The following is a 71523-nucleotide window of genomic DNA, read 5'->3' on the forward strand; positions in this document are numbered from 1 at the left end:
CCCCCCAGAAGCAGCGGGGCCCTGGGCCACACCCCCTCCAGCAGCAGCAAGGGGGCCTGGGCTGATCCCTCCCCCCAGCAGCAGGGGGCCCTGGGCCGCTCCCAGTGCAGTGGGGCCCCGTGCTCCCCACCAACCCCTCAGCAGGTAAGATTTAGTCATAGATATTTTTTGTAAAAGTCATGGACAGGTCATGAGGCCGTGACTTTTTGTTTATTGCTCATCACCAGTCCATGACTTTCACTAAAAATACCCATGACTAAAACATAGCCTTACAAATTATACACCACAGCCCTTTCTGCACAGATGTGGCACTTGGAGATTAATCTCTAGATTAAGGTTTTACTTCATTCTGAAATGAGAACAAATTCCAGGTCACAGCAGCCCACAACCCAGCTAAATCTCTGCATTAAGCCTCTTGGGCTGGAAAGGGACAGAGACATATCCAGCCCCTTCCTCTCCATACATATGAAGTCCCTAGTCGATGTTTGCCTGAGCTCACTCCTTTGAAAGCCACCCTCAAGGTAAGAGCAGTTGGACTCTGATCATTTCTGTAAAAGTGGGGAGTGGACGATTCGCAGACTAGTTAGCAGATTGCTTTCCAGTGAAGGGGAAACGCCAGTTTTCCCATCACTCTGGGATGGGATGTCAGGATGTGAAAGGTGTATCCAGATCAGTGGAACGGGAGTCAGAGGACCTGTGTTTGAGTGGCTGTTATTGACTGGTTGTTAAGTACCAGTTGTGTGGCCCTTATGACTCCCTCTGGAAAAGGCAGGTGTCAGTGGAATCACAGTTGCTGGTTAGTGTGAAAAGAGAAGACTGAGCCAGTGGTTGGAGCACTAATATGGGACTTTGAAGACCTAGGTTCAAGTCCCTGCTCTGCCAGACTTCCTGTATGACCTTGGGCCAGTCGCGTAGCTGCTCTGTGCCTCAGTTTCCCATCTGTGATCGGTATAACAGCTCTGTCCTGCCTCACAGGGGAGTTGTAGCACTCAGATACTCCAATCGAGGGGCCAGATAAGTACCTGAAAGAGGCAGCCGTCATACTGTGTGGAATAACACAGGTGAGATATTAGTACAAACAGTTCAGAACAGGGCTGTGATATAGAGCCAGTTAGAGGACCTGCAGTGTGCTAATAAATTGTTCAGTCTGCACTGCACGATGCCTGCTGTAGTTACTTCTGCCATCATGCTGGCTGTGTCCTGCCATCCTTTCCTCGGTTTCAGTGGGAGTGAAACTGGGTCCAGTGACCATTCACCGGACCCAATGGGGATTAGATTCATGAGCACATGCAGAAGCATGTGATGAGAAGGGGGCGGGTGGATTGTGCAGTATGGATCACGTGCATTCTGGGTGGGTTTTACTCGACAAGACTAATTGCCTCTAGCATAAAACTATTCTGAGCTCTTTTACGAGAGGGTGGCATTTCACACAGAATATCAAGGCTGCTGTTGCTCTCTTTACATACAGACAGGTGTTTTTCATTGATAAAACTGCAAGGGAATTCAGTAGCCTGCATCTGGAGCATAACCGCTGCATGGCAGGGGTTGAGCCTCCTTTTGTGTTTGTCTGGAGCCAGGTGCCTTGTGGGAACTGCTGGAAACAGGCAGTGACACTTCGCTGTCCCCTAATGGCTTCCCACAGCAAGGTACTGAGAAATTGACCAAAGGGTACACACAAGGAAACTGACCAGGGGAACACCCATCCAAGAAAACTGACCCAATCAGGGCTGAGATCAGCAATACACCCCTGGTGCTCACCAAAAGCTCACCTTTTTACATTGTCTCAGGTGACTCAGATGAGTTTGCTTGGACAGACTGGCCAGGATCATGGTGCACAGAGAGAGAGAGACTGCGTTTGTTTTGTACTTTGTTTCTTTAAAAACCCAATAACGTTTAAGGAAAAGTATCCAAATGGGGAGGGGGGAGGATTTTTTTTTCAGGGAAGAGTGGGGATTGGGTGCAGGAGACAAACTTTTGGGTCTGTGTATGTGCACACGTAGCTGTAGTGAGGGACTACTTTCCTGGGCAAAGGGATATAACTCTGGCACATGAGTGAGAGTAGCTTGGTGAGAGGAATGCTTTGTGGGGGGTGGGGGTGTATGTGACAGAGTAATACTGTGGCATTTCCCTGTGTGATGCAGTGCCTCTCTCTACCTCATGTGTGTACATAAGTGTGATGTGGCATGGCACGAGTCCAGCATTAGCGCATGTGAAGAGACATTTCCTCTTTCCCCGGTGAGTGGGTGTGTGTGTGTGTAATGATGTGGCAGTTTCTTGGGTGAGTCCAGTTCCAATAAAGCACTTTCAGTCCCCATTTGACCTGCCGGGACACATTTCTACCAAGTTCTACCCTGAGGCTCAGAGCTCCTCCCCAGAATTGGACTCCCACGGGGACTGGGAAGCTAAGGTATTACCTGAGCTGCAGGGTACTCTTTAATTTTGCTTCCTTTTCTCTTCAAACCCCCTCCCCTTCCCTGTCACTGAGTCACTTCCTCCCGCCTCAGCTCACAACCTCCCTCATTGATACTCTGTGTCCTGGGCACAAACTGCATACAAATCCTGGTGCATTGTGAAGAGACTGGGCTGCTCAAGAGCTGCCCTGACTGGGGAATTCGACAGAGCAGGGGCAGGGTCTAGAGCAGTGGTTCTCAACCAGAGGTACGTGCACCCCTGGGGGTACGCAGAGGGCTTCCAGGGGGTACATGAACTCATCTAAATATTTGCCTATTTTTACAACAGGCTACATAAAAAATACAAGTGAAGTTAGTACAAACTAAAATTTCATACAATGACTTGTTTATACTGCTGCATATACCATACATTGAAATGTGAGCGCAATATTTATATTCCAGTTGATTTATTTCATAATGATATGGAAGAATGAGAAAGTCAGTAATGTTTCTGTAATAGTGAGCTGTGACATTTTTGTATTTTTATGTCTGATTTTGTAAGCAAGTAGTTTTTCAGTGTGGTGAAACTTGGGGTATGCAAGACACATCAGACTCCTGAAAGTGGTACAATAGTTTGGAAAGGTTGAGAGCCACTGGTTTAGAGGAAGGGAGCTGAGAATTTTGCAGTTTCTACTCTGGTTACAGAGTAAGTTATTTGCGCAAATGTAATTTACACCACCTGAAATTAACGCAGAGTGCCCTGGCCGGGGCAGCTCTATGTTTTTTGACGCCCCAAGCACGGCAGTCAGGTGGCTTTCAGCGGTTCGCCTGTGGACGGTCTGCTGGTCACGTGAATTCGGCGGCGTTTCTGCGGGTGGTCTGCCGGTCCCGCGTCTTTGGCACCTGCCACCAAATTGGTGCCAAAGCCGTGGGACCAGCAGACCTCCTGCAGGCATGCCGCCGAAGGCTGCCTGACTGCCGCCCTCAAAGTGACCGGCACTCCGCCCCTCATGGCTTGCCGCCCCAGGAATGTGCTTGCTGCGCTGATGCCTGGAGCCACCCCTAGCCCTGGCAGGAGATGGGATATGGTAGCATTGAGAGACAGACCCAGGCAGCTCAGAAGAGCTATAGCCCTCATTCCCTACTTGATAAAGACAGGCCGGCCGCCTAGTTCAGGCTGACTTTGCTGTGAAGCATTTGATTCCCTAACAGTGCTTCAGTGATTTGCACTTTGAGTGAGATGCACAAGTGGCAGGAGGACTGCGGGGGGAGGGGCCCCTCGAGTGGATTCTTTAGAGCGACTCACACAAGCTCCGCACGGTCTTGGTTCAGTAACACACGTAAGCGCACACATAACTTTAAGCACATGAGCAGCCCCACTCACTTCACACTAACTTCAGCTGACAAGAGCAAATGGGACAAATGCCCAGTTTCACCAAAAAAGTCAGAACTGCCAGGACAGGGCCGAAAAAGGAACTGTCCCAGCCAAAATGGGATGTATGGTCACCCTACCGCTGACGAGCCACTAATCACTCGCCCCTGGGCTCTACACTCAGCACTGCTAGACTTTGAGCTGCCAGCACACTGGATGGACTGGGACCTGGCCATGGCTCCAGTCCCAGTTGTGCAAGAGGCCCTGAGGGCAGTGCTTGCTGACAATGACAGATTAGCTGCTGGGCCAACAGTGGGGAGCAAAGGAGAAAACGGGTTGCGGGGGCAGTTGGAGGGGGCAGAATGGGATGGGACCATGGGTAGACAAGGGCTGGGCTGTGGGGGAAATGGGCAAAAGGGAGTGCAGCTAGGGGCAGGGCTGCAGGGGCAGAAACACAGGCAGAAGGGGTGGAGAGGGCCCTCCACAAAACTTTAATCCGCCTCTGCATGCTGCTCCTTTATAAAGACATGGTAGGGAAAGGAGTGGCTACATTGCCTTTGTAGACCCTGAGGGAAGCTACCTGCCTGTGCCCCGTGCAGACAGAACGCTGCAGCGCACCAGTGGCAGGCACTACCCCACGGACAGAATTTGGGTAAATGGAATGAAAAAATGATCTGCTACATTGAGCGTCCTTGTATGTTTAAACACCTCACTCAACAAACAGCCGCCCCCACCCGCTCCCCCACAGAATGGCAAGCTGGCAGCCATTGTACCAGGCATTTAAATAATCCATTTCTTCAGATAATCTGCTCGAAATTGGTGCCAAGTTGCCTGTGGATAATAATCGCACATCTGCTATGCTGCTCTAGTTTTACTGTCAGTGTGATTTAGCCAAGATAGCTTCTGCAGGGTCGGAGAGAGCAAACTGCACAGGTCTTAGAGCGCCTCTGCCCTTCCCCCACAGTGAGGGCTACAGGGCTCTTCCTTCTTGATAATCCTGGATGAATCCCACCCCTATCACAGAGGATCCAGGATGCAGCATGTTTCAGAACACCATTTCGGTGTTGTCCAGGTGCTGCACAGTGCGGATAATTTGGGATTATTAGCTCAGTCAAAACATGCGTATCCTAAACTCCTTACACCAGGCCCAATCATCCCCCTTAGATCCATGTATATAGGAGACCCTCCATAACTGAATCTCCGTCCTTCTGGGCCCTCTGGCACGATCTCCCTGCTCTGGAGAGGATACCATAGAAGGGTCACTATGGGGCCAGGATCCGCAAGTGCCAGGGGAACAGGAGGGCAAGGGTTGGGTGCCACACCACAGTTCAGGATCAGAACGGAGGACCTATCACACTGAAATTGTATTGAATGACACAGTCAAGTGAAGTGAAGTGAACTCTAACCCTGACCCTCCCCTGCCTCTCCCTTGTATCCAGAGTGATCAAATTGTGATTTTAGTGGAATTTGGACTTTTCCAATGTTCACCCAAACCAATAGGGTTCTGTTTGCTGATGCCTAGAATATCTCTGAAATTTTGCAATTGATCAGCTGCAGCATTCAAAAGTTCCTGGGTTACCTCCAAACAGAGAAATGTGGGAGTTGCAGATGGGCTCTCACTTCACTTAGCCAAGTGATATCCGGGCAGTAACAGACTAGAATGGACATATGTAGCATGTCATTTGAACCGATCTGCTTTACTTCTCCACAGGTGAGGTGCCATCCTTCAGCAATGAATATCTCCACCCCAAGCAGTCAGCCAAGGCAACACGAGCCTCTGGACTTGGCTGGATTCACTACGGGCTCTGTCGTCCGGGGTGTGACTAAGAAGGCCGATGCCCTTCCCATGATCACGGTCATCGTGGTCATTTTTGTCCTCTTGGCTGTTGTCATCATTGTGCTGGTGCGCTACGGCACACAGCTGTGCACGCTGCAGATCACCTTGTACCATGAGCCCATGCCGCAGGATCTGGAGAACGGGGTGCACCTAACAGATTGGAAGAAACTGGGCTCCAAAAGGAAAAACAGCATGCAGCCTGCTCAAAACTACCAGGGAGAACCAGGCAGCAATGACACTGCTGTGCTGAGTGTCCAGTGCTCCTGCAAGCACCAACTGCCCTGCGGCAACACGGAGCCTAATGTCATAGAGATCACCTACCTGTGAATGGCTCGTAGTGGGGCCGGAGGCCAGCCCTGGTCAGACAGTCGTCAGAGGGACAATGGCGCTGTTGGAGAATAGCAATGTTTGGAGATGAGGATTTACCAAAGACTCACCAGTATTAGAACACTGGTTTTATTGCCTCATGATCCCCAGCAGATCAGACGCACCCTGTATTCAGTTGTGTGTCCTGGGCGAAAAACAGCTTCAAATAGATAGATTTGGGTGGCTATCACAATGTGCGTTTGAAACACACTTCAGTTCTTTCAGATATTTCAGAATGCCTGTGCCCAAGAGCTGATGGACACTTGAGAAGGGCAGAGCCAAGAAGGTAGCTGATCCCTGCGTCTGCCTGCATGATACACCTTAATGACGCTCATCGCTCATGAAGCACTTTACAGCAACCCTGTCGGGTAGGTAACTGCTGTCCCTTTCCTAGGCCATCAGCCGCAGTGGCAGGACTAGGACGACTCAGGAATTAATGACACAGAGTGCCCACTGGTGCTGCAGGCAGAGAAAGCCCTGCTCTCACGCCAACCCCTCACTAGGAGCTCACGGCCACATCCCTCTATCCAGAGTGAGCAAACAGGGATTTTTGTGGAAATCAAGTTTTTCTGGATTTCCGATTGCCACCCAAATCCATAGAGCTCTGCCCACTGATTCCTAGAATGGCCCCTGAAAGTCTGCAATTGATCAGCTGTGGTTTTCGGAAGCTGCCACATGACAGACGGGCAGAGAAATGCCAGCTGGGACTGAAGGGTCTGAGTGGAAAGCCTGGGAATTGCATTGGAACTGCCACCATAGGGGCATCTGCTATATGGTCAGGGCAAAACACAGCAGAAACACTAAGAGAGCTCCAAGAAAACATGTGCATGACCCTCTGCTCCTCATCGCCCAGCCCCAAGGCCATCCTTAGGATTTATTGGACCTTATGCAGTATTATTAAACTGGTGCCCCTATGCTCCACTGAAGAAGGTCCCTAGCCGGCACTGCTGACCCCAGTGTGTTGAGTGGGCACAGCTACCACCCCTGCCCACAGACCCCCAGAACTGTCCCCCATTGCTGACACACACTGAGCTTTACACAGCAGACGCTGCGGCAGTAGCTCAAGGCAGGCTTCGCGCTGCCCCATGGGGGCTGCATCTTGCCAGAGCCCTCGGCCCTCTTGCAGCCCCTAGCCACTCCTGGCTCACAATGAGCATTTTGACAGGAAGTACCAAGCAATAACAACAACAATAATGCAAGTGTGTGTGTGTGCGCACGCATGTGAGTAACAGTGTGTGTGTGTGTGTGAGAGTGTGTGAGATGGTGGGTTGGGGGACTGTGTGACAGCGTGTGCTGGGGAGTGTGAGATTGTGTGTGTGTGACAATCTGTGTTGGGGGACTGTGACTCAGGAGAGGCAGAGTATGTGGGTGTGAGAGCAACAGTGTGTGTGTGTGTGTGTGTGTGTGTGTGTGTTAGAGAACTGTGAGAGATAGTGAGTGCACTGTCACGCACTTAGCATCCAGATTCACTCTTCCTACCCCGCAACCCTGGCTCGGCTCTGGCCCCAGCACTTGCCTCGCTATGCCTGCTCACCCAGCATGCCTGCCAGGGAGGGGGGATCAAGGTGCTCGGGCTTACCCCACTCTGCCCGGTGCTCCAGCTGGGGAGTGGGGGCTTATCCTGCTCTGCCTGGAAGCCCCCCCACCCAGACCCTGCTACCTGGCTGGAGCACCAGGTGAGCAAAGTGGGACAAGCCCCCACACCCTAACCCTGCTCACCAGGTGCACAGCTGGGCTCCAGGGGGCCCCTGACCAGCATGTCCATCAACCCCCGCAAGGCCGGCTGGACAGGGTGGTGGGGAAGAGGCCCCGATTCCTCCTGCCCCCGTCCCCTGCCACCTGTCATTACTCACCCACCTGAAGTTGAGGCCCACCCAAGTGTCCTGTCCTGGCTACACCACTGGCTTCCACCACAGTGGAAATGGGAACACGGACTCCAAGATGGAAGAGCTGAAGGTTTCAAGGGCAGTAAAGAAGCACAAAAGAAGGGACTCGTGCAGGCGTGAGATGGATCGGAACCTGGTCCCCAGATTCAGCTGCCCTGCGAGTTAGGGGTGTTTTGGTCCAGAGGCTGAGGCCCATCTCTAAAGCAGAAGCACAGGGTGAGGAAGAGATGAGGGAGAGGGCCCTGGTCTTAGCTCTTCACAGGGATTAATTCTCACTGAAATCAATGGGGCCTGCTGACCCTCTGCCCCTTTGCACCAGAGGGAAAGTGGGGGACAGTGGTGCACATAAGTGTGCTCTCAGGGCACATCCTACTCTGTCACCTTGCCTCCTACTGCCCCCTTGTGGCTGGGTGCAATAATGCTGGGGTTACTGCTTCAGTTTCCCCTCTCAGGCTTCTTAAAGGCTCCACCCCCAAGTTCCCTTGGGTCTGATTTTACCCGCTCCTCGAGGCCACGCACCTAGTGCAAGGAGTCCTGGAAAGTCCGTTTATCCCCAACGCCGTGCCCTTGGACCATTCCCAGACACAGCCCAGCAACTTACCTCAGACCTCACCTCTGGCATCTTCTGCCTCACCTGGCCTGTCATCGAACAGCCAGCCCATCCCTTCCAGCTGGAGGCCTTCCAGGCACCTCAGCCTCTGCTAGGGAAGACCAGCAGGCTAGCCCCTCTGCCAGTCTCTGAGTTTGCATCATCCTCCCAGCACTGACCCCTCCAATCACAGCTGGGCACCTCTCATGCCACCCTGCCCTCTCAGTCAGATCAACCTGGGACACACCTAGGCTCGACTCAGTTCACTTACAGGGGCCAGTTGCCCTTTGACATGCCCTACTGCGCAAGGGCAGACAGCTCTGCAAGGGGGCACAGCATGGGGGGCTGGGAAGTCCACTACTGCACTCCCTTGTACTGCACAGGGCTAGTCACCTCCAAAGGGCTGCTTTGGACCCTTCGGAGTGTGTGAATTCATAGCCCTTCACTCCCCTGTGTGCACCCATCCTGGCTACTCGAGATGGGCACTGGACAGAGGATTGGAAGTAGCTCAACAAGATCTCTCTTGGCTCAAATGGTAGAGGCCTGTGCTTCTGGAGCCCAGGGCGCTAGGCCCAGTGATGGAGTAGGGGGTTGTGAGGGAGAAGTGGGTGGGAGGATGTGTATAGCAGGAAACCAAACGACTGAGAATGGTTTGAGGCAGAAACTCAGTGGTGAAGCAGGCACAGAGGGTAGCTCTATGGATAACACTGTTGGCCTTTTCCCAATAAAAGCTCCTTGGTCAATGGTAGAAAGTGACTCTCTGTATTCCTTTGCTGCAGTCACACAACATGGTGACCTCTGTGGGAGCCTCCCGAAGGCAAAGTTGGGAGTGGGGGCGCGACAAGGCAATGACCAGGCTTCTCCATCTCAGCTGGGACACTGTCATCCTGGAGGCTGAGGCTGGAGTTTTGGAGCGAGTTGGTTGCTCACAGGGGAGACAGCAGGGAACGCCATGCCAAGAGACACTGTCCTCATCCATTTCATACACGGGGGGTTGGATGGCCCCAGCCCGGCCATGGTTACACTCACCAGGTGTAGGACTCCTGCTGGAACTCACCCACCACCAGGTCAAAGGCCCAGATCCAAACTGCTTCCTCCTCTGCACCCATGACCCTGCCACCGTCCCCTCAGCACTCTGGCTCCGTGCTCCTAACCCAGCAAACACAAAAGTGCCTTTGCTGTTGGTCTCTCACGCTGAGGAGTGCACCACTGCCATGCCCAGGACAGCTGAAAAGGGCTGGATTGACATCCCGGAAAGTCCTATCCAGCTACGTAACCTGGCTAGCAGCAATGGAGGGAAGGCTCCAGGGCCTGTTTGGGCCTTGGCTGATCTCCAGGACTGGTGATGTTACGCTGTTGAGATGTGGCCACTAGAAACCAAATTGAACCACCAGGTCAGTTCACAACAGCCACTGAACAAGCATGAGGGGAGCAATTGAGTCACTGGCTGAACAATCACCTCACACAGTTGTTGGGGGAAGAGCCCTGCGTCTTCAGTAGTCTGCCTGGCTGGTTGTAGAGGATCCAGGATGCACTGGCTCCCAAGCTCTGTGGGTCCTGGCTCAGCCATGGTTCTGAGACCAGGAATCCCAGCCTCCCGCCTCCTCTTCAGCACAGTTAGGGGGGCTGCTGAGGCACTGGGACTCCCATGGTTCCTAGGCCAGGTGAGTCCCAGTCATCAGCCTGGGGAACTAGCTCGCCCAGGAGTCTGGAAGCCATGGGGTCCCCAACTCAGAAGGAATCTGCATAGCACCACAGATTTGGTAATCCTGGGGCTCCCCAACAGCACACCAGGTGAGTGCTGAGAAGTCAGGCAGTCGGCAGGAAACCTGCCCCCATTCTGTCCTAAATCCAACCATTGCCACAAACATTTTCCATTTTCACCAAACACATTCCAAAGCAAAATTGTTTGTGGGAACTTTTCCGCCCAGCTCTGCTATCGACACTTCCCAGAGCCGCCCTGTTCCCTATGGAAACTTGTCATTACCTCTGTTTTATTATTATGATGAATAAATACAGCAAAAGAGGCGATACTGACTAATGTACAATCCACTAAATCCTGCAGATCTTACTCAGGTTTTACTCTTTCCTTACTCAGACAGAACTCCCTGATGCTCAAGTGACTGGGCGAAGCCAAGAAGTGCTCATCACCTGCCCTTCTCATTGATTTCGAGGGGCTCTTTTCCTGGGTGTGGAATGAGTAAAACCTGAGTAAAGATGTCCAGAATTACCACCAGGGGACCAACACAGGAAGCATTGCAGACAGCTCTCTGACAATCGTCAGCTCTGGTGAACCCAGGTGATTGGCCCTCACTGTACATTATTCCTAAGCGCGAGTATCCTTGGAAAGCTCATAACAAGGCACAGGGAAAAGAAATGGGGGGTGAAAGGCAGAGGAGAAACATAAAAAGTCTGAATAACTGTTTGTAAGATGAGACACTGTGACATTCACAGTTCTGGGTGGCGCAGATACGAGCCAACCACACGTCTCATCCAGGCAGAGAAGGGGTGAGCCAACAGGTAACTGAGCAAACACAATAAACAAGGAGGAGAATGATCTCAGGAAGTAACCAGAAGCAATCTCTTTTCCTTCTGAAAGATAATGCCTGAGAACAGCTAGGGCTGGACACTGGTTGTGCTCTGCCATGCCTGAGTTCAGCGCTGCAGGATCCAATCAGCCAGCATTTCTCAAATCTTTTACCATCAGGCCCTGCTTCCATCAAAGCAGAGGAATGCAGCCCTCCCCTTCCCTGCACTGGAGATGTTCACAGAGATGCACTGCCAGGCTACTGACGCACATGCCGTGACAGCAGTCTTTGCTGTGACAGCAGTCTTTGCTGTGACACATGGCAGTGAGCTGGAGGCACTGATCTCTGGGTCCAGCACTTACCCCAGTGGGGAAAGATCAACCCAAACTGGAGTCAGAGGAGATCTACAAATCAAACCCAGGTAACTGGAACTCGAGGGGAGAAGAGAATGGGGGGGGGGAAGGGATTAAGGGGAGAGCCCCAGGCCTCCCTGGCCTTTTCCCCTCCTCTCACTCCTGGCAAGGCCTGGAGGCAGCTGGCTGCTTCCCCCTCCTCCTGCTTGGGGGCTCCATGCTGGCTGGGTCCCCCTCCATGGGCTCTGATGCTTCTGGGTTCTGCTCGACCTCAGTGCATGGTTGGGCGCTGCAGGACTGGCACCCCCTTGCTGGGGCTGAGGTGCCCCCTGGGTCTGAAGGGGGAAAAAAACTAAGCAGCAACATCTCCCCCATACAGCCCAGCTGTAGCACCAGAGCGAGCTGCTGCTCCCAGAAAGGGTGCCAATTTCTGGTACAGCCCCATCCCATTCTTTTCTGACACACGGGGATCGGCAGTGTAATGGTTAACGATGATGACACGGACATCGGCCTTATTAGGCTACAGAGTTGAGATGAATGTGGGGCTGTTCCCTGTCTCCGAGCCATCCTACCAGGCTGCCTTCAAACTCAGGCAGACTGCAGCAGTCCCACACTGCAGCAGTTCCACTCAGGTCCTCTTTCAGGAGTTTTCTTCTTCTCCCTGTGAAGGTCTAGAGGCCGATTTCTAATCAACTTTCCAAGTGCGAGCCAAAGCGTAGTTGAGGGTAAACAGAGTTCACTCATTTCTCCATTGGGGCCCATTAGGTTAGGTTAGCCACTTCTCTTTTACCGCTGCACCATGGAGAACTGGCTTGCTGAGCTGCTGGGAGCCAGCTCAGTGACAGCCCTGCTGCTGCCCTCTGTCTCCATGGCTGAGTCCCCCATATGCCTCCAGGAGGAGCCTTCCTGACCTACACTCAGCTTGGAGAGAGCTATCTCTGCCCACACACCCCAAGGACAGTGAGAAAAGGCAGCCAGCAATGGCAGGTATAGATATGGGGACTCATCAGCCTAGCAGGCTCTGGAATAGCCAGTGTCCAGTTTGGAGAGGGGAGCTGAGATGACCAGTTGTGAGCAGGAATGTGGAGCCACTTATGCATCTCCATGGTGCCAGGCCTGTGCCCCGGACCCATCCTTTTCTCTTTGAGCCTGCAGGGTATAGGGGTCTGTGGAGACCACATGACAGGGAGGAGGAGTGGCAGCACCCATGGATTCACTCTCCAGTTGACACCTGTCACAGTTCAGGTCGACTGCACCCATATTCCCTGTCTATGGTCCAGCAAGGGCACTCACTCTTAGCTCTCCAGCTTCCCAGCTGTCACCTCTCTTGGGCAGAGACCTCCTCACCGGGGTATTTCCAGGCTGCACAGTTCCCTGCCTACACTGTGAATCCCCCAAAAGGCAGGTGCCTCAGTAGAACTGCTTTGCTTCTCATCAGAGACTGAAAACAGTGTAATTGCTCCAGTTAAGGTACCACTCAACTCTTTCTTAGCAAGCACATTTATTCTTAATGTAAAAGCGTTACAGAGAAAACATATTAAAAACAATAAGAATGGACATGTATGCTAATAAGTTTACCAGAGATCACCCCCAACTCCAACAACGGCTCTGGCAGCAGAATGGGAGGACCCAAGTAAGATGCTGGAAGTGGTGCAAAAACATTTTCAACCCACAAAAAGTGTCAGGTACCCTTTATATCTTGTTAATAAGTGTTGTCAATAATTTGGCAAAACAATAGATCAGTATATTGCCAAACTGTGCAAAATAGCTGACTCACATAAGCGTCAAATCTTAGGAGAGTAACTAATTTGTGATAGATCAGTAATAAAGTGTGATGGTCTGTACCCTTATATTCACCCTTTTTTCAAGACTATGATACATGTTGCACGAAGTATGCCTTGTGAGTCATCATTTGAAAACCCATCATTTGCTGATCATGATTGTCCTGGTAAAATATGTGTGGCAATATTATAAGTAAAGTTGTTAAATTCTACTGTATAAGACATGTTCCAAGTCTGGGGAAACAGCTTCAAACCAGTCTGCTAGAGACAAAAGGCTAGCCAACACTTCAGCCAGTTGTCATTATAATCAAATGGTCTATCACCTGGTTAAGTGACCATTCTTTGGCAGAAAAAAGGGTGTGAGTGAGAAATTTTCATCTTAGCAGTGGCGCAGCTGGAGGTTCCCGGGCAGACCTTCTGCCTCCTGAACCTCAGCTGGAGATGATTTTCAAAGAAGAAAATAACTGTGAGAACAGAGGTGTAAATGTGCAGACTCACCCCTGCAGCGCCTCCTACTGGGTGTCCTTGGGAATTAGCTCTTTGACCCAGGAGCACCCTCTGCAGGCCAGTGATCTGCTTGCCATCGGCCCCCCATGTCTCTCCCAGGACCCTGGTGCCCTTATCCCAGGGTTCTGCCTCCTGCAGTACCCCACAGTCTTACTGGAGTTCCCCACCCCAGGGGAATCCCCACTCCCTATCCCCACATCACCTCAGTCATGGCTACCGCCAGTCTCTGTTTAGCCCCTGTGCTGACTACAGTGTATCAGCCAATCATCACAGGTAACAAGGGGTTTGGACTGGCTGCCTTTACCCACCCTCCAGCTGCCCCTCTGCAAGCTCAATACCTAGGAGGCCAAGAACTAGGCCCTGCAGCCTGGGGAATTATTAGCCTAGGGCTTCCCAGCTCCTAAAGCCTTTCCCCAGCCCTGCCTCTCTCTAGGTCCCCTGGGTGAGTTCCCCAGCCAGCCTATCAAGTCAGAGGGAGACTGCCTGGGCTCCTGGCTCACTGCCTCTTACAGGGGCCAGCTGGGCCTGATTGGGACATGGCCACGGCTGAGCCTGCTTTCTCCCAATCAGCCCAGACTTCTTGCCCAGCCAAGGGCAGGAGTGGGTAACCATCCCGCTACAAGAGGACACAAATAACCTCTCCCTTCATCTTTACTCATGGCACTGACAACACTTGAAAGACAAAGGAAGCATCATTGTACTGGGGGAGATCCTGGCTGGAAGATTCAAACAGTAAGACTGTTACAGCATGTGGTAAGAGAGACTTTTGCTTTGAATTCACTTAGCTGGTTAAGCTAGGTATTGATTACAAAGAAATAAAAAGGAAAACACAAACTAATTCTGACTTTCATGTCTCATTACTTGTCATCACTTACCATCTATCTTTCTGTAGTTAATAAACTTGTTTCATTGTTTTATCTAAAGCAGTGCGTTTGGATTGAAGTGTTTGGAAGCTTCATTTGGAATAACAAGATTTGTGCATATCATTTTCTATTAATAAAATGATGGACTTTCTCAGAGCTTGTATGGCCTGGGAGGGTGCTGGGCAGTCCAAGATGCACATTTCTGGGGACAAGTCTGGAACTGGGAATTTGCTGGTGTCTCTCTGTAATGTAATTCATAGGTGAATGGCTGTCTGGCTGGCTATAGCATTTGTACAGCATAGCTGGGGGTGATTTACATACTGGAGGCTGGGTGTGAGCAGACCAGGAGTGGTTGCTCTCACAGTGAAGCAGTGTAAAAGGCACCTCAGGCTGGAGAATTGAGGGGACACAGCTGTACAACAGTCCAGATTGTTCCTTGGGTAATGTCACATAGGGATGAAAGACACAGCACCTTGAACGAGAAGGCTCAGAGCCCCACTAACTCTATTGTGAGCTATAGATGTGCAAAGCTAGTGAATAAACTCACATCCAAATGTAGAACATAAGTGCTGCAGACTCAGAGATAATTCACAGAAAGAATCAGAGGAAATTACAGAGTTCCTGGTCCTCCACAGTTACCCAAGTGGACTAGGTTGTGTTATAGCAGGGAGCTTAATAAATACAGGAGCTTCCTGGTGAAGGAGTTCTGTAGCTGCTCAAAGCATGATTCCTTGTGTTTATGCCCTCATATGACCAAGATTTTGCCCATATGAGACATTAATGTAATACAAAACAACAACACTGAATCGTAAAGCTCAGACTAACACCAGATGCAAAGACAAGGCAGCATCACACAAACAAGCAGAAAATTAAATGCAAAGTAGAAGGCGGGGGATCAATGAATGTGCTACAAAGACTTCCTCAGCAATATGTATGACAGGAAAGCAAAATTGCAGCCAAGCAATTAATTCAAACAGAAATTATTTTGGAGAGGTTCTGTGGCCACTGACGCATTCCTAGAATACCAGACATTCTGGTACTTCTGGGAACAGCATTGGCCCACCCTTGCTGGCATGACTCTGCCTCGGTTGGCGTGACCTCACATGCATGGTGCGTGCAAGGTCATGCCGCATGGGGGATGCTGTGTTGAAGAGTGCCCCACCCTGCCCCACTGGTGTGACCTCAAATGCCATGCGTACAAGGTCACACCAGCAGGAGCAGGGTGGTGTGCTCTTCAAAATGGTGTCCGCTGACTGACACTGGACAAAAACATGTCCAGTTTCATCTTAGTGTCGGACCAGGGACAACCCTTAGAAAAGCAGGATGGTCCGGCTTAAAACCAGATGAACGTCCTGCCTAGGGTAGCAGGTCTGACTGGATGATCACAGTGGTCCTTTGAAATCTATAAAAGTCAAATTAATTATATGACGACATGATCATAATACCACTGAGACAATGTAAATTACAACCAGAGCACCAAGGTAACGTATCCAGGCTGAAATTTTAGGGAACACAGAGGTCACTGTTTGTAGTTAAAACAAGTGAATTCATTAACCTAGTGACTCTCAGCCTGGGACAAATGATTCATACAATAGATACACAAGCAAAACAAAACATACCCAGAGCAGACACGCATGGTGGCATCCCTGCAGCAAAGCTGCTGAAAGATTACCATCATGTTTTTGAAGGATGAGGATGTCTTCCAGGCAGGTTATACCTGGAAACAGATAAAACAATTCAGCCAGTACACCATCTGCCTCACCCAGGACCCTTTGTCAACAGAAAAAATAATGGGAACCATAAAGTAAATTGTAAAAGAAGGCATCATTGCTAAAGTTACAGAGGCCTGGATCCACAAAAGAATGTCAGTGCCTAAGTCCCAATTTTATGCTCCACAAAACACTTACTCAGCTGCCACCTAAACCTGCAGGCGCCTTAACTCACTTGGTAATTTAATTTCTGCTGTAAAAGTTCCCTAGAAGATTAGGTTTCTGCCTGTGGGTAGGTGCACTCCCAAGCTGACCCCTTATATGTCCCTGGACTCAGCAGGCTGGATCGAACAGCACCTCCAAGCTGTAACCCTCATATGCCCTGGGTATCACATTCGAATAGGGTATGCCTGAGCAGGCTGGATTGAGCAGCACTTTCAATCTGCCACGCTTATATATCCCAGGTTCAGCACGCCACTATCCCCACTTTCACATTACAATTGTTCTGGAAGTAACCCACTCGCTGAGCAAACCCCACAGGATTTTGGGGTGTTGCAAGGATCTTTTAGCTTAGGAACGAGGAACGTTGTTGCAGAGTGAATGAGGACACCAAAAAAACACCCATGAGTGGGAGAGAGAGAGAAGCAACCAGCTTAATCATTGTGACAGTTAGCAGCAACCCCCTAACAGCTAGTAGCCTTATAATAGCTGGCAGCCATTAGGATAAATTGGACACCTCACGGACACAGTAGTCTGAACTTTTGAACTGTCTTTCCTTATCAGTCTTGAGGCAGTTGAAGCTGGTCCTAAGCTGGTTTTTGTTGAGCAGATTGCAGAAGTGCAGGGTTTGCTAACCACCAATCAAATGCTAACACAACTGAAGCCTGTGTGTGAGTGTGTATAAAAGATTCTCGGTTTTTGTATGGAATAGAGTTTTTTGTACCAAGGTACAGAACTCTCCTTTCTTCTGCAGAATAAAGCAACCTTTCCTTATCCCTGTCTGGCTGTCATTGGCTCTCAGCTAGGCGGACCCAACATTTTGGTAACCGTTTCTGGCACCCCAGATGGGACCCTCCTAGCTCAGACATCAAACTCCGGACAGCTGCGGTGAACTAGGAGTGGCGCCACTGGGGTGTTTAGCCCCCCTTCCTCACTTCACCGCTGCCCCTGGGGTTCGTGATCCGATAAGGTGAGCCCTAACAGGATAAGGAAACACTTCCTGGGTTCTGGTTATATTCTGGTTACCTGATTACTGTATTTCTGTCTTATACCTTTGGGTGTTAGGTGTGTGGGCGGAACTGAGCTTCTTGTTCGTAATTCCTCAGGGTGGAAGCCATAGCGTGCGAGGAAGCCCTGAAATCTTATTAAGATCCTTCTGTTCCGTCCCCTGTAGCAGTCAGTGTGAGCAGAGATTGTTGGCTTGGATTTTTTGGATTAGACCATTATTCCCTCCTCCTTTCTGTTTAATTCTCTATTTGAGTGCCAGAAAAGGGGATGGGTTGGTCTCAGAGGAAACCCTCGAAGGATAGCCCTTTGAATTACATGTAAATAAATGGTCTTTACCTGGTGTTCAGAAAGGAATGTCAAAGAAGCGCTTATTGCAGCTTTGTACCCAGCACTCCCACCCACCTTCCCAAACACAAGAATCACGCGCTGCAGATGACTGTGGGGAGAACAGATGTTAATGACAGTGAGGAATGATGACGACCAGGGAGTTCTTCTGTCATCTATTCAAATGATTTTACCACTTATGTTTGTTCCTCCAAGGACCCCCAGGTCCGTCTAACTTTGGGAGGAATCATTTAATCTTGTCTTCTGGACTCTGGGGCTGCCCTCTCCACTGTTACTGTCAAGCCGAAGAAGGGAAGCCTCATGAATAAAAGTATTCCTGTAATGGGTATAGGCGGAAAGCCGTTTGACTGTTCTGTGTTGCAGAAGGCGACTGTGGAAATCTTTGGTGTCTCCACCTCCCATGCCTTTTTGCTAGCTCCGGATTCCCCAGTTAACCTCTTGGGCAAAGACCTGTTGTGTAAATTGCATGCTCAAATCTTTTTTTCAGATGACAGGATCGTCCTCCGGTTACCTCAAAACCAACTTCCCCAGCTATGTGCTGTTTTGACCCAGGCTTCAGAGGACTCGATCCTGCCTGCAGACCCAATCCTACCTGAGCGACTCAGACAGGGGGTAAAAGCCTCCCCATGGGGTACTTTAAAAACAGACTTGGGGACTCTCCGGATAGAACTAGTGCATATAACCTTGAAGCCAGGCATTGTAATTCCTCAAATTTGTCAGTATCCCATCCCCTAAGAAGCTCTGCTAGGCCTCCGGAACCTTATCACCACATTCCTGCGGTTGAGAGTGCTAGTTCGCACCAGGTCTCCTTTCAACACCCCCATTCTGCCAGTCAAAAAACCTGACATGAATCCAGAGGAAAAACCGGTATACTGATTTGTCCAGGACTTGCATGCAGTGAATAAAGTCGTTCAGGCTAGACACAACGTGGTACCTAATCCTCACACTATCCTGACTGCCATTCCAGCAGGTACTGCTTGCTATTCGGTAACAGACTTGTGTAATGCCTTTTTAAGTATTCCCCTAGATCAAGACAGCTGGGTATTCCCCTAGATCAAGACAGCTGGGATATCTTCGCATTTACATGGACGGATCCAGAGACCGGGAGGGAAAAACAGCTGACCTGGACTCGGCTACCACAAGGATATGTTGAATCACCAACCATTTTCTCCTCTATCCTGACATGTGATTTAGCTGATATTAAGCTACCTGGTGGGTCCACTTATCTCTTGTATGTGGATGACGTCCTGGTTTGTTCTCCTGATCAGGTAACATGCAAAACAGACACTATTTACTTGCTAAATTGCTTGGTAAATAAGGAACATAAAGTGTCTCCTTCTAAGCTTCAGTTTGCCAAGGACCAGGTAACCTACCTCGGTCATATACTGACCCCGGGACATCAAGCTCTATCTAGTGCCCATATCCAGTCAATCCTTAACATCCCACAGCCAAAAACTAAACGTGAAATGCAGGGATTTCTAGGCCTTGCAGGATTTTGCCGTACTTGGATTCCAGGTTTTGAAAAAATGTCAAAGCCCCTTTATGAGCAGATAACCCATGATGCCAAGGAGCCCCTGCACTGGAATTCTGGGGCTATCAAAGCCTTTCAGGAGGTTAAAACAGCCTTGGCCTCAGCCCCAGCCCTTGGACTCCCCAATTATCGGAAGCCCTTCGTTCTCTATGTGCATGAGCGACTAGGGGTGGCTTCAGGTGTCCTGACCCAGACTTTTGGTACAAGGAACGACCTGTGGCCTACTATTCCCAAAAATTGGATCCAGTGGCACAAGGCTTTCCTGGTTGCCTTCGGGTGGTGGTTGCTGTTGGCCTTCTGGTACTCCAAGCAGAAAAGTTTACTTTAGGCCATCTGATGGTCCTACAGACCCCACATGCGGTCCAACTACTGCTAGTCCAAAAGGGCACTCAGAATTTAACCTCTCAGAGACTAATCCATTTAAAAGTTTCTTTATTGTGCAGAACCAATTTGAAGATTGAGCAATGTCATACCTTGAATCCTGCAACCCTTTTACCTTTTCTGGACAACAATCATAAGCCTTCACATGATTGTCTTCAAGTAGTGCATTATCAGAAAAAACCTCGACCAGATCTTTCAGATGTGCCCATTCCAAATTCTGACCTGGAACTATATACAAATGGCTCGGCACTGGTTGTGGAGGGCCAACCAATATCTGGATTTGCAGTATCTACCCAGTTTGAGGTATTACAGTCTGCACCCCTGGAGCCCTCCACCTCAGCCCAGGCAACAGAATTGGTAGCCCTCACCCAAGCATGTGAGCTGGCAGCAGGTCAGTCTGTAAACATCTATACTGATTCCAAATACGCTTTTGGCATTTGCCATGCCACGGGCCAACTCTGGGCAGAGCGTGGTTTTATTACCTCCTGTGGCACTAAAGTAGCACATGGGCCCTTAATTCTGGAACTATTAAAGGCCATGCACCTGCCATCTGAGATTGCCATTATTCATGTTCATGCCCACCAGAAGGGAAATGATCCCACTGTCCGTGGGAACCGATTGGCTAATGCAGCATCAAAAGCGGCCTCCCTACAACCTTATATTACCAACCAAATGGTGCTCGCACCCTCTCCCCCATCAACACTGGTCCCATTTGTCCCTGAACCATCAAAGGTTAGTCGCTGGGAGGACGTAGGGGCCACTAAGACACCAAGAGGGGAGTGGCAGCTACCTGATGGGAGAAAAGCCTTGCCCCGGGCTGCTCTGCGGCCTGCCCTATTTAAGCTACACCAAGAAACACACGGCCATGGCAGCTATTGTAAACAGACTTTGGTATGCCCCTAGGGTATTCCAGGAAGCCAAAAAAGTCCTTTCCACCTGTGACATTTGTGCAAAATTCAATCCAAGGAGGGAACCAAAAGGCCCCCCTGGAGCAAGGTTATGGGCATATACGCCCTTTGAACGGCTCCAAATCGACTACTCAGAGATGCCCAAGTGCCAAGGCTACAAGTATCTTCTTGTAATTGTATGCCAACTGACTGGCTGGACCAAAGCATTCCCGACTAGACGAACAACTGCCTTGGAAGTGGGGAAAACCTTATTAAACCATGTTATTCCTAGGTTTGGTCCCCCTAGGTCTATTGACTCTAATCAAGGGACTCATTTCATTGCCTAGGTTATTCAATACATTGCAAAGGCCCTAGGTATGACCTGGCTTCTACATACTCCTTAAAGACCACCATCTTCTGGGCAAATAAAAAAAATAAACCAAACTTTAAAGCTTAAGCTCTCCAAAATATGTGCACAAACTGGTTTAAAATGGCTTCAGGCTCTGCCTTTGGCCCTCTTGGCAGTTCGAACTGCCTCTAGGGGTCGGCTTGGTCTCTCACCTTTTAAACTCTTATTCGGCAGGCCATACACCGGATTTGCTGACCCAGGACCTGTAACTAATTTAGCCACTTGGGGGGATGAGGAGTTAACCAGATAAGTTGTTTCTCTCCAAAATACTCTCATGTCTCTTCACAGGTATGCAGCCCAATTTCAGTCCTTACCCGCTAATGTACCTGCTCACTGGATCCAGCCAGGGGATTGGGTCTATGTAAAAGAGTGGAAAATCGAGCCTTTCCAACCCCAGTGGGCTGGCCCTTTTCAAGTCCTTCTTACCTCCCACACTGCAATTCGAGTAAGGGAACGGGATACCACCACACCCGAATCAAGCTAGCCCCTAGGTCGAGGCCAAAAGCAAATGACATCGGACTTCGAGGGAGCACCGTCAGCTCTTCCCACCATGACCCAGAACAGCCAGAAGCAGACGATACCTGGAAAACTGAACCTCTCGAAGGACTAAAGCTTTTGTTCCGATAAACAAAATCCTGAGACTTTGTGACTATGCGTTCTCAGATGGTGCTGCGGTGGCTATTATTTCTGAGCCTGCCCCTTGTACAAGCTAACCCGCACCCACAAGCTAAACCTCTTCAGCGACTGGCCACGTTGGGACACTTGTCTGACTGTTGGTTGTGTCATCGAACTCGTTCTGAGGAAAAAATAGGACTGTGGGCTGTACCTTTAAACCTCTCTGAAACTCTCTCCCTACAAGTGGGGCGAAAAGCTAAATGGTAGTAAAAAAAAAATACTAGTCCAATAAGTATGGAAAAACATCTGAGGTTTGGCATCATACTTGGGAGGCCCAAGGGGTCCCCCTTCTTGATATCCTTGGGTTTGAGTATAAGTTGGCACTATGTTTTAAGGCTGTTGACGGGACCAGGAAGGAACTGGGTTACATTCCCTTAGAAGCCTGCAATCAAACCCTTAAGTTTAGTGTTAAAAATGAAACCTTTTACCCCTTAAAAATTGGTGTAGACACCCAGAGACCTCCCTGCCAGTTTCAAAAGGCCTATATTGCAAAATTAACAGGCGAACGTTATCAAGGGAAGTGGTTTCCTTCATTTCTTCCCTTGGGTCCCATAAATGAGACCCATGCATATTATATGAATATCTCCTCTGGCATTTTATCACCTCACTCATCCCTTGTAAAAATCTCTGAATGCCAGGGGGCACTAGTAAGCTTTACATCACACTTGTTTGCTGTTACATACTGTGGGAGTATCTTAAACAATACCGATGCCATGGGACATTTGAATGCATCCCATTGGCGGTGCCGGGGCAGCGTATTTGGCGACTCCAAACATCGCGATGTTAGGGTAGCTTGGCGCCACCAAGTAGCAGGAAGCTCCCTCGCCCTTTATTTACAGAGCCCCGGTCTGTATTTTATTTGTGGCCATAATGCTTATAAAGCTCTCCCGCCGGGTTGGCATGGCCAGTGTGGTCAAAGTATTACCAGACGTTCAAGTAAACACCACACTGGATTCACGCCAAATCCTCAACCTGGGGACTTATTCTCACAAGCTCTTTATACCCTTGAAAGGGGATGGGTTAAACGTGCTGACAACCCCCTAGTAATCAGGCAAATGGGATTTCATTCCTTTATACGTGAACTAATTCCTGGACTGGGGGTGGCAAAGCTAAAAAGGGCAGTGATAAACATTTCTGCAGAACTTGAAAAAGCAGTTAATGCTTCCTTGGACGTGTTCCAAAAGTTACAAGAAGAAATTAATAACATAGCAAAAGTAACACTGCAAAATAGGCGTGTGCTAGATGCTATGAATGCTGAAGGTGGGGGGCTGTGCTCGCCTTAAAAAAAAATGCTGTTTTTATATTAATCGCTCTGGTTTAATTAAAAAAAATTTGCATGCCATCAAGGATGCAGTTGTTGTTTTCCACACTGTATCTCTTAATCATACCCTTAATTTTGAGGACCTCCTCCCAAACCTTGGGTCATGGTTTACTGGCCTTTTCCGTAAAATTAACAAATAAATTATTTTCTTTCTTTTCTTTCTATGCATTGTTTAGGTAATGTTGCAATGTGCAAAATGTTTATTTAGTGCTGTTACTAAGAGCTCTACTGTCCGTAAAAAAACACAATATCTCTCCCTCCAGCTTGATTGCGAATTGTGTAACGGGACTGACAATTTGGATTGTCACGCCCAAAGAGGGGACTGTGACAGTTAGCAGCGACCCCCTAATAGCTAGTAGCCTTATAATAGCTGGCAACCCTTAAAAGAAATTGGACACCTCATGGACACAGTAGTCTGAACTTTTGAACTGTCTTTCCTTATGAGTCTTAAGGCAGTTAAAGCTGGTTCTAAGCTGGTTTTTGCTAAGCAAATTGCAGAAATGCAAGGTCTGCTAACCACCAATCAAATGCTAACACAACCAAAGCCTGTGTGTGAGTGTGTATAAAAGATTCTCGGTTTTTGTATGGAGTAGAGTTTTTTGTACCAAGGTACAGAACTCTCCTTTCTTCTGCAGAATAAAGCAACCTTTTCCTTATCCCTGTCTAGCTGTCATTGGCTCTCAGTTAGGCGGACCTGACATTTCGGTAACATCATGAAAGTTACTTATTGCCAAGTAATAACCATAGGGAAGCCAAACAAACAAAACAGTTATAATATTAAATCTAAGTTAAATTTCATTATAACAGTCAGGTTTTGAAAACTACAACTGATCACACAAGTCAGGGTTTAGAAGGCTATACTCCGGAGAGAGAGAGAGAGAGAGAGAGAGAGAGAGAGAGAGAGAGAGAGAGATGTAGTATCATCACTCTGTGAAGCTTGAATCAATCAGGGGTCCTAGGTGGTGGTGGTAGCTGAAGGTCCGGAGTGCTGGAGACAGGCAGAGCCCCCAGCACAGTCAGTCAGGAGAAGATGAAGTCCCAATGGAACTGATGCAGATTTTGGATTCAGGCAGGGCTGGCTCCAGGCACCAGCCAAGCAAGCTGGCCCTTGGGGCAGCAGATTCCAAGGGGCAGCATTCTGCCCAATCCTTTTTTTTTTTGCGCTTCGCCGCTTCCGCTGCCCCTGCAGGTTTTTTTTCTTTTTGGTTTGCTGCTCCTGCCGCCCTGTAGGGTGTGGCAGCGCAGAGGATGGGAGCTGCTGGGAGCGGTGCCAGGTCTGCAGCAAGCCCAGCACGGCAGCCCGCATCCTTCCCCGCCTGCCCACTGGAGCGGCACGGAGCCCTCCCGGCAGGCGGTGCGGCGGGAGTGGTCGCATGGCGAGCGCCTTGCTTCAGGAAGCCCTGGCTGCCCCCTTCTCTCCCTCTCTACCCCCCCGCTAGCTGGGGTGTGCACTCCACTGCCCGGGGTCTACAGGGCTGGGAGTCCTCCTGCACCTGCACTCCTGCCGCCCCGCAGATCTTTTTTTCTCTTTTTTGTTTTTTGTTTTTTCTTCCCTTTGCCGCTCCGGCCGGGCGGTTTGTTTCCCACCACCCCTCCTTCGCTGTTCCGGCCGGCAGGTTTGTTTCGCACCCCCCCCTTCGCTGCTCCAGCTGGCAGGTTTGTTTCGCACCCCCCCCTTCACTGCTCCGGCCAGCAGGTTTGTTTCACGCTCCCCCCCCCTTCGTTGCTCTGACTGGCCGGCAGGTTTCCGGCCCCCCGCCCGCCCTCCCGCTTCGCTGCTCCGGCCGAGCGGCAGGTTTGTTCCTCGTCCCCCTTGTTGCTCCGGCTGGCCGGCAGGTTGGTTTCCTGACCCCCCTCCCACCTTTGCTGTTCAGGCTGGCTGGCAGGTTGGTTCCCACCCCCCTGCCTTTGCTGCTCCAGGCCCCCCCCCCCACAGGTTTGTTTTTTTTTTTTTTGCTTGGGGCAGCGAGAAAGCCAGAGCCGGCCCTGGATCCAGGCATCAGAGCACTTACTTGAGCCTGGGTAGGGGTTTTTGCAGAGAAACAACAATAGTTCAAGAGAGAAGACTAGATTTGTTTATGTGTAAACTGATGATTCAAGGAAGTATTCCAAAGTTGTTTTGTTCAGATTAGACAATGGGAGCTGATGATTCCTGGCTATGGGCGATGTTCCTTCCAGGGAGTTCACAATGCAGTTAGGGAGCATCGCTATTTTGAATACCAATAAAGGATTTATTACTAGAATTGGTCTGATAACTGCTGAGCTGGGTGTGTGCAGGCATGGGTTCATTAACATGTGGAGCAGAGATTCCCCCATGATGCAGTGCTTCTCTGCTTTTCTGGTCCCAGAGTTCCATGCGGTTCTTGCTTTGGAATCTCTGTTCTCCATTCTGTATGCTAATTGAGATGCCTCCTTGTCCCATCTTCCATGCAAATGAAGCTAGGGGAGTTTCCTTAATCCTTTAACCTTTATGTCAGAGGTGTAGGTGTGTCTCCTACTGCCTTTTCATTGCTTTTTGTAAGTCTTTCTTCTGATCAGTTTTGGTTCAAGGAGAGGCTGGGCAGTGGGGGGGGGAAGGTCTTTCGTGAATCAGACAGGCTGGGTACTGCGCCCTGGTTCCCCAAGAACACAGAGCTGACAGGTAACACGGTGGAACCTGTGGCCAGGGCTGGCCCTAGACCAAATTGCACCCCAGGCAAGGAGCATCTTCAGCACCCCTCTTCATATTCGTTAAACTTTTGAATACCTTCTTTTTTATTCCATTTGAAGACCATTTCACGACTTTGATGCACGATTTGCATACATGATTTATCCCTGTCTCATAAGATGATAAATTTGCACATTAGGAGCTGTAAATCTGTATTTATTCATGCCATATATAAGCAAATAAAAAATTTGTTTCCTCTATGCTTAAGAAAACTTATTAATTGTAATAATAACTGAAATATACTAACATGAAGAAATTGAACTGTGCACCACCATGAGGTGGAGCAGTATTGAATAGTATTACAGTAGGTGATAGCCTTAGATTGTTAACCATAATCCTTTAGTTCATAAGGCTTTTCTTGCCTTTGTCTCCACGAATTGAAGCACAGCATCAGAGAGATCCAGAGACTGGCCAATGGCATTTTCAAGGATAAAATAGTAAGCAATGTCAGTCTCTCATCCGCCATCGCCTATCCAAGATATGTTTTAATGAGCCTGAGCTTCCAAAAGCTGCCCTCACAAGTCACGACTGTGACCAGCAGTCTGAGCAGAATCCTCAAAGGTATCCTCACATGAGGAAAAGTGTCCTTCAGCTCTGCATCATGAATGAATTGGAGAACTTGGAGTGGAGAGTGCTTCTCGTATGGCAAACTGTGCAGGGCCACTCAGAGGGGGGACAAGTGGGGCAATTTTACCCAGGCCCTAGGCCCTGCAGGGGCCCCTATGAGAATGCTCTGGCCCTACGTTCCCCCATCCCCTGGTGCCTCAGCACGTCGTGTCCAGGAGTGGCCCTGGACAGAGCTAAAGTGGCATGGCTCAGGCGGGGCCTGAGCTCCTCCCCACTCAGAGCCACAAGGTAAGGGGCAGGGCTGCGAACTCAGGCCCCACTGGTGCCAGGACAGGGCCGCTCCTGGCCGAGACATGCTGAGCCCCTGGGAGCTGGGGGAGGCAGGGGTAAGCAGCATGGCAGGGGGCTGGGGCTGGGGGAGATGGATAAGAGGCAGGGAGTCCCGGGGACAGTGAGGGGGCAGAGGTTCTGGGGTGGGGTCAGAGGACAGGGAACGAGGGGGTTGGTGGGGAGTGGGGTCCCAGGGTAGTGTTTATGGGGTCTTGGAGGGGGGTGAGGGGACAAGGTGCAGGATGGGTTGGGGATTCTGAGGTGGGCAGTCAGGGGGGAGGAAGTGGATGGGGTCAGATAGGGGGCAGGGCCAGGCTGTTTGGGGAGACACAGCCTTCCCTACTCTAAAGCTCATTCCGCAGTTTGAGGCTTGCAGACAACTATTTAACACGAAGAGCCAAGCTGTTATCTTTTCCATGGGGGAGGGATCACATGAGAAAAGCAATATCCTATACCACCTAGGATTCCCCAAGGCTCCAGAGGGGTTAATTCAGTGGTTCTCAAACTTTTGTACTGGTGACCCCTTTCACATAGCAAACCTCTGAGTGTGACCCCACCCTTATAAATTAAAAATACTTTTTTATATATTTAAGACTATTATAAATGCTGGAGGCAAAGCGGGGTGTGAGGTGGAGGCTGAGAGCTCGTGACCCCCAGTAATAACCTCATGACCCCAAGGGGTCCCTACCTCCAGTTTGAGAATCCCTGGGTTAATTTAATTTTAAACCCTGTGTCCATTCACATGCATGTTCTATTTTGAGCATTTCAGTTTTCACAACATAGGCTCATCCCAGATTCTGGAACACATTCAAATGCTCAGTTCGTGGCGTATGTACATAAGCTATACTAAAGACAAACCCACAGTATCTGTCTCCAGCTTGTGAGGGACCCCATGGAGCCAGTCTCTAGGAAACAGATAAATTCATGAAGGTTAAGTCTATTAATGGCTATTAGCCAGGATGGGTAAGGAATGGGTGTCCCTAGCCTCTGTTTGTCAGAGAGTGGAGATGGATGGCAGGAGAGAGATCACTTGAACATTACCTGTTAGGTTCACTCCCTCTGGGGCATTTGGCATTGGCCACTGTTGGTAGACAGGATACTGGGCTGGATGGACCATTCTTATGTTCTTACGTTCTAAGCTAAATGAACCCAAAGTTATGGAGACAGCTATGAGTCAAGGAAGCCAGCAGTGTATCAGAAACCTGGAAAAATCTCTGACTGGATGGGCTCAGGCGTTTGGTCACAAGTTGAGGTGGTTCAAAATTTTTTGATTTTTTTTTTTAAGCAGAATTTTTTTATTGTTTCTTTAAAGAAACACAGCAAGCAGCAAATATTTGGCCACACACTTCTGAAACCCTAAACCATGTTCAGGTTTTGGCAGACTAATTTCAGCTTTTCAATTAAAAAAACAACAAAAAATTTTGAAGGAAAGCAGATGTGATTTTTTTTGTGTGCTTTTTAAAAACCCCTAGTTTTCAATCCAAAAAAAGTTTTGATGGAAATTATTTATCCAATCTTTTAACGAGCTTTAGTGCCTTTTAGCACTAGCTGGTGCTGAGAACCAGTGATACCTTGTAAAGATGACTTGAAAATAAGTTTTCTCAAAACTGGGTTTGTGCCGAGATGGGGAAGGTTTTAAAATGTTTATTTTTCCCAGGGCTGCCTGGGGGGGGGGGCAAGGGGGGCAATTTGACTCGGGCCCCACAAGGGCCCCCACGAGAACATAGCATTCTATAGTATTGCAACTTTTTTTTATGGAAGGAGCCCCTGAAATTGCTTTGCCCTAGGCCCCCTAAATCCTCTGGGCAGCCCTGAAAATGTGATGGATATTGTCCAAATCGACATAGAGCTCAGTGTCACTGAGGTCTGAACATTCCCCATGTGTCAGCATCTGGTGAAGATCCATACAATTGTTCAAGAGTGTTTCCCTGTCTGCTGGCAACTTACTAAGATAATAGAAACGCTCCTCCCACCTCCTCGCCCCCAGTCTTTTCTAAGTGTTTCATTTATCTAAATCTTTCTTCAAGCAGTATCAACGAGCAAGCAACTCCATCTTGAATTTTAATTCCCAACTTCCCATCATCTCGTTTCTGCCCTCATAACCAAACTGTCTCTTCTTCTCAAGAATACAAGTTTCCTTGAAGACAGGCTCAACTCCTATGGAATATCTGAAACATTTTACTTCAAACATTCTATTTTCCCTTTTGTCGTTAACAACAAAAACAGCATCCCAAGTCCAGTACCCCCTAAGCCCAGCACCTCAGAGTCACCTGCCTCTGCCCCTAAATCCGTCCCTCACTGTGGCAGAGGCTGACCACCACCTCATCTGTCTGCAAGAATAAAAACAAGAGGAGACTACAGGTGACTGAAGTGCCATGCATGGGACACTTGCTGACCTCGCCAGGGCTACGACCTAATAACCCAATTCAGCAGATGCCCTCACCTAAAGATATTAAATCAGTCCAGAGACTATTAGGATTTCTCAACTGGCTAACAAAATTTTTTCCAAGCCTCTCAGGTGTGTGCAACCCCCTGAGGCAACTACTGAACAAAGTTGCAGCGTGAAGATGGTTATGCATGATCCAGTGGCTGGTGTCCAGTTATCCGAACCTGACATTCTATAATGTGAGCAAAGAGGCACCCTTACAATGTGATGTCAGTGAGATGGGCTTGGGGTATCACTCCTGTACCAGGCATAGCCAGTAGGATTTGCATCAAGGTCACTATCACCAATGGAACAAAGATACACCCAAACAGAAAAGGAATGCCTTGCACTAGAGTTCGTGTGGGAAGAGTCCAACCACTATGGCCAAGAATGGGAAACCATCTGCATAGAACGTGCCTGTAAACCACTAGAGAGCATTTTTAAAAAGCCACTACTAGCACATGCTTTCAAATAGCAATGCTACAACTTAGATGTACGATACAAGACAGAGACTGGGGTGGACACAGCTAACTTCTTACCCACAGCAGCCTGGCCACAGGAAAATATTGCAACTGAACAAGAATAGGAGACTCTTGCCCTGATAGAAAAGATCAACCAAGCCAGTTATGTGCTAGTTTCAAGGCAGATTCTAGAACAGTGGTCCCCAAACTTTTTACCTCGTGCCCCCACTTACACCTGTCTGTGCCACCTGCTCCCAGAGCAAGGGCTGGGAGTGGGGCTGCAGCTCCTGGAGCGGGGGTCGCAGACCGAGGAAAGGGGTCCGAGGTTGGGGCCACAGCTGGGGTTGGGCACAGAGCCCCAGGTGTGAGGCCAGCAGCCAGGACCCCGGCACAGGGCCAGGAGCAGAGCTACAGGCACGGGGCCAGCAGCCGGAACCCTGGGCTTGGGGCTGGGAGTGGAGCCCTGGGTGTGGGACTGGCAGCCAAGATCCTGAGCACGGGGCCGGGAGTGGAACCTCAGTCACAGGCCAGGAGAGGAGTTTCAGGTGCGGGGCTGGGAGCCAGGCCCCCACGTATGGGGCCAGAAGTGGAGCCTTGGGCACGGTGCTGGAAGATGGGGCCAAGAGCAGAGCTGGGTGGCACTCCCTCCCCATCCCCCCCAGCTGTGTCCCCTGCAGGGCCGACTTTAGCAAGTGTGGGGCCCAATTCGTGGTGCTTGTACTCACCAGGCAGCGCTCCGAGTCTTCCGCGGCACTTCGGATTGCTGCGCTCCGGCTGATGTAGCCAGGCCGCGGGGCTTGCTGTGCTCTGGTCAGGGTTGTGGGGCTGTGGGGCTTTCAGCACTCCGCCTGGGGAGCGGGGACATAGGTTTGCCACGCTCTGGCTGTGCGCGGGGCCCTCTTAGATGTGGGGTCTGATTTTGGGGAATCAAGGGAATCGGCCTAAAGCCGGCCCTGGCCCCCTGAACATTCCTTGGTGCCCCGCTAGGGGGGTTCCTCATAGATTGGGGACCTCTGGTCTAGAAAGAATATGAGAATGAAACAAGACAAAGATTTTCAAGCATTCACGTCCTTCATTTCTGTCAGGATGGCTTGACAGCAGGGGAGAGGTCTCACCTGCCTTTCAGGAATAGTGAAACTATTGAGACGAGCTGAACATACAAGGTAGCATCATATGTACAGACAGACGAATCAGAATAGCCAGATCACTGAGGATTGAAACTCTTTCAGGAACACATTGGAGCTATTCTAGAAGAGAAGCCTGTCTTCGGTAGCCAGAAATGCTGTATACTGGGCAGATGTGCCAAGGATCTCTGAGACCTGGCTAGCAGCTGGGATACACCTGGGGAAGACCATGCAGCAGAGAGGCAGTGAAAATCCACAGCCTCCCCAACGTACCTGGAAACAACGTAGGAATGGATCTTTTCACCACAAATGACCTCATTGCTGTAGACCACTATTCAGGCTCCTGGGAAGTAGAAAAACTGTCAGACACTCCCGCAGCGACCATGACAGCCTGAGCAAGGTGCAGTATCCCAAACGGTGTTGTTTCAGACAACGGGACTCCAGTTCACTTGCAATGAGCAGTTTACCTGGGACTGGGAATTCAGTCAAATCACATCACCACTTTACCACAACCAGTCAAAGGCAATGCAGAATTTGGCAGTTAAAATTATTTAGATCTATTAAAGAAAACTGAAAACAGCAGAGAAAATATATGGCAAGCCATTCCTCAGTGGAGAAACATGCCCACAGAAGGCCTTACTAGCTGCCTGGTGCAACACTTGCTATCAAGATGAACACGTACCTTGGTGCCTGTAACGCTAGCATTATTGCAGCCAGCAGAGGTGAAAGGAGTGACAGACAAAAAGGAAGAGAGATGGGAAAAAGCCAAAGCCTGCTGTGACTGACAAGCTAAAGACCTCCCATAACTACCACCAGGAGACCCTGTTGAGATCAAACTACTTCCTCAGGACAAATCCTGCACTTGGAAGCAAGCCACGTGTGTCGAACAGTTAAATAATAAAGCAGCAGATGAACAGTTATTTCACCGAAACGTTAAATAGTTTCCCACTAGGTATCGAAGAGAAGAATGTGGGCATGAATGAAATACGCACTATGCTGAGACTCGATCAGCAGGACAGGGAAGGAACACAGATGGATATGTGACTGATAGATATCAGAACAGACTCTCAAAACACAACCGAACCAGCACATATGCCAACATCAAACCGTGCGCAAGGTATACACCCAACAATACTAAGGCATGAAAGAACGACCTTCCCAAACCCAGGGGAAAATACCTTAGTTGCCAAGCAAGTTAAGAGTTAGTTTATGTAAAAACAAACAACAAGCTGACATTAGATCTATGATAATACATATGTTATGGGCATATGATAGAATGTTAAACATGTAGCAGCTTATGGAAACCATGGTTAATTTTACTATCTCAGATAAACGTGACCAATGGGATGTTACTATCAATAGCTTCCCAATAGGGGGCGCTATAGCATGATTATATCTAGGAATGGAGAGAACTTGACTTTCAAGACATGCTTGATGAGAGAGAACCGTACATGGGAAGGAAAGAAGGAAGCCTGAATGTTGCACTGTCTGCAGGGCTGTCCTTCGGATTTATGGGGCCCTACGCAGTATTAGTAAACTGGTGCCCCATGCCCAACGGCAGCCAGGGCTCACAGCCTGGGGTGGGGAGGGATGTGGCAGCAAAGGATACCGAGCTGCCAGGCCCACCTCATGGCGGCAGAGAGTCACAGTTCTCTGCAGAGACCCCCTCTCCTTCATGCAGAATGTGTGGCGCCGGGACATTCGCCTCTGTGAATAAGGCCCCTGCCTAAGGACACTGCAGTGTGTGCTGGGTGTGCGGGAGCTGACACACTCTTACCTGCTCTCATGGGCGGTGGTTGAAGCTGCTGCTTGAGAAGGCTAGCTCCCTAGCACACCTCTTCTGCATGTGGCTCCAGCCATACTTTACCCTGCTCTGTCCCAGGCCCTGCCCCCACTCTGCCTAGGCCCTGCCCTCTTCCCACTGTCTCCTGCCTCTCTTCCCTCCCATTCCCTGCTAACCCACTTCCAGCCAAATCCCTGAACCCAAATGAAGCAAATTACATTTGAAAAAAAAACAAAACGGAGCATGTTTTCCACTGCATGCCAGATGGTGAAGACTGGACATGCAGAAGGTACCTAATGAAAAGCACTAAATTTGGGAATAAAAAATGTCAGTCACAGGTTTTTTGATATACCCTGAAGTTTGTCAAGTATTTATTTGCAAAAACTTTGTAGTAAGGGCAAGTCAGCTGTCATGCTGAATACAACATTAAATATGGAAAACATGATGCAGCTCTTCTGTTTTACATTTTCTTAATCAGTACTTCTAAGATGATTTTATATTTTAAATGTACTCTTAAGCCTTCATAAAGTAATCATTCCAGCTCACTACATATTTAACTCACTGAAACAAAGACATTATTTTAATCAGTCACAAAGGTTTAGTGTGTTCATAACAATGTTCATTGCTTTCAGAAAAAGGGAACACTAATTTACTTTGTGTGATCTCCATAACAACAGTCATGTTTATGAAATTTTCACCAACTTTAAAAAATATGTTTCCAAAGATTTTAGGCATAACAAAGGATTTTATATTTTTCTAAGGTACAGATTTTGCTGGAGGGTTCTCTTAAAACTAATTAATCAAATAGTCAGAAGTAAAGAAAGGGAAACTCGTTTGTCCAGCTATCTGGAAGGAAAGTGGTGTTGTCCCTTTAAGGGCTCTCATCAACAGGGGCGTGAAGAGAGAAAGGGATGGACAGAAAGGACAGGAAGACTTCGGAAGCACGTTTTTTGTACTATAGCAATTAAAATTAAAATATGTATTTTAGATAAGGGTGGTCTTTTGAAGGATTTATTTAAAAAACTATATGTCCAAAGATCCAAGCATTTAAGGCTAAAGATGAATACCCAAATTTTGCATTTAAAAATCTATGCAAGGATTTTTTAGAGATGTGATTTTATAATTTTCACCAACTCACTAATGAAATATTTTTAAAGAAAATTTTAAACGAAGGTCCTGTAGACTAACATGTTCTGAGTAAATATTACAGTAATGCACAACTGTTTGTCAGTAAATTCAGAAACTGACCGTATATACCTGGGGGTTGGCAAATGCCCATTAAATGGCTTCATTACCACTCGAATGGCTCTTTAACAGTTTCAATGTTGTGCTAATATGCCTGGCAGGCTTTTTCACTTTTAAGTACTAGATCCCCTCAGGAGGAAGACTCACCAGGCTGCAGCAGCCAGCTGTGGTGGGAGCCTGTAGGAAGGGTCAGAACAGGGATAGGAAAAGGTGGAAGGGTGGACACTAAGACCCAGAGGTGCCCCAAATTTTCGGGAGCCCTACACAGTCGTGTATGCTGCATAGGCCTAAAGACGGCCCTGACTGTCTTGGTCCTCTCTCTTTGTATGCTCGAAAGAGTAGCATAGCTGGGGGGGTGCAGGGGAAGCAACCGCTTCCCATCAGCACATTTTCCAAAAGCGGCGCCTTAGTTAGGGGTTACCATGGTGCCAGCGGGTGGGGCCCATGCTCCGCTCTGAAGCCTGGCCTGCTGGGCCGGCGCTGGGCTCCTGCAGGCAAGGGGGGCAGCACAGCCAGAGGAGCAGGACCGGTGCTAGTGTTTTTAGTGCCCTAGGCACATGGCCATTTCACCGCCCAGCGCGCTGGTCCCGCAGCTCTGGTGGACCTGCCGCAGGCATTCCTGCGGATGGTCCGCTGGTCCACTGGAGCCACGGGAGCAGCGGACTGTCCACAGGAATGCCTGCGGCAGGTCCACTGGAGCCGCAGGACCAGGGGACCCTCCACAGGCACGCCTGCGGCAGGTCCACCGGAGCCACATGCCGCCCCCCCATCTGGCAAAATGCCGCCCCCCAATAATCCTGGCACCCTAGGCGATTGCCTAGGTCACCTAAATGGAAGCGCCGGCCCTGCAGAGGAGCCATGTGGGGGGAGGATGGCCGGAGGAGCCATGGGCGGGGAGGCAGCAGGAACGGCTGGAGGAGTGAGGAGGGGCGCAGCATGGCCGCAGCACAGCCGGAGGAGCCATGGGGGGGGGAGGGCGGGCATGGCCGGAGGAGTGAGAGAGGGTGCAGCATGGCCGCAGCACAGTCAGAGGAGCCATGAGGAGGGGGGCGGGCATGGCCAGAGGAGTGAGGGGGACCACGGCCGGAGGAGCCATGGGGGGGGCGGCACGGCCAGAGGAGCCATGTGGGGGGTCGGGGCTGTGGGGGCGGCACTGCACAGCCAGAGGAGCCAACCAGGATGGCCCGGGGAACAGAAAGAGAAACAGAGCCCGGGCTCGCTCCCGCTCTCCTCTCTCAGCCTGTGCTTAGCATTACTTCCCCCCCCCCACCCCGCTGCCCTAGTTGTAGGGTTATTTCAGGACACAGCCCGCCTCTCTCGCTCAGAAGCGCTGCTGACGCCTGCCCGGCGTCTCCCGCGCTCAGGCTGGCGTTGGTCAGGTGAGAGTTCCCCCTCCAGGTTTCCTTAGGGGCTGCCCTTTCTCTGCAAGTCAATCTCCCCAGAGACCAGGGGGAGGCGGCGGGGGGTGGTGTGCACAGAAGTCTTTTCAAACTAGCAATGAGCTGGGGGACGAGGCGGACGGAGCTGCCAGTCGCCACAAGTGGTTCAGAAGCCCCTTGGGAGGGTGGGGGGCCCAGGATGCTGCCGAGCGCTGCTCCAGGGGGTGGGTCCAAGACTCCAAGGGGGAGGCGGTGCGGTCGGAGTGAGGGGGGGCTCATCATGGCCACAGCGTGGACAGAGGAGCCAAAGTGGGGGGCGCAGAGCGGCCAGAGGAGGAGCCAAGGGAGGTGCGGCCAGAGAAGGAGCCAAGAGGGGGTGCCTTTTTTATGTTTGCTCCCCCTGCTCTTAGAACCCAGCTACACCACTGGCTTGAAGAGGGAGTAACCTGCCAGTTCCACCCACATGTTTCAGAAGCCATCGCTCCGCAGAGGCCTGGGTAGCTCCGAGTCACTGATCAGGATACTGGGCTCTGTTGAGAGGAAGGTGGTGGACTCGTGATTCCCCTCACACATGGTGTATTCCTCCAGGTGCTGCTGTCTGATGTGCCTTAGGATCTCTTTTGACAAGAAATGGCTGTTGCTGTCTCCCGACTCTGGAAAATAAAATAGAAAACAAACACCACCGGCTTCAATGGGCTGTGATCCAAGGCAATCTGAGTCTCCAGCAAGCAGATCCTCCAAACCCTTCAGCAAGAAGAGGTACTATTGCTGCCCATGCATCTCACATCTACTTGGTGGGGCACTCTAGTGCCTCTAGTGGCAGCCAGGCCACAGCTAGAGGTCCAGGAGCTTAGTACAATATCAGCTAACCTAAAATGTACAGGTTCAAGCCTTGCAGCTGCCAATGCAGCCAGGTGTCTAGCATTAGACTTGCTAATTGTTGGCAGAAAGGGTGAAATGTAAAGCTGTTGGATGCTCTTCCAGCCAAACATTTTGAGGGGAGGGGAAAGAAAACACTTTTTGACCAAAATGAAAAATTTCTCTCTCCCCTGCTCCAAAAGGTGGAAATATTTCATTTATCAATGAATTTTGGTGGGAACCCCTGCCCCCTCCCCCAGTTTTACATTTTTCCCCAGTGGAAAACAGGGAATACACACAAAAAAGCAAGAGAAAGTAGGGGAAAAAAACCCATTCTCACACTTTTCCCACACTTTCTCCAGTAGAGAAAAGTGAGAGTGAGTTTTCCCCCCACCAAAACAAAACTAAAAAAAAACGGAAAATTTTCACTCACAATTTGAGCAAAATGAGAAATGTTCCTCTCCGAGTGTTTTTTCAGGAAGCTCTGGTGGGGTTTTGTCATCCAGTTCCAGCAAACTCAGGAGAAACAGGCAGAGGGCAAAACAGGCTATGTGGGGCTTTCCTACTCCACAGCATCAGAGTCACCTCTGAGGGATGGTGGCTGTGTTTTGGGATCCCCCTGTCTTAGAGCCTGGGGAGGGGCATCAGGGACCCCATTAATCAGGAGGCCTTGCACACGAAAGGTCCCCAATGCACTGCAGAAACCTCCCCATGGCCCAAGGGGCTATGGTGTGAGAGGATCTAGCCCCCCATGCCAGAGGAGCCCATGTGCATTAAAGGGCCCACGTGACCTATGATGGGGACCCTGAGCCCCTCTTACCCAGCACAGTGAACACCAGAGAGCACCAGTGAGATGATGGTATAATCCTGCTACTAACTGCCGTGCTGAGTGTGCGCCGGAAGACGCAGTAAGCTTCTGTGCCTGAGGATCAGGGTGTGGATAAGACCCCAGCACTTCTCCTCCCCTGGTGCAGTCCCCCAGCTCCTCACCCTCATACACAATGAGCCGGTAGCAGCCCACACATTCCTTGGAGTGCTGTAAGATCTCCCCCAAGGTCCTACAGAAGAGCTGGGCTTGCTCCAGGCGATCCTCCCTGCTGAAGGCGGCGCTTTCATCCTGGGACATAGCGTAGAGGGACTGCAGCGGCGGGGCGTACTCCACAATGCAGTAATACAGCTAGAGGGACGAGAGAGGGAGAGACCTGGTCATTACCCCAGCAGGCCTAAGACCACGGCTAAGGCATCCCTCCCCAGGTGGCTGGTCCCCGGGAATCCCAGCGCTACTGGCTGAACCTTTTGATGCCCCCTCCTATGCACAACACAGCAGCTGCCAGAGCTCTGCCAAGCAGGGTCATACCTAGGCTTTTGGGGGACCTGTGTGCCCATGCAAGGACCACCCCAGCTCCCTCCCCACTGGCCCCTGGCCCTGGGCAGCCAAGAGACTCCTCACAGCTGCCTTCTCTGCCTGCTCACGAGCATGGAGGTGGCTCTGCCTCTACGCTGGGCAGCTGGACTGCTGCAGTCAGCGCTCTGCTGTCCAAGCAGGCAGGGGGACAAGGCACTTCAGTGTCTGCCATGGCCTGATAGTGCCGGTGACAAATGGGAACAGGGAGAGGGAATCAGGGATGGTGATCAAGCTGGCAGTGTGTATACTGGGGGATGGAGGGAGGCTGGAACAGGAAGGCCTTATCCTACTGCATGGGGGTATATATGCAAGGCTGTTTTTGCTGTCAATACAACAGGGTCAGTGCAGCTTCTAGGTGTAGCTGTATTAATGCAGATAGGAGCTTTACTGCGTAGAGAGTTTGCATACAGCTAAGTAAACTGGGATTTTCCTGCAGAGGTTTATGGCTGCAAGGAAAGGCCTTGTGTGAATCCCAAGGCTGTGCAAAGGCATGTGCTTCTCTTCATCCCAACTGCTGGATGCTGTTCTGAACTGGCCCTTTGGAGGCTCTACAGCCCTATCTTGGAGCATGGCCACCTTTACACTATTCATGTCTCCTGGCTAGAAGTGGGCCCAAGCCATAATCCAGCACCTGAATTTCTCAACCATTTGGGGAATTTGGATCCACAGCTAAACTTTGTGTCCCAGGCCCGTCTCTGCTCACATCCATCCTTCCCGTGGCCCTTCAGCTAGAGAAGCGTGTTGATAAATGTACCTTTTTGTCTTCACCCAAAATTGTATAGATGCTTTGTTTGTAGCTTCTCCATTTAGTGCCAGCACGGTCCAGCTGCAGTGCCGGGAGATCCTTCCAGTACTGGATGTGGCTGTCAGCCTTCTGCAGGTCATCGTATATCTCACAGCTCACCGGGAGAAGGATGTGCAATTTCCAGGTCTCCTTGCACTTCAGCAAATTGTTATTGGCTCTGTTGAACTCACTGATCAAGTCTTTAAGGCCTTAGAGGAAAAGAACATGGAGCAGAGAGAAATGAAGTGAGGGTAGCAGCTTTCTGAATGGCTCATTGGCTCCCCTTTGATGTGTGCAAAGGAGGAGTTTTATTACAAAGGATTTTGTATTCCCATACAAACAGGGAAACAACTACTTACGTGGCAGAACTAACTTTAAGTACCCCACATAGTAAGACCAGGCTAGTCCATGTGCTACGTTGCGGTTGTTCTTTTCACAGATTTCAGACACTTCCACAGCAGAGGGACTCTACAGATTGAAGGAAGAAATGCCATAACTAAACCATCTCACAAGCTAAGCAGGATTTCCTCTCACACCTACTGGTGACTGTGTCTCCTGCCGTCTCTCTGAATACACCTGAAAGCCAAGCAGCCATGCTTTCCCTTGCATAAGCCATACACTGCAGGTCTAGAACTCCTCAAAGAGTTTATAAACCAACCCTACTCAACTCCCACAGCAGCCCTACAAGGCAGGTCAATCATCATCTTCCTTTAACAGATGAGGAAAGGGCGGCCCACCAGGGTTAAATGTCTTACCCCAACTCAAAGATCAGGCCCAATTCTGACCACACACACATGTGTAACTTCCAGGTCTGCTGTACACCACTATGAGGCCTAAGGCTTCAGTGGCACAGTTGGGAATACAGCCCAGAAATCCAGCCTGCAAGTGCCCTGTTTGAGATGCTCAAAGCCACCTAAGTGTCTGACAATTTTAGTGTGGACCAGTGGCTGGAAACCCTTGCTGTCCACACAGGTATGGCAGCTGAGTCACGTGATCTATCATCTGCATAGTCTACCTCTACAACCCATGAAATTACTGCATGCAAATTAGCTGTAGAATAAGGGTGGTGATTGGCTGAGTTACCTCTGATATCACCATGGCCTAGGAGTTTTGGCATGGCATGTCTTGCTGCTGCAGGGGTGAAATCTGAGAAGTCAAAATGGCCTAGAATTTAAAACTTGGATCGTAACTGACAGTGAATCCCAGTGGCGATTGAACCTGGTGATATTCTAAACAAAAGAGCTCTCAACCATTTTTGTAGCTGTGTTCATCACTTCTCCTTGACTCAACAGAGAGTCTAAATTTCAGCGTGACACAGACTGGTGATAATCCCAGAATTCTATTATATAGATTAGGTGTTCAAACCCCTTAGGCATCCTAGATCCTCCTTTCACACCAAAATCCTCTCAGTTCAAAATTTCTGTAAGGGTCTCTATTTCTCACCATAGGCCAAACTCTGCTCTCAGTTCTAGTGGTGTCGTAGATTCCAAGGCCAGAAGGGACCATTGTGATCACTAATCTGACCTCCTGTATTGCACAGGCCGAAGAACTTTCCCAAAATAATTCCTAGAGCAGATCTTTTAGAAAGACACCCAGTCGTGGTTTACAAATTGCCAGTGATGGAGAATCCACCATGATCTTTGGTAAATTGTTCCAGTGGTTAATCACTCTCACCATTATAAATGTACGCTTTATTTCCAGTCTGAATTTGTCTAGCTTCAACCTCCAGCTATTGAATCTTCAGTCTAGCAGAGAAAACTATAAAGAAGAACCCATTATTAAATATTTGTTCCCATGTAGATACTTATAGAGTGTAAACAACTCACCACTTAATCTTCTCTTTGCTAAAATAACTAGATTGAGCTTTCTGGAGTCTATCATCGTAAGGCATGTTTTCTAATCTTTGAATCTGGAGTGTCAATTCAGAGTAACCCTAATGAAGTCATTAGAAATACACTGGATTTACACTGGTGTTATGGAGAGCAGAGGGCAGCTTTGTAAGCCTGCAGCACTCCAATTAATTAACCCTTTGGAAACAGCAGCTAAATATACCTCTCTTCCCAAGCACTCACTTGAGTGCCAGGTTTAAAAATGCCAACATTCTAAAGTAGGAGTTCTGCGGATGCTGGGGATGGTACTGGAACCCTGGGGTGGTAGTTCTCATTAAAAGCTAGTTGAATTGAGTAGTCCGCTAGCTTCCCTGCCGAGACAGATGGTGGCATCAGGACGATGATATCAAATATTAATGGGATTGCTCTAATGAAAAGAATTTTGCTGCATCATGGCTTCTAAAACTATTCAGTTGGAAGAAGAGCAGCATGTGCAGACAAGGCAGGGTTCATCAGCCACAGCAAACATGGTGAGGTTCCATCTTACAATCATGGAAATGCAGGGCTGGAAGGCAGGCCCGGCTTTAGCAAGTGCGGGGCCCGATTCATGGGGCTTGTACTCACTGGGAGGCGCTCCAAGTCTTCGGCAGCACTTCAGAGAGCTGCGCTCCGGCTGGGAGAGCGGAGCTGCGGGGATTGCCGTGCTCTGGCTGGGGGAGCGGGGCAGCAGGGTTGCTTGGCTCCGGCCATGGTAGCGGGGTGGGGATTGCCGCGCTCCACCTAGACTAGCGGGGCCACGGGACTTGCTGTGCTCCAGCCAGGGGAGCTGGGCCATGGGGCTTGCCACGCTCCGGCCAGGGGAGTGGGGCCGCGGGGCTTGCAGCGCTCCTGCCGGAGTAGCAGGACTGCGGGGTTGCTGGGTTCCAGCCAGGGTAACGGGGCCGTGGGGCTTGCCACGCTCCAGCCAGGGTAGCAAGGCTGCGGGGTTGCTGGGCTCCAGCTGGGGTAGCGGGGCCATGGGGCTTGCCATGCTCCAGCTGGGGTAGTTGGGCCGTGGGACTTGCTGTGCTCCGGCGGGAGGAGCAGGGCCACGGGCTTGCATTGTTCCGGGTGGGAGAGCAGGGCCGCGAGGATTGCCGTGCTCTGGCCGGGGAAGCGGGGCTGCAGGGATTGCCACGCTTCGACGGGAGGAGCAGGGCTACAGACTTGCAGTGCTCTGGCTGGGGAGCAGGGCCACAGGGCTTGCAGCGCTCTGCCCAGGGAGCGGGGCTCCGGGCTTGCTGCACTCTGGCTGGGCGCAGGGCCCTCTTAGGCACGGGGCCCAATTTGGGGGAATTGGGGGAATCGGCCTAAAGTCCGCCTTGCTGGAAGGGACCTTGGGAGGGCATCAAGTCCAGCCTCCTGCGCTGAGGCAGGACCAAGTAAACCTAGACCACCCCTGACAGGTGTTTGTCCAATTTGTTCTTAACAACCTCCAGTGATGGGCATTCCACAACCTTCCTTGGAAGCCTGTTCCAGGGCTTAACTACCTTTAGAGTCAGAAAGCTTTTCCTAATATCTAACCTGAATCTCCCTTGCAACAGATTAAATGTCCCTAGGGATCAGAGATGAGCCTGACCTAGCAGCTTAGCTCTCCACCCTCTTTGTGATGCAGGATCGTTCCCTGCAGCATAACCCTCAGTGCCTGCCCCAGTCCAGATATAAAGGACCAAGGAATGTCTTCCACAGATATCTCATCCTGAAGAAGCATCTCCTATTATTAGTAGTGGGAATGCTTACTAGCGCTGGTGATTTTTACAGCCCAGACAGGATGTACAGCCCCAGCACAGCCACCTGCCACGTGAGCTATCTTCATTCTCAGTTTTCCTTTGCTCAGCTTCATCCCACTTCTCCTAGTTCTTCTTGTAAGGCGACGAATGAAGCTAGACTGAGATGAACAATGCTCCAATCAGCTTCAGATCAGCCACCGCAGGGGGTCCCAATGAGTTCACAACATTGATTGAGAAAATGATTAAGTTTAGTTGCTGCAATTTCCATGTGCACCTGCAATGAAACACCTTGGGATGGGTCACCACTTGTGGGGAATTCAGGACCTTAAAGCATGAGTCCATGATGTAAACTAGAGAACCCAGGCTCCTTAGCCAAAGGGTGTAGCTAAAGGACTCAAAATGTTATATGTGGCCTGTCCACTAGTGGAGGGCAGAGCGCCGCATAGCCTGGGTTACGCAGGCCTGGCCTATGCATGCCAGGATCACTGGGGATTCTCAAGGAAGCAGAGGGGTGTATTGCCAGGCTGCTGGGGATTGAGGTGTCCTGCCCTTACCTGAAGCCCAAAGGCAAAGCTGAGGAGCTGGCAGAGACAGAGGAGGATGAGGTTGAGGAAGAGTTGCAGCCCAGTATCGCCGAACAGGGCCATGTAGGCGCAGATGCTGATCAGCAGCAGGAGCATGTGGCGGCGCAGACTCGGGCTCAGGCAGGCAACCACCACCCTCCACCAGCTGCTGCGATATCTGAGGAAAAGGGAGACAAGGAGACAGGGCTGTCAGTCTGCACCCGGGAGATCAGCATGCAGAGGGGTTTCCAGACTCAGCACACCCCTGCCCTGAGAAGGAGAGATCCCCACTGCATTGAAAAGAACATAAGAATGGCAATACTGGGTCAGATCAAAGGTCCATCTGAGCCAGTATCTTGTCTTCCGACAGTGACCAATGCCAGGTTCCCCAGAGAGAATGAACAGAACAGGTAATCATCAAGTGATCCATCCCCTGTCACCCATTCCCAGCTTCTGGCAAACAGAGGCTAGGGACACCATCCCTGCCCGTCCTGGCTAATATCCTCCATGAAGTTATCTCAGTTTTTTTTTAACCCTGTTATAGTCTTGGCCTCCACAATATCCTGTGGCCAAGAGTTCCACAGGTTGACTGTGCCTTGTGTGAAAAGATACTTCCTTTTGTTTGTTTTAAATCTGCTGCCTATTAATTTCATTTGGTGACCCCTCGTTCTTGTGTTCTGAGGAGTAAATAACACTTCCTTATTCACTTTCTCCACAACAGTCATGATTTTATAGACCTCTATCATATCCCCCTTAGTCTTCTCTTTTACAAGCTGAAAAGTCCCAATCTTATTAATCTCTCCTCCTATGAAAGCCGTTCCATACCCCTAATCATTTTTGTTGCCCTTTTTTGAACCTTTTCAAATTCCAATATATCTTTTTTGAGATGGGATGACCACATCTACATGCAGTATACAAAATGTGGGCGTACCATGGACTTATATAGAGGCAATATGATATTTTCTGTATTACTATCTATCCCTTTCTTAATGATTCTCAACATTTTGTTCACTTTTTTGAGTGCCGCTACACATTTACTGGCTGTTTTCAGAGAACTATTCACAATGACTCCAAGATCTCTTTCTTGAGTGCTAACAGCTAATTTAGATCCCATCATATTGTATGTATAGTTGGGAATATGTTTTCCAGCGTGCATTACTCTGCATTTATCAACATTGAATTTCGTCTGCCATTTTGTTGCCCAGTCACCCAGTTTTGTGAGATCCTTTTGTAGCTCTTCGCCGTCTGCCTGTGATTTAATTATCTTGAGTTATTTTGTATCATCTGCAAATTTTGCCAGCTCACGGTTTATCCCTTGTTCCAGATCATTTATGAATATGTTGAATAGGACAGGCTCAGTATAGACCGCTGGGGGACATCACTATTTACCTCTCTCCATTCTCTTCCCTCCCCAGCCCAGGAGGTCCCTATAAAAGACTGTCCACATAGGTGGGGACTCAGCCAGCAGGGAGCAGATGGGCCCACTCTGGGGAAGTAACAGCTACGGCAGTGCCTGCTGCCTCCCCAACCAACACTGTAGAGCTTACTGGGGAAGGAAATCCAGCCCCAGTGTGGAGTGCCATTGCTGGGGAGCCTTCTACACTGGAGGCCTTGGGTTTTGCCTCAGCCAGGGCAGGCCCAGGCAGCCTGACTCCACTGGGGTGACATGGCACCCAGGGACATCTGAGATCTGGTGGGTTTGGACGTGAACCTGTACCAGAGACAAAGCAAGCCCTGAACCCACATAGGCCAACATGAGAGAACCCCCACAGATGATGTCCTCCCACGTAGATCCCATGGGCTTTAATAGATGTGTGGGACGTAGGCATGGGACATCCCTAAGTTGTGACTTAATAGTCATGCAGCTTCTTGCCTGGGCATTATGGGTAATGGGCAATCTGCAGAGTTGCTCCCAATAGTAAAGGCACAAGAGACTAGATAGAGAGAGAGAGAAGAGGGAGGGATTGAGCAGAGAAACTTGAGGGACATCAACAGAGAGGAGCGTGGGGCAGATGGGAAACCATCACTGACCAGATTGCAAAGCCCATGCTTCTTTGTATTCCTTTACGGCTCCTGTATAGCTAGTAGGAACCATGCACCTATGTTTGCCCGCCTTCCTCACAGGGATTAGTTCTCTTACTTTCTTTCCTGGACCATTTACAAGTGCCAGCCTGAGCATGCCTCTCAAGAGCAGAGAGCTGTAAACTCAGTCACCTGGATTGCACGTGCCAAATCTCTTCCATGAAGTAGCAAACCCCTCTGAGCAGAGCTCCGATCTGCAGGGCCGCGAAGTAGAAGGTGATGTACTCTGCGGGATGGTGCCAGGACTGCTCCATGTGATACATGGCAAAGATGCAGAGAACAATGAAGCCCCAGGTTGCGTAGTGAGCCCTTCTTCCCCGAGGTTTGGGGATGATTGAGGAAGTTTGGACACTGGGTCTTTCCGTTTCATGAGACATCTGCAGCAAAGAGACACGCCCAGACATCTTAAACACTGATAAAAACAACAACCCTGAGGACAGTCCCAGACATTGTTAAAAAGCAGCTAGGGATGAGGCAAAGGGACAGGCACAATCAATAAGATGGATTTCTAGAGTGTCGTGAAGAATCCCAAAGCACTTCATAAACCTATACAATTGATGCACTGATCACTGACATGAAGCCACCTCTGGGGTGGTTTAGCCCTGCATGTTATAGGGCACTGCTCTGAAATGGTTCTTTCCAAGGGACCATGGCATTGGGGCTGGTGAAGCAACAGGGACATGGGCAATCAGGCTGAACACAGGGCAGATCCAATGGCCCCAAATCTTGGTGGTGGTGGGGGGAGAAGTTGCAGCAAGAGGTGACTGCTAACCCAGCCTAACCTGGATGGGCAGGTGCCCTCCATCCCAACTGTGTCCTACCCAGACTACTTGTAGATCCCCTGTGCAAATCTCTCTCATGCACACTTCCCACAAAGGGCTGGAATTTGGCCTACGTGCTCTGATTCGGTGGAGTGGTTAGTCAGTCATCTTCCCCACAAGGGCTCAAAAATGGCCCTTAAAATGTAAGCAGCGACTTTTGAAAATCTAACTTCAAAGCTTTCTGAGGGTCCTCTCTTTCCTGCTTCAGGAGCTCTTTAAGGCCAAGTGACCCTCTGTTACCGTGGTGAGAGAGGATCAGACTGAAAGGAGCTTGTTATGGCTTTAGAGAATTTGTGACCAGCTAGCCATTTCATGAGACCCTGGGCCAGATCCTCAGGACTAGCCTTTGGGTGCTTGACGTTAAGGCGGGGGGGGGGGGGGATAAGGTGGCACAAAGATGCCTCTAAACCAGCTTTGCAGCTCCTTGATCCTGTGGCTGCTGAGACTGGTCTTATCCCAAAGAACAACTTAGAGCAGTCTTGGGGCTTCTCTACTTTGTGCTGGCTGCCAGTAGCCCCAAGGGACCATTCTTGCAGCTGGGGAGTCCCAGGACAGGGAGACACCCATTGCCCCAGATGTGCACCCAAGACTGGGAGGAGAGGTGGCTTGAAGATGCTAAGTTGGCTCTATGCCAGCCCAAGGAGAGATTTACAGAGGAATAAATTAATGAGAACCTCCATCATCTTCCTCAAACACCAGCAGGCAGCAAGCAGCTGCCATAGAATTTTGCAGTGTTCCCAGGCAAGCAGCACTGAGGAGGCTAGACCAATATCTTGAACCTTGGGTTCCTTTCTGATCTGCATGAACTCATTCAGGATCCCATGGGGGAAATAGCAGCCTCGTTTGGGCCCCTCTGAGCTAGGGGTCTCTGAAAAGACCAAATGCCAAAGCATTTGGTGAGGTCTATTGTATTAATTTAGATGGTCTATATGGGCCATAGGTGTTAATATCACCCCGTTACTGTTTAACATTAAACAGTGTTAAGCAAGTGGTATACAGAGACATTACTTTGCTTAGTTTCATAGCAAACACCATTCAAGAGCTTGCTAACCTTTTATTAAAAATTTAGAAAAGAAGGAAAAACAGTTAAAGCATTTTAAATATAGAGTAGTAAGTAAAATTTATTTCAGCAACTGTTTTCTTTTTTCTTTTCTGGAGAGAGATTTTAGAAGGAAGAGAAAAAGTTAGTTGAGATGGGTTGGATCCATCATTGTTACTGTTCCTGTTAAAGTGGAGTCCTGTTTCCTAGAAGACAAAACATGACGAAGACACACAAAGGGGTCAGAAAAGAACAGCAAAGGTAGAAAATGCAGCTTCTGGCTCTTTCAGGTTGATATTTTTTACAAAAATTACAAAAAAAAGTTTGGTGTTGCAATAGCTTTTGGTGGTTTGAGATTTAATGTATAGTTAATGTGGTAGCAGCTTTTAATTAAGTTGGCATTTTAGTAAAAGATTGCTTTAGCAATCTAACAATTTAAAATATTATTTTCCTACTTTTCCTTTTCTAAAATACTTTTACATTAAACCTTTAAAGTTTTTACTGTTTATAAAAACTACAAACCCTAAAATAAAGGGGGGAAAAAAGAAAACAAAACAAAACATTTGTTAAAAAAAGGTAAAAGAATTTATAACTTAAAAAAACACTTTTTAAAAAACAAAAGCATTAATGGTTGGCTTTGCAAACGAGAATAACACATGCAAAATTTTAAAACAAATTTTTGTTTTAAATCAGCTTTAAAAAACAATTGCTTGTTTGCTAAGATATTAGCTACTGGATATGTATTAACCCTTTAGGCCCCATCTTTGGTGCCAAAACTGTTACACTAATTTAGATGGACTGTATAGGCCAGGGGTTGGCAACCTTTCAGAAGTGGTGTGCCGAGTCTTCATTTATTCACTCTAATTTAAGGTTTTGTGTGCCAGTAATACATTTTAATGTTTTTAGAAGTTCCTTTTCTATAAATCTATAATATATAACTAAACTATTGTTGTATGTAAAGTAAATAAGATTTTTAAAATGTTTAAGAAGCTTCATTTAAAATTAAATTAAAATGCAGAGCCCCCCTCGGACTGGTGGCCAGGACCTGGGCAGTGTGAGTGCCACTGAAAAACAGTTTGTGTGCCACCTTTGGCAAACGTGCCATAGGTTGCCTACCCCTGGCATAGGTCAAAGGAGTGAATGTAACACTCTCACTGTTTAACGTTAAACAAGGTTTTGGGTTGGGTATACAGAGACTTTAGCTTGCTTAGTGCCATGGCAAACAGACTAATAAAATCATTTTAACCTTCTGTCATAGGTTTCACCCCTACTCTGGACTTTAGAGTACAGATATGAGAACCTGCATATGAACCTCCTAAGCTTAATTACCAGCTTAGATCTGGTTTTGCTGCCATCATCCAAATGTTTGAGTCATATGGAAAACTCTGTCCTCTCCCCCAAAACCTTCCCCTCCCTGGGTAGCCTTGAGAGACTCCTCCACCAATTCCCTGGTGAACACTGATCCAAACCCCCTGGATCTTAAAACAAGGAAGAATTACTCCTTCCCCCTCCCTTTTTCCCCCACCACAATCCCTGGTGAGTTCAGATCCAATCCCCTTGGATTTAAAAAAAAACAGGGGGAAAAATCAAACAGGTTCTTAAAAAGAAGGCTTTTAATTAAAGAAAAGAAAAGTAAAAGAAAGACCCCCCCCCCCGGGAGATAGCATACAAGCTGATCTCACAGACAACAGATTTAAAACACAGGATGTTCCACTGGGCAAAAACCTTAGTACACACAAGAATATCCAAATTCGATTATTCCCCTAATTGCACAAAGACAAGTTACAAAAGAAAATAAACATAAACCTATTTATTCTTTTCTAAAACTTATTACTCTGATAAGAGGCTGGTTCCTTGATCTTCTTTTACTCCAGCTGAAACTGAAACTGACTCTCAACAAAGGAAACTTCCCTCCTTCCTTTGAAACATCTTGTTCCCCCATTGGTTCCTCTGGTCAGGTGTCAGCTAGGCTAGGTGAACTTCTTAACCCTTAATAGGTAAAAGAGGCATTAACCCTTAACTATCTGTTTATGACACCTTCTATTAAAAATACTGAAAAGAAGGAAAAACAGCTAATACTTTACATTTCAAATGCTTTAACATAGACTTATTTTAACGCTTCTTGTTTTTTGTATTTTAGCTGGAGAGAGGTTTTCAGATGGAAAAAACTCCATGTTTACAGTCGTTTAGATGGTGTTAAATATGATAATAACAGGGTTTTTTGGGGTGGAGAAAAGAAGTTAGTTGAAATGGACTCAAGCTGTCATTGCAATAGCTGTTGAAGTCCAATTCCATTTCCTAGAAGACAAGACAAAGATACACGAAGGGGACAGAACAGAGCACCAAAGATCAAAAATGGCGCTTCTGTCTCTTGATTTTTACTTGCAACTTCTACTGCTGGAGAAACACAAGCAGTTTTATTAGCTATTTTGGGACTCAGCAAACTTGTACCAGCGTTGGGCGGTTTAGGGCATTGCATTTGGCTGCCTTGGTTTGATCACAGGGTACGGCTGTGTTGTAAAATGTACACATTTGGCTGTCTAAGCCAGACTCTGGTTAGACAGAAGGAAAGGTGTGGAAGGAAAAGGACACATTGGAGGGGAGGGGCAGGGAAAAAGCCTCACAATGGCATTTGGCTTGGTTTCTTTGGCTTGGTCAGGAAATGTTTTAAGATTAGGATGACAAGGACCCGGGGTCCCAGGACAAGGCAGGGGTGATAGCCATGAAGGTGAAGCTCATGTAACACCGACAGACCCCGGTCTTCAGCAGCTCTTTCTCTCCGCCACTAGATGGGATAGAACACCACACTCGGAGGTGTTTGGGTTACACTCCTCCAGCAGTCAGTTTTTCTTTTTCTTTAAGTCTTGTTCTTTAAGAACCCAAAATGCGAGTGATGAGTGGAATAGCTCCTCCCGCAGAAGCAGCAGAAAGTCCCTAACAGTGGGGGGAGGCCCCACCCCATCCTTCCACCCAAGACCCCACCCCCAATTGCTCTTCTTCATCCACCCCCAGCCCCATCACTTGCCCTTATGTCTGGGAAAAAGTGGGAGGGCCATGGCCTCCTGGCTCCCCCATTCCCATGGGCGACAGGTTTATAGAAATTTTGGTGGTGCCCAGAACCTGCCCCCGCCCAAAGTCCGCCCTCCACCTGCCCAAGGCTCTGGGATGGAGTTTGGGTGGGGGAGGAGGTCTGGGGTGCGGAGGAGTGCAGGGTGCAGGCGCTAGGAGGGAGTTTGGGGATGGGAGGGGGTGTGTAGGGAGGGGGTGCAGGCTCTGGGAGGGAGTTTGGGGGAGGGATGGGGTGCAGGGGTGGGGCTGGGTTTGGGGTGGGGCTGGGGATGAGAGGTTTGGGGTGTGGGAGGGGGCTCAGGGCTATGGAAGAGGGGTGGGGTGTGGGGTGAGGGCTGTGGGGGTGGGGATGAGGGGTTGATGAGGCAGGAGGGGGCTCAGGGTTGGGGCAGATGGTTATGATGCGGGGGGAAAGGGCTCTGGAGGGGCTGGGGATGAGGGGTTTGAGGTGTGGGAGGGGCTCAGGGCGAGGGTAGGGATGTAGGGTGTGAGGGTTCTGGCTGGGGCTGGAAGTGAGAGGTTTGAGGTGTGGGAGGGGGCTCAGGGCTATGGCAGAGGGTTGGGGTGTGGGGTGAGGGCTGTGGGGTGGGGCTGGGGATGAGGGGTTCATGATGCAGGAGGGGGCTCAGGGTTGGGGCAGACAGTTAGGGTGCAGAGGGATGAGGGCTCTGGCTGGGTCTGGGGATAAGGTGTTTGGGGTGTTGGAGGGGCTCAGGGCTGGGGTAGAGGGTTGAGGGTGCGGTGAGGGTGAAAGCTCTGGCTGGGGGTATGGGCTCTGGGGTGGGGCAGGGATGGGGATGAGTTTGGAGTGTAGGCAGGCTGCTCTGGGACAGGGGCCAGAGAGGAGGACTCCCCCCAGCTCTTTCCCTGCCAGCAGCAGCGAGCTTTGGGGGAGGAGCCCCCCTTTCCTGCTGTGAAAGTAGAATGAATTATATTGTGAAAATAAGAATGGATTAAAAAAATGCTGTATGTACCTTTAAGCAGAAATAAATGTTGAAATACAGGTTTCAGGAAAAGAAACATTAAGGCATGAACAATGAGCCCACTTAAGCTAATGGTGAAACATTAACTAGAGATTGGTAAAACTTAGTGAGGAAATTAACTTTGCATGTCTAGTCGCTGGTAAACTTGTCTGATTCTGCTTCCTTTGTTATCTTGTTAAGTTCGTGCCCTTTTATCTGTATAAATAAGATAGTTGTGTCTTGCATGGTGCTCACATTATCTGGTGTTATTAGCAGAGCGCTGTGCTACTAAAACAGAGTGGTCTGACAAACTGTGAGTCCTGAGTCTAACTTTGACACCTCCCCCCCAGCTGCACACTCACCCCCACCACTGTCACTGCATGTGCTCCTAGGACCCATCTCAGGTCCAGGAATCCCCCTCACCTCCCCCATCGTGGGTGCCAGGGGGCGCTGCGTGCGCCTCCTCCTCTGCTGTTGCCCCTGACTGTAGCCTCACTGGGGATGAGGGATGGGGCTGCCTCCTTGCCCAGCATGGGGCAGGAGCAGTGACTGTGGGTGAGGGGTCCTGTGCTGCTGGAGGGTCCTGCTGGAAAAGGGAAGGGTCTGAGGGGGAAGGGCAGGCTCAGAGTCAGTCTGCCCTGGCAGTTGATATGGATGGCCCTAGGACCCTGCGACAGCAGTGGCTGCAGGGAGGCAGCATGGAGCTGCAAAGAGGCAGGGACGCTCTGCTCCCACAGGGCCAGCAAAGGGGGGCCGAGGGACACTTGGGGGAGGTGCAGGGGGGCAGCAGGTGGGGCCGGGCAGGGGAAGACCCGGCCCCAAACATTGGTGGAGCTGGGCCCCTGGGCTCTGAATATTGCTGGTGCTTGGGCACCATGTGGGTATATAACTCGCGGCCCATGGCCTTTCCAGCACCCTTGCCCTCCCCTCATTATTTTGTCCGCCAATTACAGTAGCCCTAATTTCTGATTTTGGTTCACTGCTTGCTGGTTTTACACTTTTCTTGTTTAACAAACACAATTTTAAGTGATAGTTGTGCTTGAGTTATATTAGTAGCCTTTTTGTTTGGACTCATTTAGTTTTTGTGTGGTCCTTGTGCAACTTCTCCCATTTACGCTTCTCATTACAGGGTATTGTGACGTATGAATTTACATATAGTTTTTACAGTTGAGCTCACAATCAAGTTAAATTTCTAGGCCCAATTATGACAACATAGTCCCCCTTTTTAGTTAATCAGTTCTCCATAGGATCAGACCTTTGATTTGGTTCATAACACCACAATTATAAACAAATTATAAACAAAAACCTTATTTTAGTTTAAACCCATAGAAGAACTACACCTCTACCCCAATATAATGCTGTCTTCAGGAGCCAAAAAGATCTTACCACGTTATATCGAACTTGCTTTGATCTGCCACAGTGCACAGCCCCGCCTCCCTGCAGCGCTGCTTTACCGCGTTATATCCGAATTCGAGTTATATCAGGTCGAGTTATATCGGGGTAGAGGTGTATTTGGTTGTACTTTAAGGTTTGCACATTTTTTATTTTAAAATTGGGATTTACAAATTGTATTTGATTAGACGTTAGAAAAATATAGTTAAACTTTTTAGCCATTAATAAAGCTAAAATCTTATTTAACCCTTCTGCTGGGTGGAGTCGGCAGCAAGAAGGACTGCGTTCAATATAAAGGGGTTCCTCTTAACACAACACAGAACTGGTTGAAGCCCCCACCTAGTAATCTGGGAAAATTTACCACCACCCCAGAGTGCCTTTAAGAGCCAATACTTCCCCTCTCACGAGCACTGAGTGTGTGTATTACAAAAGAGAACTTTTCATGAAAAGGAAAAGGGAACCAAGCATTAGTTTGGGAAAATACAACAACCACATTTACCAGTACGCAACCCTAAAGGAACCCAGCCTCACAGCGGATTAGGCAGTGTCCTCTGCCTCAGTTTCCCACCTTGTGGTGGGAAAGTCCTACAAATAAATGTCCCTTTAACACATCACCTCCTTCCCCTCCCCCCGCCACTGCACCCTACTCACAGTTGGCTGTCTTTGGTTAACAAACACCCAGAGTTCAGAGGTGTGTTCACCTCTCACCCCAGAAAGCGGGGAGAGGCACCAAGCAATGTACGCAGTCACTGTGCACCCTGTAACTGGCTGTTTGCTGTTGCCTCTGCTGCCACTGCTTTACTCGTGCAATAAGAAGAACGTTGCATTCCCCGGCTCTCAATACTGAAGTGATCTATAACCCAGCACCGGCCAAAAGGGATCATTTTGGCAAAGCAGATCCATCATCATGCTGCATACCTAGGCAGAGTAGGCATGACTATGCAAAGTCAGTCTGTTCCTGAAGTGTCTTCCCTCAGCTCATCACTAGATGTCAAGGAGAGCTCATTCACACCCTGGTTACACTTACAACTTATTTTATTTGTAGCTAAAACAAAGCCCTGGCTGTTGTTATATTTGTAAGATGTTTAATAACAAACCAGTTTTTGTTATTATTTTTTGTCTGTGCACTTAGAATGGATAAAGATGGAAAAAGAGTTTTCTTTTTTGCTGCTGATACATTTAAAACTACACATTTATATTTCATGCACTAGTGGTTAGATTTGCTTATTTGGAGAAAAAGCTTTAGTGCTGATGGTGTTTTTACCCAAGTGCGTTGCTTTTAAAAAGATAGCCGCCAAATGATGTTTATTGGAATTATTTTTGTATTTGTGAGCTATTTGTAACACCTAAAGGCAGTCAAAGTTTGAATCAGAGCTGTCAATCACAGTTAATTCAAGCAATTAACTCAAAACAAATTAACTCAATTAAAAAATTAATCACGATTAATCATAATTTTAATCTCACTGTTGAACAATAATAGAATACTAATTTAAATTTATTATAAATATTTTGGATTTTTTTTACATTTTCAAATACACCTCTATCCCAATATAATGCAACCCAATATAACACAAATTTGGATATAATGCAGTAAAACAGAGCTCTGGGGGGCAGCGCTGCACGCTTCAGTGGATCAGCACATCAGCATGTCTGGCTCTGACACACTGCTCTCAGTGGCGTGTTAAGGGTGCCAGGCTGGGGCTGAGGGGTTGGATAAGGGGCAGGGGGGCATCTCAGGGGGCGGTCAGGGGACAGGGAGCAGGGGGGTTGGATGGATCAGAGGTTCTGGGGGTGGGATGGTCAGGGGATGGGGAACGGGGACGTTGGATAGGGCATGGGAGTCCTGGAGGTGATTAGGGATGGGGGGGTCTCTGGAGGGGGCAGTCAGGGGACAAGGAGCAGGGGGGCATAGGCAGGGGGTGGGATCTTGGGAGGGGTGGTTGGGGGTGGGTGGTCAATGGAGGGGGTAGTCAGGGGACAAGGAGTGGGGGGTTGGATGGGTCGGGGGTTCTGAGGGGTCAGTCAGGGGGTGGGAAGTAGGTGGGGTCAGGGCAGGCATGTTTGCTGACTATTAATAACGGAAATGCTCGAGGCCAAAGCAAGTTCAATATAATGCTGTTTCACCAATAACGTGGTAAGATTTTTTGGCTCCCGAGGACAGCGTTATATCGGGGTAGAGGTGTATATTGATTTCTATTACAACACATAATACAGTGTATAGTGCTCACTTTATTATTTTTATTACATATATTTGCACTGTAAAAAAACCCAAAAGAAATAGTATTTTTCAGTTCACCTCATTCAAGTACTATAGTGCAATCTCTTCACTGTGAAAGTGCAACTTACAAATGTAGAATTATTATTTTTTTACATAACAGCAGTCAAAAACAAAACAATGTAAAACTTTAGAGCCTACATGTGCACTCAGTCCTACTTCTTGCTCAGAGAATCACTCAGACAAACAAGTCTGTTTACATTTACAGGAGATAATGCTGCCCACTATTTATTTACAATGTCACCTGAAAGTGAGAACAGGTGTTTGCGTGGCACTGTTTTGGACTGGGTAGCAAGGTATTTACATGCCAAATGTGTTAAACATTCACATGCCCCTTAGGGCAATCTACAAGTTGAAGCATGATCTCTTTCTCACAATCACCTGGGACCATTTGCTGGGATCTCAGAGAACTGGCCTTCTTGGTTTTGCTCCCATCTATCAGAATCCTCTTTTTTGCAGCATGCAGCAGAGAGAGAGGCTGGTCCAATGGATAGAGAGCTAGCCCTGAGAGACCTGGGTTCTACTTCCCACATGGACTTCCTGTATGGCCTCAGGCCACTACCTTAGGGACAGAGTTTCAAAGCTTTTCAGGCACCCAAAGATGCAGCTAGGCATCTAGTGGGCTTTACAAAGCACCTAACCTTCCAGGTGCCTTTGAAAATCCCATTAAGTTCCGAAATACCTTTGAAAACTGGCCCTTAGACTCTCTGTGCCTCAGTACTCCATCTGTACAATGGGGATAAGAGCACCGCTCTACCTCACTGAGGGACTGTGAGGAGAAATAGGTTAGACATTCACATGCATCCGACAAAGTGAGTATTCACCCACGAAAACTTATGCTCCAATACGTCTGTTAGTCTATAAGGTGCCACAGGACTCTTTGTTGCTTATTAGGTTAGACATTGTGAGGCGCTCAGATACTGTGGTGCCACATGCTATCCCTTCCCTTGGTTTTGGCCCCTTCTTTTCACCTATCCCCCTCACATTTCCCTCTTTTCTTAATGCAATCTTGGCTGTATGTCTTCTGAATCCCCTGTGTTCTGTCTTAAAGCACCTCCCCTCTCCCCCGCAGAGGCATATCTGTTTTACAGGATCATCTAAGGACTTCCAGATCCTTAATTTAATTAACAGCCCTTTCTTATCTGAGTATCAGAGGGGTAGCCGTGTTAGTCTGGATCTATAAAAAGCAGCAAAGAGTCCTGTGGCACCTTATTGACTAACAGATATTTGGAGCATGCATCTGACCAAGTGGGTGTTCACCCACGAAAGCTTATGCTTATTCTTATCTGAATCACTCTGCCTGTTTGTAAATGAAAGACTGACTAGCTGCCTTAGGGGCACAACCTGGAAGCCCCACCTCCCTGCAGAACTCACATTCCACATAGGTATCAGAATGGAAAGAGAAGCTCTGTGGGATAGCTGCCCAGAGTGCACTGCTCCGCAAGTGCTTAGGGTGACCAGATGTCCCGATTTTATAGGGACAGTCCTGATTTTGGGGTCTTTTTCTTATATAGGCTCCTATCACCCCCCACTCATTCCCGATTTTTCACATTTTCTGTCTGTGAAAAGTGCTGCAAGTGTGAACACGCTATTGTGCTGGCAGCTGTCACTTTGAACACACAACAGTGGTTTTCCTTCAGCACTTTCTAAGCAGCACTGTAACTGCCGGCGCTGTTACTTTGCCAGTATAGACGTGCCCTCAGTTAAGAGCTCTGCCTGGGATTAGGACATATGCCAAAACTGAGGGGAGGAGGGCAGAAGACCTCCACCCCCTTTAAATGACACCCCTGATGCTGGCTGCCGAACCATGGCCCTGCCCCCATGCCGCCCCTTCTCCCCAAGGCCCTGCCCTTGCACTACCCCTTTCCACAAGGCCCCGCTTCTATGCTGCCCCTTTGCCCCAGGATCCCCCCATTTCGGCACTCCTGGCCTAGGGTCACAGAGGAAATTGGGGAGCAAGGAGATAAACCCAGGTCTTCCAAGCGCTAGGTTAGTGCAGACCTCAATTCCTAGCTACCTACTGAGCCTTCCCCCCTATACAGAATGGCAATTGTACTTGCGGCACTGGCCATGACCTGATGTCCCAGGCTGGGTCCTTTCTGTCCGGGTTTGGTACTAGTGCTCATCTCCGCAGTATCAGAGTGTCCCTCATGTTAGACTGACAATGGCCAGGGACTTAGTGACCGTATATAGAGCTCTGTTTGGGGGTGGGAGAGAGGGGGGAGTACTGGCCAACAGCTGTGGGAGGAAACCTGTGTCACCTACAAGGTCCTGCAGGGTTAATGGAAGATGGTCAGACTCTGGGTGAGTCTAAACTCCTCAGGTCTTCCAGTGCCAAGCGGGCAGCGTGGGATGTGGTTCTGTCAGGAGGATGACTGCCACTCCGGTGAGCTCACGTGACAACATTCTGGGAAGCGGTTTAAGAGAGAGAGCCTCCCTCCACCAGACACCTCCCAACCCTATTCCCCACCTCCGCCTCCCAAGCCAGCACGGACTGACCAGTCCATAGGCGGAGAACCACTGCCAGTGGGATCACAGAGCCATGGGCCTCCAAAGGCCCGGCTGCCTCCAGCTTCCAAAGCGCCAGTGAATAAGAACAAGGCAGAGACAGGGTCAGGGCCAGCCGTATGCACCAGCATGCTTGGTGCGGCACTTATCAAGGGGCGGCACTTTTTTTTTTTTGCTTGAGGCAGCAAAAAACCTGGAGCTGGCCCTGGGCAGGGTTCAAGCTGTCTGTTAGCATTAGGTCTGGCCCAGCTACCCAGGCACTGGAGGGTGGGAGCTGCTCTGCACCTGCTGGGGAATGCTGTGCTCACCTGTGCAATTAACAGTCCGTGGTTCTTGAAGCTGCTCTGATGTCTCCTGTTCTGGTGGTTTGCTCCACGCCCCAACCCACACACTTACAGCTAGTGCTTTCCGAGGCAGGTCGAGAGCAGAAATTGGAACCCGTCGCTCTGCCACACGACAACTGAAATCTTTGCATGAAGATACCCAGGGTGGGGGTTTGTGGAAACTCATTCAGAGTCTGATGATTCATTGAGAAGAGCAGTCCAGAGAATGAAAATGAAACCAGCAGCCTGTATGCAATTAATCCCTTCCAGTCCTCCCACCCAGGCTGAGCACTCTCATGTTCTGTGGTCACACAGGAATCTGCAGCGCAGGGGCTGGGTTCTTTGCAAAGCTGAGTGGGAAGTTGCAGGTGTCTCTGATATAAACAGATACTGGCTGTTCCTAGAAGAGGCTGCAACTCAGCCCTTTCATCAGCCACAGGCTGTACCCTGATTTTTTTTTTTTAAAAAAGGGGAAGTCAAACAGGGCTAGAACTTGTCGAGATCAGCAGTTTGCGAAGGAGGAGTTTAACATCTGGCAGATAATGCACCGATAATGAGGAGTATTTATAAGAAAATGGTGTCACATGTATGGGTCCCCAGCCACCCCACCCCACCCCACACAGTTACGTGTTGCTGTGGCTACAGCTCAGCAAATTAGAAGTAGTAAAGGTTGGGGAATTCCAACACACACAAAATAGCCTCCCTGAACATACTGGAATAAATAGTACTTGAATATTTCTGTGGGGCTTAATTATCTTATACAGCTTTGAAAATCCCAACCTTAATCATTAAAGTCACTAATGAATCATATATGAGAGAAACAAGGTCTGAATCAAAGTCCAGTGAAGTCCCTGGAGACAATGGATTTCAGGAAGGCGGATTTTGGTAAGCTCAGAGAGCTGATAGGGAAGGTCCCATGGGAATTAAGACTGAGGGGAAAAACAACTGAGGAAAGTTGGCAGTTTTTCAAAGGGACTCTATTAAGGGCCCAAAAGCAAGTTATTCCGATGGTTAGGAAAGATAGAAAATGTGGCAAAAGACCACCTTGGCTTACCCTTGAGATCTTGCGTGGCCTACAAAATAAAAAGGCGTCATATAAAAAATGGAAACTAGGTCAGATCACGAAGGATGAATATAGGCAAATAACACAGGAATGCAGAGGCAAGATTAGAAAAGCAAAGGCACAAAATGAACTCAAACTAGCTATGGGAATAAAGGGAAACAAGAAGACTTTTTATCAATACATTAGAAGCAAGAGGAAGACTAAGGACAGGGTAGGCCCACTGCTCAATGAGGAGGGGGAACAGTAAACGGGAGACTTGGAAATGGCAGAGATGCTTAATGACTTCTTTGTTTCGGTCTTCACTGAGAAGTCTGAAGGAATGTCTAGTATAGTGAATGCTTATGGGAAGAGGGTAGCTTTAGAAGAGAAAATAAGGAAAGAGCAAGTAAAAAATTACTTAGAAAAGTTAGATGCCTGCAAGTCACCAGGGCCTGATGAAATGCATCCTAGAATACTCAAGGAGTTAATGGAAGAGGTATCTGAGCCTCTAGCTATTATCTTTGGGAAATCATGGGAGATGGGGAGATTCCAGAAGACTGGAAGGGGGCAAATATAGTGCCCATTATAAAAAGGGAAATATAAAACAACCCAGGAAACTACAGACCAGTTAGTTTAACTTCTGTGCCAGGGAAGATAATGAAGCAGGTAATCAAAGAAATCATCTGCAAACACTTGGAAGGTGGTAAGGTGATAGGGAATAGCCAGCACGGATTTGTAAAGAACAAATCGTGTCAAACTAATCTGATAGCGTTCTTTGATAGGATAACGAGCCTTGTGGATAAGGGAGAAGCGGTGGATGTGATATACCTAGACTTTAGTAAGGCATTTGATACAGTCTCGCATGATATTCTTATAGATAAGCTAGGAAAGTACAATTTAGATGGGGCTACTATAAGGTGGGTGCATAACTGGCTGGATAACCGTACTCAGAGAGTAGTTGTTAATGGCTCCCAATCCTGCTGGAAAGGTATAACAAGTGGGGTTCCGCAGGGTTCTGTTTTGGGACCGGTTCTGTTCAATATCTTCATCAACGATTTAGATGTTGGCATAGAAAGTACGCTTATTAAGTTTGCGGACGATACCAAACTGGGCGGGATTGCAACTGCTTTGGAGGACAGGGTCAAAATTCAAAATGATCTGGACAAGTTGGAGAAATGGTCTGAGGTAAACAGGATGAAGTTCAATAAAGATAAATGCAAAGTGCTCCACTTAGGAAGGAAAAATCAGTTTCACACATACAGAATGGGAAGAGACTGTCTAGGAAGGAGTATGGCAGAAAGAGATCTAGGGGTCATAGTGGACCACAAGCTTAATATGAGTCAACAGTGTGATACTGTTGCAAAAAAGCAAACATGATTCTGGGATGCATTAACAGGTGTGTTGTAAACAAGACACGAGAAGTCATTCTTCCGCTTTACTCTGCGCTGGTTAGGCCTCAACTGGAGTATTGTGTCCAGTTCTGGGCACCACAATTCAAGAAAGACGTGGAGAAATTGGAGAGGGTCCAGAGAAGAGCAACAAGAATGATTAAAGGTCTTGAGAACATGACCTATGAAGGAAGGCTGAAGGAATTGGGTTTGTTTAGTTTGGAAAAGAGAAGACTGAGAGGGGACATGATAGCAGTTTTCAGGTATCTAAAAGGGTGTCATCAGGAGGAGGAAGAAAACTTGTTCACCTTAGCCTCCAATGATAGAACAAGAAGCAATGGGCTTAAACTGCAGCAAGGGAGATTTAGGTTGGACATTAGGAAAAAGTTCCTAACTGTCAGGGTAGTTAAACACTGGAATAGATTGCCTAGGGAAGTTGTGGAATCTCCATCTCTGGAGATATTTAAGAGTAGGTTAGATAAATCTCTGTTAGGGATGGTCTAGACAGTATTTGGTCCTGCCATGAGGGCAGGGGACTGGACTCGATGACCTCTCGAGGTCCCTTCCAGTCCTAGAGTCTATGAGTCTATGAGTCTTCACCGGGCTTGGGTCAGGCCTGCAGACAGCAAATAGAATTCATAGTTCAAAAGTAAAAGCTAGGCAGTGGTTCTCAACCAAGGGTATGCATATCCCTGGGGGCATGCCGAGGTCTTCCAAGGATGCATCAACTCATCTAGATATTTGCCCAGTTTTACAACTTGCTACATAAAAAGCACTAGCGAAGTCAGTACAAACTAAAATTTCATTTGGATAATGACTTGTTTATATTGCTCTATGTGCTATACCCTAAAATGGAAGTACAGTATTTATATTTCAGTTGATTTGTTTTATAATTATATGGTAAAAATGAGAAAGCCAGCAATGTTTCAGTAATAGTGAGCTGTGACACTTTTGTATTTTTATGTCTGGTTTTGTAAACAAGTAGTTTTTAAGTGAGGTTAAACTTGGGATACACAAGACAAATCAGACTCCTGAAAGGGGTACAGTCATCTTGAAAGGTTGAGAACCACTGAGCTAGAGGACAAGATTTTCAAAAAATTGATGGTAAATGTGAGGCTCCTGAATCTGTGGCCCTGATCCTGCAGACTCATTCATGCTTAGCTTGACTTTGCGAGTGGTCACTCAGGTTAAACTAAGCCTGTGGGTAAGGGTTTGTGGGATCAAGGCTAAAAAACAGACCTGTATACCTACAATTAACAGTATTTCCAACCCCAGGCACTCAAAAACCATGAGTCAGGCCCCCTGTGATCAGGAGATTGGCTTAAACTTTAGGAGGATTTTAAAAACAATACATCATGGGTTCTTTTTACTTGGGGTTTTGAGCCTTTGCAGTACATATAGGTCATGTTTTGAAGGTTTTCTCCACACCGAGAGGACTAGAAATGTCCTGTTTTTAACGAAAGCGAGATTCTCACATATTCACATGACTCTGGGAGGTAGGGCTTTGAGAGCCAACTACCAAGTAAGAATCATCAGACTTGCAATAATATCACGAGAGATAGTAACACTGAGTTAGGCTCCTATTTTTGAAAATCTTGTCTCTGACTATTATTTCAATACAGAAGCGCCTTCCTATATCTTGAGGAGCAAAAACCTGCTTTATACAAAAGCCTCAGGTTGTGAACAGGAAATAAAGCGCTGTACACTCATGAGTATCGACTGATGTCAATCACATATCACAGACAAACAAATACTAGGACTAGAGCAAGTCCCAGAGAAGAAGTCACCAGAAGCCATGGGGTTTTAAAAAGTTCATATAGTGCCACAATCTTTGAATAGAATAAATCAGCATATTCCAAAGTGTGTGGTATCCCCACATCCCAGGATGGGAGGGAGAGGACAACTGCCTGGCTGACGTGGCCTGTGCAGACCTCTGAATAGTTCTAAATCTAAACTTTCACTTTAAGAAAGTAAGGCCAAGATCCTCAAAGGTATTTAGGTGCCTAACTCCCATTGAAATCAATGGCAGTTAGGGGTCTAGATAACTTTGAAGGTGTGGGTTTGAAATCACTAGCGGTTAATGAGCTGAGTGTAATGAATGCAATGCCAGCTGTCTGAGTTTGCAGAGAGTCTGAAACAGCAGCTTCATGCTGTGAACTGCTCCATTCATTTCAATAGGTGCAACCTCAAATGCCAGTGATGGTATTTTAAGTGCCAACATTGTTAACTATTTCACTGCCAATCAAAGCAGAAGGGAAAGGAGAAGTACACCTCTACCCCAATATAACGCTGTCCTTGGGAGCCAAAAAATCTTACTGCATTATAGGTGAAACTGCGTTATATCGAACTTGCTTTGATCCACCAGAGTGTGCAGTCGCGCCCCCCCCCCCAGAGCACTGCTTTACCGCGTTATATCTGAATTCGTGTTATATCGGGTTGCGTTATATCAGGGTAGAGGTGTAGTATATTATGAAGCTCTACATTATCTATTCTGATTGAAAGCTCTTTTCAGGTAGGCCTTCAGCAATACATGATGGGGCTGCGGGGGATGGGAGGTCATAATTGGTTACATTTTGTTGAAATGGAGGGTGAGGGGGGTTCAATTTGCTAAAGTCTGGGAAATGCTGGAGAACGTGAAAACACCAGTTTGGTGGTGCTTGTCAAGGGGAGTGGTAACTGACCAACACCATGAGTAAGGGCAGAGAGAATGGGGGAAGGGATGTTTTACAGACTCTGCAGAGTGGTTCTCACACAATAGCAATGCGGGGGCAGCTGAGCCTGGCAAATAACAAATGTTCTCAAATGACCAGCAGCAGCAGAGACTGGGGCAAATGAACTGATCACTCAGAAAAAAAAGACCAAGGACCAGGGTTTCAAAAGAGCTCAGCACCCAGCATTTCCTATTGTGACCACGAGGGCCAGGTCATCAAAAGAAGTTCCAGGGAGACTGGGCCATCAAATGGAAACTCAGGACTGTCCTTGGAAACTGGGGACATAGGGTCACTTTACCAATGGCCAAAAGAATAGGCGTCCCTGGTGGAGAAGTCAAGGACTTGTATATTTCAGATAGTGTGTACAAAACAGAACCCTGTAGAACAGAACAAAGCTGCTCGCCTGGGAAGATGCTGAATCAAGTTTTCAGGTGTCCTTGATCATTTGCAAAATCCCATGTTCAACAGAGGCTCAATGTCCGTCTAATAATTAAAAGTGAAATACATAGTTGATTTCAACTAATAAGCTTGGTCATTTATTTGTTGAGAAATCTCACTCCTTTATTTTTCAGAATGCATTCTGATGCTGAAGCCTTCTTCATACCCATCTTTTGCAGGAGTGTGTCCCCATAGAAGGATCTCCTTTCTCTCAATTGAAAGTATCATTTATACTATGATACAATCTCATTTGAAATATATCCCACTGAACTAATTTACCACTGGCTACAAAATGACTGGATGGAGAAGAAATAAGCCTACTCAGAAACTGGGATTTTATGCCTTCTGTTGCTTGCAATACTCTCTAGTTCAGAAGAATCCCATGGATCCACTGGTAACACCTATCCAGCTTTTCACATGGTTTGTGAGTCGCTACACTGACGTCAGACCTCTTGTGGTTGGATTCCTTGCAATCATAGAATCACAGAATATAAGGGTTGGAAGGGACCTGAGGAGGTCATCTAGTCCAACCCCTTGCTCAAAGCCGGATCAATTCCCAACTAAATCATCCCAGCCAGGGCTTTGTCAAGCCTGACCTTAGAAATCTCTACGGAAGGAGATTCTACTACCTCCCTAGGGAACCCATTCCAGTGCTTCACCACCCTCCTAGTGAAAAAGTTTTTCCTAATATCCAAGGCCGGTGCAACCATTTAGGTGACCTAGGCGGTCGCCTAGGGTGCTGGGATTTGAGGAGCGCCATTTTCTTTGGCCGTGACCGCGGCGGCTGGATCTTTAGCCGCCCCAGTCGCCGCCGGCATTTAGGCAGAGGGAGCTGGGGCAGGGGGGTGCAGGAAGGGCCGCCTGCAGCAAGTAAGGAGGGGAGCGGCACACAGGGGAACTCCGCTCCCCAGCTCACCCTTGCCCCGCCTCCTCCCTGAGCACACCGTGGCTGCTTCACTTCTCCCGCCTCCCAGGCTTGCAGCGCCTAAGCTGATCGGCGCCGCAAGCCTGTGAGGCGGGAGAAGTGAAGCAGCCATGGCGTGCTCGGGGAGGAGGTGGGGCAGGGGTGAGCTGCTTCACTTCTCCTGCCTTCCAGGCTTGCGGTGCCAATCAGCTTAGGCGCCGCAAGCCTGGGAGGCGAGAGAAGTGAAGCAGTGACTGCATACCCGGATGCTCATGTGCGGAGCAGGGGTGAGCTGGGATGTGGGGGGGGTGCCTCAAGGTGGAGGGTGGGGGGTGGGGAGCTGCCGCAAGGGGGGTGCCTCAGGGCAGACGGGGGTAGCTGCTATGGTGGGGGTGCCTCAGGGTGAGGACGGGGTCCTGCAAGGAGGAAGTTTCACCTATGGTGCAAAACATCCTTGCACCGGCCCTGCTAATATCCAACCTAAACCTCCCCCACTGCAACTTGAGACCATTACTCCTTGTTCAGTCATCTGTCACCACTGAGAACAGGCTAGATCAGTGGTTCCCAAACTTTAACAGCCTGTGAACCTCTTTCACTAGCACGTCAAGTCTCGCAAACCCCCTCTTAAAAATGAATATTTCCAGGGATTTTCTCCTTTACCTGAGTATAAATTATAAAAGCAGTGATGTTGGAAATATAAAATTTGTTTTATGACATGCTTATTAATCACTATTTATTATTAATTATTAATCATTACAGTATGTTTATTACATTATGAAAACAGCAACACTCTTCCAAGATTTCACTTTCGTAGCTTGTGTCACTTTGAATAAGCCTATTATAAGACAAGGCTCCTATGTTTCATCAAGGAGTATCAGATGTGAAACAGCATGAAGGTATTTAAGAAGCCAGCTCAAAAGAGTTCCTCCTACACAAGCTTTTAGCAGTCCAGGCAAACAGCGCACATTACAACAAAGCTTAAATTTGTTCTTCATAATAATTTTAAAAACAATACTAGCTGTCTATTTAATTTTAAAAACAGCAAAAAATATTCACCTCCCTTTCTGTTTCTTATAAGGAGTCTTGAAGTTTAAATCTCCTCAGTGTGATAGGTATGCTTGCTTTGATCTGCTTAGCTCTTGGAAGTCCAGGGGCTCTGGGCTGCTGGCCCCGTGCTGCCAGGGGTCCCTAGGGACAGCTCTGTCCACCGTTAGGGAATTTTTTCCCGAGAACCCATTGTAACATTTTGCAAACCCCAGTTTGAGAACCACTGGTCTAGATCCATCCTCTTTAGAACCCCCTTTCAGGTTGTTGAAAGCAGCTATCAAATCGCCCCTCATTCTTCTCTTCTGTAAACTAAACAATCCCAGTTCTCTCAGTCTCGCCTCATAAGTCATGTGTTCCAGCCCCCTAATCATTTTTGTTGCCCTCCACTGGACTCTTTCCAATTTTTCCACATCCTTCTTGTAGCGTGGGGCCCAAAACTGGACACAGTACTCCAGATGAGGTCTCACCAATGCCGAATAGAGAGGAATGATCAAGTCCCTCGATCTGTTGGCAATGCCACTACTTATACAGCCCAAAATGCCGCTAGCCTTCTTGGCAGCAAGGGCATACTGTTGACTCATATCCAGCTTCTTGTCCACTGTAACCCCTAGGTCCTTTTCTGCAGAACTGCCGCCTAGCCATTCAGTCCCTAGTCTGTAACAGTGAATGGGATTCTTCCGTCTTAAGTGCAGGACTCTGCACTTGTCTTTGTTGAACCTTATCAGGTTTCTTTTGGCCCAATCCTCTAATTTGTCTAGGTCCCTCTGTATCCTATCCCTACCCTCCAGCATATCTACCACTCCTCCCAGTTTAGTGTCATCTGCAAACTTGTTGAGGATGCAATCCATGCCATCCTCCAGATCATTAATGCAGATATTGAACAAAACTAGCCCCAACACCGACCCTTGGGGCACTCCACTTGAAACCGGCTGCCATCTAGACATGGAGCCATTGATCACTACCCATTGAGCCCGACGATCTAGCCAGCTTTCTGTCCACCTTATAGTCCATTCATCCAGCCCATACTACTTTAACTTGCTGGCAAGAATAGTGTGGGAGACTATCTCAAAAGCTTTGCTAAAGTCAAGGAATAATACATCCACTGCTTTCCCCTCATCCACAGACCCAGTTATCTCCTCATAGGAGGCAATTAGGTTAGTCAGGCATGACTTGCCCTTGGTGAATCCATGCTGACTGTTCCTGATCACTTTCCTCTTCTCTAAGTGCTTCAGAATTGATTCCTTGAGGACCTGCTCCATGATTTTTCCAGGGACTGAGGTGAGGCTGACTAGCCTGTAGTTCCCTGGATCCTCCTTCTTTCCTTTTTTAAAGATGGGCACTACATTAGCCTTTTTCCAATTATCTGGGACTTCCCTCAATCCCCATACAGCAGGACCAAGTACCATCCCGGACAGATTTTTCCCCAGATTGCCAAATGGCCCCCTCAAGGATTGAACTCACAATCCTGGGTTTAGCAGGCCAGTCCTCAAACCACTCAGCTATCCCTCCCCCTCATTGATTTGGTTCAGTTCTATCATCAGAACATAGCATAATGTATGAGCTATTTACAGCTATTTCACTTCTGGTTTTGGATGGTCTGGCTCCCAAAAGCCTCAGACAACACCAGTCAAAAATCAGCTCAGTGTGCAATAATTATTACTAATGATCTGCATGAAAGAAACATTTTAACTACTGCAAACTGCAGAAGAAAAGTGCGATCAGCAGAAACATGGAGATGGAATACAGGATCCAGAGGAGCCGTCGTCGTTGTAATGCAGAAGGAAATTCCATGTGTTGATTACAATCCAACTAACAAACACAAGGAAAAGAAACTTTAGGCTCCAGTTCTGCAAACTATTCTGTGCTGCAAATCTCTGTGGGAGTCAGTGGAGTAGTTTGCAGAAGTGGAGTAGTTGCAAGCCTTAGCTTGCATAGTGTCTCTCCTGGAAAAGGCAGTGCCTGAAAGACGGCTTGTCTGCATTCCATAATCTTCCCGACACCCATGGTTCCTTGGCGCCTAAACATTTCTCATCACCTGTTGTCATGTTCTGGGGTACAATCCAGACAAGTCAGAGACTGTGTTACCGCCTGCCCTGTAACCCTGGGTTCCTTAAAATGCTCTGCTTCTGCTGTGGTTCTCTTGTCTGGATGCTTCCAGTTTCCCGAGTCACTGTGTGCTGTGCAGCCCTGGTTCAGCATCTCTGACCCCACCAGCCTGCCCACAGCACAGCAACCCCGCTCTAGTCTCTCTCGTCCAGTTACCTTGTGTAGGGGTGACTCCCCACACACTCCCATCCCTGAATTTTCTCAAAGCCGTGTGCTCTGCAATATCCATCCCTCTCCTGGATCACTCAGAGAGATATTAAGGTTCAAATTTGTGCCTTTAAAGACACAATACCCAGCAGCTTGCCACATTAACTGGAATTAACATTCATTTTACCTCCAACGAGCACTGGGCTGGTTTAGATTACAAAGTAAAATGAGTTTATTAACAAAGGGAGGTAGGATTCTAAGTGAGTTCAGGTACAAAGGCTAGAGTTAGGAATGATTTCAAGCAAATAAAAGTGGAAAGCGAATTCCAGAGGCTAAGACTTAACAAAACAAGCTACAGTCTGTGTTCAAGGTAGTTTCCTTACCACTCTGGGTCCACAAAATCCAATGAGATCGGTTCCTTTGTCTTCTTTGGTAAGAGATGTCTTGGGGTTCTTTGCCCCTCTCTTCATAGTGCAATGAACCTCTGCAATGGATTCTTCAGAAGGTTCCCCCCCCCCCAGGTAAAGTCCATTTAATCTCCTCACCCTACTGTCTTGATGGCTCTGTTTAATTTGCATTCCTATTGTCTTTCAATAGACCTTGGAGATGTCTTCCAGGTGGCTGAACCACAGTCCTTTATCTAGGATGGGGTAACTTTAGTCCAGTCTGGCAGACCCACTTGTAATTTTGACTATGTCCTCTGTACATTTACCACACAATAAGACTAAGGATCAGTATGTTATTAGCTGCCTATTGATATCTTAGTGGGAACCCTTTATACAGGTCTGACATTAGTGAGTTAGGGTATACTCAACTGGTCAGGCCATCTGAAACTCACTTCCACGTACTAATGAGCCCCTTGCCCTCTAGCATTGGGATGCAGTTAGGGTCACAGCTGTGTAGCCTATTTCACCCCTGCACACAGTGTATTCTTATGGAGCTACAGTAGGTTTTCATAGAATCATAGAATACCAGGGTTGGAAGGGACCTCAGGAGGTCATCTAGTCCAACCCCCTGCTCAAAGCAGGACCAACACCAACTATTTTTCTTGTGTACCCTAGATCCCTAAGTGGCCCTGTAGTGAGCCAGTTTGGGAGCTGTGGGTCCTCCAGAGGAGGAAGAGCCCAGTCGGAGGCCAGAGTGGGTGGAGCTAAAGAGCTCTGAGCCCGCCCCTCAAAGGGTCAGACGCCAACCTGGAACTATAAAGGCCGGCCCTCAGAGCTCAGTCAGGCGCCTGGAGCGAGCAGATGTCCCTCAGGGAGCTCGAGACTGGGAGAGACCTGCGACCCAGGGCAGCCGCGCAGACTGGCCAGAGCTCCCCCGCGCCCACTACCGGGAGGACCTGCCGGAGCTCCTCCACACCTGCTACCTAGAGGAACCGCCGGAGCTCCTCCGCGCCTGCTACCCAAAGGAACCGCCGGAGCTACCCTGGGCCGACTTTCCGGAGGAGTTGCCGGACCTGCCACCCAGCCCCGGCCGTGAAGAGCCCATGCTCCTGGACCCTGCAGAGGCCGACGTCAGGACCCAGGTAGGCCCCGAGGGGGAGTATGGAAGTAGCCCGGGGGCAGCTGACCCCAGTCTGGCTGCAGATTTGACGGAGCCTATGTCAATGTGTTGCGGCTAGGATCCCCACTGACTGAGTGGTGGATCACTAGCCGCTGCTAGGGCCCCGGACTGGGACGCAGGGGAGTGGGAGGGCCTGTGTCCCCCCTGCCACCCGTTCAGGGGTGACAGACTCCCTCTCTCCCTGGCCTGAGGAGTCCGAAGCCGGTTACTGTTGCTCAGCCCTGCCCCAGGGCCTGAGCTTCTTGACTCAGTGTTTGCTGCCCTGCCCTGACTGAGGGCTGGGGCCTTAAATGTTATTGTTGCTCAAACCTGCCGAAGGACTTGAGCCCCTTGCCCCACATGGCTGGGGATTGCCGAGAGGACTGCCGGCTATCTTCCCGGACCCACCCCGGTGTGTAGTGAGAGGGTGTGGCTCCCCTCCTCCCCCCAGAGAGGGTCGAGCCCCGGCTCCACTCGTGTACAGGCCCCCTCAAGGATTAAACTCACAATGCTAGGTTTAGCAGGCCAATGCTTAAACCACTAAACTATCCCTCCTCCCGCCCACCCATATGAGGCCATGTCCATATTGCTGCAGGGTACCATAGGTTTCCAGTTAAATGGATGTACCATTTGTTTCCATCATGGCATGTGTTACTTTCAGTCTCTACCTTGATATTTTATTTGTCATTAGAATTTCTGACTTAAAAGTGAGGCAATAGGTCAGTAGGAGGAATTGGAATTCCTCTTTAAGGTGAGTGTCATGCTGGCAAAAGGAAATTGCCTGAGAGCCCTGGAAAGTGAAGTCTTACGTATAAATGAGGAGGGACTCCAGTGAGCTCCCTGGGCCAGCTCATGGCTCCCACTACAGCACCAGAAAATTTGGATGAAAATAAAATGTAGATGAAAAAATAATAAGTCTTGAAAATGTTTGGGATTTCCCCACCCGCAGCAAATTTCCAGACAGGACTACCATGTTGGGAGCCTACACTTACTCTCAGATAGGGAAAGTGAGGCACGGAGCTGAGACATGACTTTCTCCACAGTGAACGAGGGGCAAAGCTGCAAAAAGGACTCAAGTCTCATGATTCCTTGTGCCCAGGTCTAGGCACTAGACAATGCTGCCTTGTTCCTTCTGTCTCACTGTCATAACATTTTTTCCCAGATCTGGACCTTAGCATCCAAAATATGGTGTTAGCATGAAAACTTCCAAGCTTAGTTACCAGCTTGGACCTGGTACGGCTGCCACCAGCTAGGAATTATACAGTGCCTAGCTCACTGTGGTCTCCCCAAAACCTTCCCTGGGGGACCCCAAGACTCAGATTCCTTGAGTCTCACAACAAAGGGGAATAAACCATTTCCCTTCCCCCTCCTCCCCTCCAGGTGTTTCCTCCCTGGGTTCCTGGAGAGATATACAGAAGCAAGCTCCGTGAATCTAAACAGAGGGATTCCCCCCTCCCTGTTTCCAGTCCTGGAAACACAAGTACCGAGAGAGCTAATCCCTCTTCCCCCCCTCACCCAGAGGGTATGCAAAGTCAGGCTTAGTAAATCTAACACAAAGAGATTTTTCCCCCTGACTTCTTCCGCCCACCAATTCCCTGGTGAGCTGCAGACTCAATTCCCTGGAGTCCCCACTAAAGAAAAACTCCAACAGGTCTTAAAAAGAAAGCTTTATAAAAAGAAAGAAAAGTACATTAAAAATAGTCTCTGTATAAGGTGACAATCTACAGGGTCAATTGCTTAAGAAAAAAAAAGTGAATAAACAGCCTTATTCCAAAAGAATACAATTTAACACATTCCAGCAACTACACACATGTAAATACAAAAAAACAATATAAACTTATTGTCTTACTATCCTTGTACTTACAACTTGGAAACAGAAGATTAGAAAGCCAGGAGATAGAAAAATCACTCTCAGAGCCGAGAGGGCACAAACACAAGACAAAGAACAAAGAACTCACACACAAGACTTCCCTCCACCCAGGTTTGAAAAAGTCTTGTTTCCTGACTGGTCCTCTGGTCAGGTGTTTCAGGTTACTGGTGTTACCCCTTTACAGGTAAAAGAACATTAACCCTTAGCTATCTGTTTATGACACGCCCCCCAAATTGCAGACAGTGGGGAACCTCACGGGCGGTGATTTCCTCCTAGAACTTTAAAATAAACAGATTAATACAACACATGCACCTTTACATATACCACTAAGTATATAACTAACAGACTTTTACATTTTAAGAACACTTTTTAACTACTGGATTCTGGGAAACTCTCACGGGAGAGAGCATCAGCTACTTTGTTAGAAGCTCCTGAGATGTGCTGAATTTCAAAATCAAAATCTTGGAGAGCTAAACTCCAACGAAGAAGTTTCTTGTTGTTCCCCTTGGCAGTATGAAGCCACTTTAGCGCAGCATGGTCAGTTTGTAGCTGGAACCGCCGTCCCCAAACATATGGGCGTAGCTTTTCCAGGGCGTACACAATGGCGTAGCATTCCTTTTCTCTGACTGACCAGTGACTTTCCCTCTGAGACAGTTTCTTGCTGAGAAACACGACAGGATGGAAGTTGTGATCCGTTGCTTCCTGCATGAGAACTGTTCCTATACCACGCTCAGATGCATCCGTGGTTACTAGGAATGGCTTGTCAAAGTCCGGGGCCCTGAGCACAGGGTCAGACATGAGTGTCGCCTTAAGTTGAGTACAGGCCTTTTGACACTCATCAGTCCACTGAACTGCATTTGGCTGGGTCTTTTTGGTCAGGTCGGTCAGTGAGGCAGCGATTTGGCTGTAGTGTGGTACAAATTGCCTGTAGTACCCGGCCAAGCCTAAGAAGGATTGGACCTGTTTCTTTGACTTTGGGACAGGCCACTTTTGGATAGCATCCACCTTGGCCTGTAGGGGTTTTATGGCTCCTCGACCCACCTGGTGTCCCAGGTAAGTCACTCTGTTTTGGCCTATTTGACACTTTTTGGCCTTAACAGTTAGTCCGGCCTGCTTGATGCGCTCAAACACCTTTTCCAGGTGTAGGTGTTTGGGCCAGGAGTCTGAAAAAATGGCCACATCATCGAGGTAGGCAACTGCATATTCTCCCAGTCCTGCTAGTAGACCATCTACCAGCCTCTGGAAGGTGGCGGGTGCATTTCGAAGCCCGAAAGGAAGGACATTAAATTCATACACCCCTGCATGGGTGACGAATGCTGACCTTTCCTTGGCAGGTTCGTCTAGCGGTACTTGCCAGTACCCCTTGGTTAAGTCTATTGTAGAGATGAACGGGGCACGTCCCAACTTCTCCAATAGCTCATCGGTGCGTGGCATTGGATAGTTGTCCGGACGAGTTACCGCATTTAGCTTACGGTAGTCCACGCAAAAGCGTATTTCCCCATCTGTTTTGGGTACCAGAACCACTGGAGATGCCCATGCACTGGTAGATGAGCGTATTATACCCATCTGTAGCATGTTCTGGATCTCCCGTTCTATAGCAGCTTGGGCGTGAGGAGACACCCGGTAGGGTGGGGTTCTAATTGGGTGAGCATTACCTGTGTCAATGGA

General features: G+C 48.6%; 1 protein-coding gene across 1 annotated transcript; it reads right to left on the minus strand.

Annotated features, from left to right (window-relative positions):
• Positions 1-35085: 35085 nt before the first annotated feature.
• On the minus strand, positions 35086-56760 carry STING1 (stimulator of interferon response cGAMP interactor 1). Its single transcript, XM_050962766.1, has 7 exons — positions 56643-56760; positions 44401-44645; positions 42178-42364; positions 38385-38493; positions 37996-38234; positions 36827-37013; positions 35086-35631 (listed from the first exon to the last, which is right to left on the minus strand). Exons 2-7 carry the CDS (start codon positions 44643-44645, stop codon positions 35447-35449), a joined length of 1152 nt encoding a protein of 383 aa, XP_050818723.1. The 5' UTR covers positions 56643-56760; the 3' UTR covers positions 35086-35446.
• Between the last annotated feature and the right edge of the window lie 14763 nt (positions 56761-71523).

Source organism: Gopherus flavomarginatus, chromosome 7 (assembly GCF_025201925.1).
Source record: "Gopherus flavomarginatus isolate rGopFla2 chromosome 7, rGopFla2.mat.asm, whole genome shotgun sequence".
NCBI classification, from domain to species: Eukaryota; Metazoa; Chordata; order Testudines; family Testudinidae; genus Gopherus; species Gopherus flavomarginatus.

What these genes read in the sequence shown, in the direction of transcription:
- STING1 (XM_050962766.1), bottom strand. Translation starts at nt 44,645, where the DNA reads ATGTCTCATGAAACGGAAAGACCCAGTGTCCAAACTTCCTCAATCATC. An exon ending in CTTAAAGTTAGTTCTGCCAC is followed by an intron (nt 38,235 to 38,384) that starts GTAAGTAGTTGT and finishes TTTTCCTCTAAG; the next exon opens with GCCTTAAAGACTTGATCAGT. An exon ending in TTTTGGGTGAAGACAAAAAG is followed by an intron (nt 37,014 to 37,995) that starts GTACATTTATCA and finishes TCGTCCCTCTAG; the next exon opens with CTGTATTACTGCATTGTGGA.